This window comes from Dipodomys spectabilis, unplaced genomic scaffold (genome assembly GCF_019054845.1).
Source record: "Dipodomys spectabilis isolate Male_0828 unplaced genomic scaffold, ASM1905484v1 ptg000167l, whole genome shotgun sequence".
Lineage (NCBI taxonomy): Eukaryota > Metazoa > Chordata > Mammalia > Rodentia > Heteromyidae > Dipodomys > Dipodomys spectabilis.
Genome location: NW_024870844.1, coordinates 488,892 through 560,980, shown reverse-complemented (window position 1 = coordinate 560,980; position 72,089 = coordinate 488,892). Strand labels below are relative to the sequence as shown.

Sequence of the window (72,089 nt, the reverse complement as noted above, 5' to 3'; positions counted from 1 at the left end):
TCAGCAGCATGGGGATATTTAGTAGTGGTTCAACCAGATGAGCGGGAGTTCTTTGTTTCTTAAGTCCTGTTAGTTTTGTCGTATCACCTAACCTTTTGGATTTAGCATCCACTTATCAGGGAGACCATGTACCGTTTGTCTCTTCGTTCTTGGCTTACCTCGCTCAACATGATTCCTTCTAGCTCCATCCATTTCCCTGCAAATGCCATTATTTTGTCATTTCTAATGGCTGCATAATATTCCATTGTGTATAGATACCACAATTTTTGGATCCATTCATCTGTGGTGGGGCATCTAGATTGTTTCCATATCCTAGCTATTGCGAACAGTGCTGCAATAAACATGGAGGTGCACGTGTCCTTGTATATTGGTTCCTGTTGTTCAGGGTAGATGCCTAGAAGTGGCATGACTGGGTCATAAGGGAGATCAATCTTTAGCTTTCTAAGGACCCTCCAGACTGCTTTCCAAAGTGGTTGTATAAGTGTACATTCCCACCAGCAGTTATACATACATTCTTTTAAGTGTGAAAAAAGGCAAATAAAAACCAGAGCAATCAGAAGAAAGGAAATAATAAATATCATAGTGGAAATCAATAAAGAAAATAAAACACAATTGTTCTTTTGAAAAACCAACCTATATACTGTTACCTAAAGTAATTAAGAAAATGAGAGTGGACTCACATTAATAATTCAAATATGAAAGTAAGAATATAATTACTCATTGTACAGAAATTACATTTATGAAGACTTATCAACCACCCAGACAATTTAAATGAAATGAGAAAATACCTTATAAAAGTGAAACTAAGATTTTCTTTAAGAAGAAACAGACAAGTAAGAAAAGAGCATGTACATAATTTTAATTAGTCATTTAAAACCTTCCCACAAAGAAAACTACAGATGAATTCAATCCAATATCCAAAGAAGAAAGGAATATAAATTCCCAAATTCTTTATAAAATAGAGAAGGGAACATTTCCAACTCATTCTGTATAATATCTTTCACCAAAGGCAAAGACATCAAAAGAAAATCAATATGCTTTGTTATCATAGACACAAAAATCCTTGATAACCACAAACTGAATTCAGCAACATTAAAAATGAGCATACACCATCCTAAGGGGGTCTTTTCTAAGGTTGATTTGACATTTACTTTTCAAGCAATGCACTAACCATATTAAAAGAATGGATAAAAATACTTGATTGTCCGAATAGATGCGGGAGAGGCATTTGACATGATTTTTTAAGGTATGTTACCTATGAGTTGCTGAGATAATATTGAGGAGGGAGAAGGGTATCATAGCAACTGTCAGATGCTAGATTGCATCTTGAAGAGTAAAAGCAGCGAATATTTTTACATATGGTGATAGTCTGGGCTTGTGATATGCAAGGGAGGTGAGTTCTTCACCATGGGAGACTTCCTGGCTGAGCTGGTGCCATTGCTGAGGGCCACAGTGATAAGGTGGAGTCCCTTACGTCTGCTCACAGGATTTTCATGGGCCCACACACCTCCCTAGTTGCACTGCAAGTCCATCCCAAAGCTTGCCTTAAGTGTGACACTCAAGTAATTAGCCATTCCTCTGATATTCAACTGTCTAAAACTCCCTTTCTCTCATAAGCATCGACTATAAGATGCCTCACTACAAATTCAAGCCTTATCATTTGCAACACATTGAAAGCTTTTATAGGACTGATATGATGATGAGTAAGGCAGGAAATCAGGAAGCCTGATGGGTGAGAATGGTAGCCTGGATGTTGATCAGGAATCACATACTGACTGCTGACATTAATGAAACAACTTGTGACATACAGTGCATCTTTGTGACCTATCATAGCTCCTATGGCCTATGGAGAAATCACAGCCCCAGTCTGAACACCAAAGGCCAAGAACTCCTCTGCCCACCTGGAATATGCTCTCAAGTCTAAAAACCCCAATAAAAGCTTGTGGTCCTCAGACCCACACCACAGCTCCTTGTGAAACCTATCCATCCTCCTATCTGTAGAAAGTATTTTTGCTTTGCTTTTGCTTTGCTTTGCATTAATAAACCTGGTCTTACTTAAGTCTCCTCTGTGTTCATCCTTGAATAAAATTAACTAATTATAATCAGTTATAGGGTACTATATTAGTCCTTGAATATTAAAACTTTTCACATGCCCTTTAAAGAGCTTCATCTTTAAATCTGTCTTCACATCCATCTATTTTCATTCACTCTGAACTTCAGCTAAACTGAATAACTCAGTCTTAACTTGAATGGCATATAACTTGACTGTATAGAAAATACTATGACATCAATAAAGTTAAACAGTTTCCTACATATTATTTTACACTCAAGAAAATGTAATTAAAGTGATTTAAAGATACCATGGGTTTTTGACAGTTGTCTCCTAGGGGGCTAGCTTGATATGATATTAAAAACTGTTTCATTTTTATCTACTGAAAATTCAAGAGGAATGCTTTTTTGCAATTCAAAAGAGACAAAAAAAATCTCAGAATAAAAAATTCATTTTCAATCCCTGCAGAGTTCATTAGAAACAACACAGTGCTAGAAATTAAAACATTTAAATGCACTTAATAAGGTTCTATAATGGAATGGCATTTATGTTTAGATAGATTCTCTAGTTTCTCTCTTTCTCTTTTATCCCTCTAAGTTCCATGATTGGGGAAAAAGTGAACTGTTGATGTGACTTAATTGGATAATTATGAGTACATTCACCAGCAAAGTATAAAATTGAGGCAATTATCCAGGTTATTAAAGTTTAGACCCCCTCAATATTTTGATATTCTAGTCAAAGTGGGTTACGATTGTTACATTAATTGAGACCAAACTGTTTATAACTGTTAGACTGTATAAGCTTGAAAAATAAACAGAGTATTCAGGCCAGAATTCACTGGTTAAAAGAAGAAATTTAGGCAGCTTAATTAGGAAGTTACTTAAATTTTTACCTTTTCTGTCCCTCACTACATATAAGGTAATTCAATTTATATTACACACACACACACACACACACACATACTTGCTTGATCATATGTAGAATTATCTTAAAGCTAATCATTAATACAATGTGTAGTACTCATTTTGAACTGTTAAAAAAAAGACTGAAAATTTTGAAAGAAATATATACTTAATTCAGCTATTACAAGCTAGGCACTTGTTTTAAAAACTCCATCCCCATTATCTTTATGTAAATGCAGGGTGAATCCTTTGGCCAACCAATCCTTTGGACATAAAATGTTTCTATGAAATATTCTACCTCTAAGTTATTGATTCCTGCAGCCAGAGAAGGTGAAGCATGAGTATAATTCAATGAACAAAATGTATGTGCTTCTTTTTTCTTATCCTTTTATTATACACCTCTACACTGCACTCATTTTAAATAAACTTCAATAATCACATCAATTCAGACAATCATAACTGGTTGCGATCTATACAGAGAATCCTTTACAGTTTTTAATAGTTTCCAAAATTATGGTTTAAATCAAATTGAACTTAGTTTAACACAAAAAGTCTCATTAGTCCTCATATCTAGAAGTTATGCTTTGCCAGTCTGTTCATCTAATTACATGCATGTATGTGCACGCACACACATACACACACACACACACACACACACACACACACACACACACACACACTTCTTATAGTATTGGTTATAAGCCTTAATTGCTATGAAAAGCTCTGAAGTAGATTTCAGGCAGATATTTTTTAGTAGCGATCTCACTGGAAATTTCTCTTCCCCACTCACTATTCCTTGATTCTACTTTGTTCAGTGCAAGCTTCATGTTCAGTCTGCCTCTATGTGCTGGCATCTGTAATACATATTTTGTAATATATATTTTTCAGCAACTCTTGAATAGAAACAGTGCTTATTTTAAACAGCACCACCAAGAGTTCCAGTATGAAATCTCACCAATTTTCATTCCCTAACCAGTAAGTGGTGACCAAAAAGACACACAGCTTGACTGCTCTGTACCAGCTGACTCTCAAACTTATTGGGTTGAGCCTCCCTCAAATACTCAAACCTACTCTGTTGGTCAGTTGATCATTCAACTTGATCATTCAACCAAGACCTCAAACTCCAGGTTTGTAACAGCAAAGGTTAATTTTTCATTCACGTGTGATATTAGCTATGGATGCACTTTGATTCTCTTCCTAACCAGGTTTAGAATTTAGACTGAAAGAACAACTAGTATTTAGGACATGCCATCTCTGAGGGAGAAGAAAAAAAGCAAAACATTCTCCAAAGTGGAACTCCAAAGTGAAAACAGGAAGGATAACAAATTTGAAAGTAAAGCCCCATGTGACACTTTTTTGGCTGCACTAGAATTAGATTTTGGGCCTCATGCCTGCTAAGCCACCAACCCTAAAATGCCCCAGTTATTTTTAGTTGAATGAAAACCTCAAATGCAGTCCTCCAGGAAGACCTCAGATTGCTATCTTACAGTAGCTGGGATTATAGGCATACACTGCCACATTCAGCTTTTTTGAGATGATGGTCTCTAGACAAACCGTCTAAGACTCTGTCTACTAAGTAGATGAGATTACAGACATAAGTCACAGTGCTATCCTAGCACTTCTTTAAAATGAACATTACTACACTGTCTTATTTACTATAGCTATTAGGGTTTTTTTGATTGGGTTTTTTTTTATTTTCATCAAAAGCAGCACTCTTGGATTAAGTTAGGCACGGTTCAATTACTTATTGCCCAGTGGGAAACTGCTCATAATTAAAGAACTACACATCAGCAGCCCACCGTCCACATATTGCCAAACAAGACACTTAAGCCCAATAGTAAAGCTTTTAGAAAAACAAGAGACTTATGTGTGACAATTCTCCATTTAGAACTCACAACATAAGAATGATCACCTGAGGGTCACCATGCTAATTTGGCTCTTAAAAAAAAACCATGGAACTGAGAGAAAGCATTGTTATAGGAAAAAAAAACACACGTGTTTTCTGTTCTTGCAACCGATTGTGGATGGTACAAACTCCAGAAAATAAATAAGGCTGGCTAGCATGAAAGGGAAAATTGAACATAAATAAATAAACAGCTGTTCTTTTCTCAACAGTACTGATAATTACAGAACCGCACCATTTGTTCACTACCTGCTTTGTCAGTAGTTCACAGACAACATATTTTAGGGCTTTTAGCACTCTTAACTGCTTTGCGATTGATCTGATTTTTTTCAGTGTTTCTGAAATACATTTTTATTTGGTTTTGATTGCAAACAAGCAGCAAACAGTAACACTTAAAGACATCAGTGAATGTGAGTTGCCTTTCAGGGTTTCTCAAACATCCTAGTGTAGGCTTGGTTCACTGGAGACTTGTGTAGATGTGGGATGGGACCTAAGATTTTGCACTATTGAAAGCTGCTCTAATGGCACTGTCATCCTATCAATGTTTCCAGTCTGCAGACCACACTTCAAACCACCAGAGTTTAAACAGAAATTTGGAGATAGTAATTCAGCACTAGGATGTGAAATGCAGAGCAGGCACTTTTGGGAAGTCTGGAACCCCACTCATCAAGGTATTGGCCCACTGATCTGAACTGGGATTTAATGTACTACAAAGTACAAGAAGCATTCATATTGGTCTCCTCTTCTCCCTATGTTACTTGGTTCCTAAACACTGCTCACAGTGATTCAATACATAAGCTAACTATCCAGTTATCTCCCTCCACTTCCATCAGACAATGGAGCAACGCTTAATCAGAGGGCTAGAAGTAAAGCTCAGGAGAAGCAGAGTGCCTATCTAACATGCACAAGGTCCTGGGTTTGATCTCCAGCACTGCAAGAAATATGTAGGTATATAGATACCTACATACCATAAAACTAATTTTTCAGTATAGCAATGGCCAAATAATTCATCATGACAAAACTTTGCAGGCTCTGATTGCTGGTATGCTTCTTTTCAATGTCATCTCCTGCCATATTCTTGCAAGTTACCCTCTGCAAAACACTGCTTACTCACTCCAGCCTGAGAGATGACTTTCCTAAAATGTCCTGTTTGTCTGACTGGGCTTCATTTTTGAAGACTCAGGTATAACCTCAAACAGAGGACCAACTTGTCTTTCTTCTACAGCACTCACAGTGCAGGTTTGCACACATATGTACACATCACACACATGCACCTATGTCACTCCTCATTCGGCATCACGCTATCACCATTTGTTCAGAAGGATCTTCATCAATAGATGAGACCCCCCTGGAAGACAGGTCCTATGTGATAAGCATCTTTTTGCATCTTTTTTAACTCATAATATGTACTCTGTAAATGGACTCCTTTTAAAACAAAGCAAACTAAACCTCAAAATTTGTGTAGAGTGTGTGTATGTTTGTGTGTTGACAAACAGAAGATGAGATATAGACAAATTAGATTTTGCTTAATACACAAACTATTATTTAGAAGAAACTGTGAAGGGCATTTTATTTACACCAACAATAAATGAATAGTAAACAAGTATAAATAAAAGAATGAGATAAAGCAGCAACACAGTTGTAGGTACCTAGTCATTCATTGTATTGAATTGATTAATTCACAGACAAAATTTGCCTGTATTGTCTGTACCTCTTTTTTCATTTGAATTAAGTTTTCATTGTGAAAATACTGTACAAAGGGGTTATAGTTACATGAGCAAGGTAATGAGTACATTTCTTATCTAGAATTGTTGCCTCCTCCTTTGTTTTCCAACTACCATACCTTCCCTCCCACCTTGTCTATATCTCTTAACCATCCAAAAATCTTTCTCTTTGCCAAACTTTAATTTCCCTTGGACCCCACATATTTTTTAATCTTTGCATTACCATTTCCTTCTCCTGTTCGAGAGGTAACACTCTGTCTTTGAGCAAGCTGCTTCAAAGGATGGCTCCCTAGTTCATTTAGAAAGACATACTAAATCTTTGATAAGGCCTTGAAAAGGGACAGAATCTTTTAAAGTGTGATCAAACTTTAGTACCTGACCTACTTAATTGGGTGGCCAAAGGGAATTGGGAAGATGTCAAAGCCATGGGCTTAAATGATGAGGTCTGAATTATAGGATTCTCATGCCTCAAATGCCCACTTCTGTAGAAATATACACAATACATACAGACCTGTGAAATTTTTAATATTCAGTAATATTTCTAAATAAGAAAAATGTGTGATTAAAATGCATCAAACTAGACTTCTGTTAAACATACTTTTCCAGTTGCTCGGACTGATAAAGTTTTTAGGTTATGGTGTACAGGACATTGGAAATTACACTTCAGACTAATGTTTCCAACAGGTTGGGAACATCATTATCTCTGAAAACTTACAGTCAGGGCTGCCTTTCTAAGGACAATCCAAACAAAGTGAACTCTAGATAACCTGGGTGATTATGTCTGTCTGCTTCCACTCCCACTATAAAAAACACACACACTAAGCTCACCTAAATCCAAATTGGAGAGGAAGTGGGAAAAGAGAGGAGTAAGAAAAGTGACAGTGATAAGAGAATAATGGAAAAGAAAGAAAGGGGAGATTAAGGCAGGGTAGGGGAGAGGAGAGGAGGGAAAATGTTCTACTTCATGGCTGTCAGAACACCTGTCCCACAATTTAGAAGCCAATAGGCTCTGATTATAAGACTCTTTGGAGGCAAATACATAGAGAAGACATGGTCCTGAGTAGTAGAAGGTGAGGAGTTAATTTCCTAGCTTCCCCTCTACCCCCAGTCAATGAGTACAGACAGAGGCCCGTTGATGACAGGCCTTGAAACATTCTGTCACTAGAGTTGTCAAACCAGACAGAAGTAGAGCAAGGGATACATCTGAAGAAATCAGATACATAACCCAAACCAGCCCTGGCCACATGCTTTGCAATTATCTCCTTCTCTTGCCTCCCTAGCTAGATAGTGAGCTGCTTTGGCGAGGAAGCTCTGTATTTGGAGTCTTAGCACAAAAAATAACTATGAAGTAGTGTTTTCTTGACTGTCCACCAACTTGGCTCAAACTGTTGAGGAACCCTTGAACTCCTTCCAGGAAGATTTGCTCTGCTCTCGCTTCTCAGGGCTCAAGGTAGAACTGCCAAATGCAAGAGGCTCAGTTAAATATGAATTTCAAATATACAATGAGGCATTTCTAGATTAAGTATGTCACAAATACTGCATGGGGCTTAATTATACCAAGAAAATGGTGCTTTGTGTATCTGACATCCAAATATAATGGGGTAGCCTGTATTTTATTTGCAAAATTTTGGAACACTAGCTTAGGGGAGGAGAGAAAGATGTATCCCTGGCTAATTGTGATAGCTCTGCTTCACTCCTCATGTGCTGTGGTAAGGCACTTGTGCCGATCATTTCAGCAACGGAAGACATAAGGGTTCCAAAATATATAATTAATAAGGCCGTTGCTAATAAAGGCTAGCAGGTTCTCTGAATCTTTTTTCAGTCTTTAAAGGAGTCTGTCTGGTATAGGAATAAGCTTTAGGTGCTCTATGGGCTCTTCATCTTGCCTGCAAGGTACAGGAAAGGACTGACCCATTAGTTCCGTCTTCACAGATGGCCCCCACGCTCTCCCTGACAGATGGGTCACCAATGCCAGAAACACCTGGGTTTGATTTCTGTGGTCATAGTCAAAAACAATTGGCTAGTTACTTAATCTCAGTGTTTTATAATATTCAAGTAGGTTTCAAGCAGAGACTCAGTAGTTCTGAGCCTTAGGCATGAAGTTCACATTTTCTGTGCCTCGTTTCCATATTTGACAAGATACAATAAGAATTTATCTGGGGCAAGATGAAGATTGAATGGGGCTGTACATGTCAGGTTAGGGTTTATACTTGGCAGGTAAAAGAAGGGAACCATGCTATACTTGTCCACATTAATTGAGCTTAACATAAATCAATGGATGGCAGTTTAGGACCCCTGGAGATGACTTCTGGGCTTTTCTTCATGCTGTGCCCTCCAACACATTACAATGCAACTCACTTTCTCCTGGCTTATTTCTGTTTGAATGTCATGAATATTAAAGATCTAATATTAGAATAACCTGGAAAGTCATTACATTAAGGGCTAAAATGACACATTTCCACTTGTTGGAACCTAAGTTCTAACAAGCAAAGGAGAGAAAGATCAAGATGTAACCAAATATAAAAATATACCCAAATCCAAAAAGAAAAAAAAAACCAAACCAGCACTAAACCAGCCCATCTTGCTAGAAGTAGAGACCATATTCGTACTGAAGTTACCTGCGTTCTAGGTCTGGGGAGCCCCTCACAAGAGGCCTCTCTACAATATTCACACGCCAGGAACTGAATGAAAGATGGGTCATGGATCCTGCCATCTTCTTCCTCTCCTTGAGAACACATCTTTTATTTTCCACCTCCAAGCTTCTCTATTTTCAAAGAACCATTTTCTCAATAGAAACCCTTACCTATTAACAATTTTACTCTCTTTTCTTTCACTTTGATTCTTACTCAAATTTGAACTTTGTGTCAATTTCTAATCTCTAAGAAGAAAAATAATAATATAGCTTTCTGCTTGGCTGGCATTATGTTACAGGAGAATCAAATTATGTCTACAGGTAGATTCTCTCCCCTGGGTCATTGTAGATAGATGATAGATAGATAGATAGATAGATAGATAGATAGATAGATAGATAGATAGATAGATAGATAGATAGATAGATAGATAGATAGATAGATAGATAGATAGATAGATAGATAGATACATACATACATACATACATACATACATACATTCATACATACATATATAGATACAGATATATAGACATAGACATAGTGTGTGTGTGTGTGTGTGTGCGCGCGCGCGTGTGCGCACACACGCACATGCAAGCATGCATGGTAGGGGACGAGGGGAGGGAAGGGGGAGGAGGGAGGACTATGCTGATCCTGGGGCTGGGCGCTGTCCCTAAGCTTTTTGCTCAAGGATAGCACTCTGTAACTTGAGCCCCAGCTCCATTTCTCACTATTTGGTAGTTAATTGAAGATAAAAGTGTCATGGACTTTCTTGCCTAGACTGACTTAGAACCATGATTCTCATATCAATTATCCTGATTAGTTAGGATTATAAGCATGAGTCACTGATGCCTAGCTTGATCATATTTTTTACAAAAATAAGTTCTGTTCCTTCCTACAGTTGTTCCAAATTACTGAGGAAGTGAGCTGCAATCACCTTGAGTGAAGGAGTATACTCTACCTCCAAGACTTCTGTGTCTATGCAGAGGGGAAAACACACATGGGCATGTGTGTGTGTGTGCGCACGCACACACACACACACACACACACACACACACACACACAGAGCTGCTTTCTTAATCCCTGATCACCATATACTGGAAAGAAGGATGGCATGTCAAGGTGTCTAGTGCTTTGTTGGAAATTACAATGTCCCCAGAGTTCTACTTCATGGATCCTAATGCCTGATTTCCTTGAGTTACAAATGCATAGCTTAGCTATATAATACTGTTTTGTTTTGTTTGAAGCCAACACTCTATTCCACAGAGAAGTAGATCTATTTAATAATCAAAAAGTGGGGAAAGATAATTTAACATTTCCGCCCTCTGGGTCTGCAAAATATTTTTTTAGTCCCTTTGTTCTTCCCTTGGGGTTTTCTTTCACTGACTGGGTTAGAAGGAAACTGTATTCAGTACTGCTTATTACTATGATTAAAGTAAACAAGGTATTCAGGATTTAAAATTTGCTTTGCACATTCTTGTTGCCAGTGTATTATTTTTTCTACTCTAGAATGCCCCAATAGGCTATGATCTATGTAGAAATATCATATGCAGCACAAGGGGAAGTGAGACAGTGAATCATCTCTGAGCTTTGGAATAAGGCTTCCCAGCCTTAGCACCACTGACATATGGACTAGGTAGTTACTGATTGGGAGAGCATCCTGAGCATAATGGATATATAACAGTGTCTGGCTTCTGCCCTTCAGACACCATTGGCATTCCTCCCCAGTAACAAAAAATTCTGCAGATATTACCAAGAGTCCTTTGAAAGTGGGAGCAGAGACTTAAAAAATCATCCCAGTCCAGTCTTGTTGCTATGGAGTTAAGAAATTAAAAGTAACCAGTATTTGATGGTCACCTATATATGCCTCAAACTTACCTTACATTGTCTAATTATACTAATCCTAACAGCATTCTTGGACAAGCAGTAATAGCTCTTCTTCACAGACATAAGAAATAACTCAGAGCAATGCAATCATATATCTATGGGTCACCATTTAACCAGCTGAGAAGATTAATGTAACCTCTGATCCTCTCCACTAGGCCACCATCCTTACACAGCTGTCCATCATACTAATGGCTCTGAACCCTGTTTTCCTGCCACAACATACTCTGTAAGACAGTCCCATATTACTGATACATTTTGCTATAATTATGCCCCCTTTTCACTTAATTAGGAACATATCATCAATGTTAAAATGAAAGCCATGGCCAGGCACCAGTGGCTCACACCTGTAATCCTAGCTACTCAGGAGGCTGAGATCTGTGGATGGTGGTTCAAAGCCAGCCCGGGCAGGAAAGTCCGTGAGACTCATCTCCAATAAACCCCTAGAAAACAGGAAGTGGTGCTGTGGCTCAAGCAGTAGAGCGCTCCTTGAGCTGAAGAGTTGAGGGACAGCGTCTAGGCCCAGAGTTCAAGCCCCACTACAGGAAAAAAAGAAAGAAAGAAAGCCATGACTACAATGTGTTTAACAATATATATATATAGGATATACTTGTATCTTATAAATATTTTAAAATTTAATTTTATACAATTTAAAGCTATGATAATATCCACTTCAAATATATAAATTAACCCTAAGCTAAATTTTTATAATTTTTAATCTCACAGAGAGTATGGTCCTAATGAGGGATCCATACTTAATACTGGAACAAACAGAGATCAATGAAGGAAAATGTCATCACTGAAAGTCTAAAATATTCCATGGAAAAACATTAGTCTGAAGTCCAGTTTCCAATTTCCTATACACTAGAACCTACAAACTTTATCAGTCCAAGCAATTGGGAAAATACGTTCAACAAAAGCCTAGATTGATCCATGGGATATCAGTGTTAAGTGAAGTAAGCCAGCCCAAAGAAACATAGGTCCTCCGGTTTTCCTTATTTGCAATAACTAGTATATGTCTGGGACAAGCAGAAAAGGTCAAAAGCAATGTACATATGACCAGCTAAGATGATGTTAAGTGAAATGAACCCCAAGATAGGTATATATATGTATATATATACATACTATACTGCATGTCCACATTTATTGGCCATTGATTCTCCATACCCATATTCTGAAAGAATTACTGCTTGGAAGAAAAATTGCAATGTATTTTCTCTACTGAAAAATTTATGTTTTGTTTTGAATGAAATCCTGTATTGTACTGCATCCTTAATTTTTTCAGCTAGTGTGATTGAAGTGTTCTGTACTTTTTCTATTTTATCAAATATTTTAAATGAGGGAACATAAATTACTTTGGGCATAGCTATAATCTGTGGAACCTTTGAAAAGTCAGATATAAAGTACAGTTTATCCTTCTCAGACAAAAGATATCTAATGTTCAAACTCCAGTACAAAGCAGAATTTAGTGTCATTTTCCCTATTTTTAGTTGACATTTCTTCCATCAGGAAAACACCCCTTCTATCCACAAAATGTGGGAGTATATAGTATCTTTCAAAGCTCATCTTTGGCCAAAGCAGATAAGCTATCAAATATACCCTACTTAGTGAAAAGATATGGAGATTAATTTTTCTAACACATCCAAGTAATTTAATGTCCATTGCACATGTTACATCTTCACTGATAGGAATGATAAGGACTTATGAAGGTATGAACAAGGAATTTAGAGCCCAACACATTTTTCTATTTAAAAGGTGTTAAGAGGATAACTGTATTTTCCCTACCCAAGCATTTAGAATTAACCAGCAAGGAGAAGAAAAATCTTCCCTCTGTGTTCACAGACCTTCACCTTTAGAGAGGATCTACTTTGTGATGAGGCCTGGCTCATTCACCCAAGCCAACAGCTTCTTCCTCCTGCATTGAGGTAGGGTACAGAGGTGAAAAATATCATTACCTAATTCCAAGAAAATACGTTTTCAGTAGGAGAAACTAAATTTTTCTGGGCTAGCTCTGTATCCTTTCAGTTCAGCTTACAACTGTGGTTGACTGGATAGTTCTAAAAATTGGGAGGTGCTGTCTACTTAGAATATGAACTATGTGGCATGGTAGGGGTATTAGTTTAAGGAAAGCATATTATTTTATTGAGAAAATTTTTTACTTCATCCAATAATAATATAAACTACTGATATCATCAATGTTACTAAGACAGAAGAAAATAATAAATACCAGAGTATTCTTTCTGTTGGGGTCAGATATTATAATGTATTCATCTCATATATTATTTTTAATCTCATATTTATGATCATGCTATATGTTGATCCAGTTCTACAGATGGGAAGCTGAAATAGAAAGCACTTTAGAGCTGCCTTATATTAATTGCCATTAAGTGCCTGAGACAGGATTTGAACCCACACTGAATAACTTTAGAATACATGTTCTTAAATATATTCTAGAATGCAGTTATACATTCTAACTTGAACAGTGCATTTTCGTTATTTGTGAATTCACTCTTCAAGGTAAAATGGGATAGAATGGCTTCTTAACTTTAATGAGCAAATTTGTGAAAAGCAAAAGAATTTTTAAGGTCCATTAAGAAGAAAAATATAAAACATACAGTAATAGTATCAGAAAGAAACAGAAAAGAGTGACTTGAGCATCAACTTAAATTTATTTTTAAATAAAGATTTGGATGAGTAGGAATTATGGAAAAATGTATTTCAACATAGTGGTGTTCAGTTCTAGATTTCACCTACCACTGTCTGTCTGAGGTATCGTGGACAAGTCATTCTGGCTGCCTACTCACAATAGTATCAATAGACAACAAATTACTAAATGTGTTCTAATTTCTGCCTACAAAGTACTAGGTTTGCCTTACTAGAGAAACAGTATGAAAATAATTACATCTATATCCCAAGTAAATCTCATTTCAGTGTATACTATTATAATTCCAAAATTCAATTAAAAACAAAACTCCTCATAGTCAGGCATCAGTGGCTTACACCTGTAATCCTAGATACTTAGAAGGCTGAGATATGTGGATCATGGTTCGAAGCTAGTCTAGATAGGAAAGTCTGTGAGACTCTTATCTCCAATTAACCAGCAAAAAAAGGTGGAGATGGAACTGTGTCAGGTGGTGGAGTGTTAGTCTTGAGCACTGTCCCTTAAGGGACAGGCCCTAAATTCAAGCTCCAGGGCTGATGACAGAAAAAAAAAATCTTTACATACTTAACTTCCATTGCAAATTTCCAATTCAATCTTTAATTCAATTCTTCATCCATTCAGCATTCTTCTGTAACTTCAAATCTGCTTCAAATCTGCTTTCCACTGCTGTTTCTTACTCTCACCAATAATCCTCTTTAGCTTTATACAGCACATGGTTCTTTCCAGTCAAATCATTTTTCCAGAGGTCACAATGGTTTTCTAACTACCATGTCCAACAGAACTTTTACCATTTCCAACTCTCTTCATTCTTCTTGTGTCAGGATATTATTTCTCCTTCTTTATTTTCTCCACCATCTCTAAATAACTGGCAGTCTGAGGGAGTTTCCATTGTGCATTGCCTGAGGGCTCCAAAATTTGTACCTCAACTCCAAGCTCTATTAACATGTCATACTAATTATACTGAAGTATCAGCTACCTGCTATACTTAGGAAAATTAACATTTGAAAATAACCTGCTTTCCTACATTTTCACTTGAGTTTGAGCAGTTTCATTCCTCTAGTGAGTGCAACCTGCCTGTTACTTTCCTACATTCTCATCAACAGATCTTGATATTATTTCCAATTTGTTTCTCAAAGATGAATCTTCCTTACCATCTTAATTTCCTTTCCCTTAGTTCAATAATCATCATTTTTGTCCCAGAACAAACACTATTGTGCTCATTTCAAGACAAGCTTCTCTTCCTTCATATCAGACTTTTAGAGTCACCTATCTGTTAAGTCTAGAGAACCATACAGGGGTCTAACATGTAGTAGGTTTCTATGACATGTTGCAAACTTTGTTCAGTAGGTGACAAGACACTGTGGAAAGGTTTTAAGCATTAATCACATAATCATATATCACCACCATTTATTCTTGCTACTCTCTTCCTCAGACTTTATATTCCAACAACAAAAAGGCAGAGTGATGTTTTACATCTCCATATCTGTGCTAGGTATTCTACTTCTGTCCCACCAGTTTCATTCTCCATTCTCCTTCTTCCTAAGGTCCAGGTTGTCCTACACTTGGATTCCTGTGTTTGGTTGGTCTACAGGAATGTTGAAAGATCACAAGGCTGGAGAAGGCAAATGTAAGAGTATTCTTTCTTCCCCCAGTACTAGGTCTTGCTCAGTTTAGGAGACTGTTCTTTCCTCTTGTCCATTTATGCCAAGAAGTGGTAGTAGTGTCAACATTTTCCTTTACCAGGGATACTTCATCATCCCTTGGTGACCTTCCTTAACCTTGCACTGAGGCTCATAAATGGGCCCTTCATTAAAATACCTTCAACCCTCACTATTAAGGACTCCCTACTGAGATGTTGACCTATACCATGCCTTTGTCTAAAATACAGTTCTTATCTCTTATTCCCCACTTCTCTTTGTATCTCTGGCTCATATTCATCCTTTGAGAGTCACTTTAATCTGAGAATCCAGTAAGGATTCTCTGGAAGAAAAAGAGTTTTCAATATATGCCAAATGTCTTTCATATATTTCCATAATTGCACTTATCACTTATTATTTTAATGATCTATTTCCTCTTTTGGAAGGTGAAATTCTTTAAGTTGTAGTTCCACATAGGAGGTATTTCTTTTGAATAATCTGTTTTTGATTTTCTCATACATAAGAAGTTCTGGCTGAATAAAAAAAGGAACTATTAAAAATATTTTAAGCCAGGCACCTATAGCTCAAGCCTATAATCCTAATAACTCAGGAGAATGAGATCTGAGGATCATGGTTCCAAGTCAGCCCAGGCAGAAAACTTTTCTGTGAGACTCTTATCTCCAATTAACCACTCAAAAACCAGAAGTGGTGCCATGGCTCAAGTGGTAGAGCATCAGCCTTGGGCACAAAGAGGCTCCGGGACAGTGCCCAGACCCTGAGTTCAAGCCCATAACTGAAAAAAAAATTTAATCAAATTCACAGGTTACAATGATCTGTTGATAATGTCCTCTGATCATATAGTACTTTCTATAGTGTTGTCCTAGATTTCACCTTTAGGATATCGCCTACAATAAGAGGCATCCATGTTTAAAACTAGAACTATTATATATTAGAACATTGAGGATATCAATCATATGTATGTTGGTATGAATTAATTTAATTAAAAAAAAATCTCTGTTAAGCCAGATGCTAGTAGCTCCACACCTGTAATCCTAAATACTCAGGAGACTGAGATCTGCCAGCCCAGGCAGGAAAATCTATGAGGCTCTTATCTCTAATTAACCATCAGAAAACCACTAGTAGAGCTGTGGCCCAAAGTGGGAGGGCACTATCCTAGAGTAAACACGTTCAGGGACAGTGTACAGGCCCTGGGTTGAAGCTCTACAACTGACAAAAAAAATTCTGTGAAATATTTATTGATAGTGATAACAAATAATCCACTTTATTGGAATTAGCAAATAATTACTTAGGTCAATAAGCACTTTGAAATTTAAATAGGACATAGTAGGGTATTTTATTAATAGGCTAACCATCATTAAGGAGTCCAGGGTTTTGAGAATCAGCATAGAGAATCCCAAGAAATCACAAGTAGTCTTAAGCCTAACCTGTTCTCCTCCTGTCATACTCAGAAAGTTAAGACTTTAAGGACTGCAGTTCAAAGGACAATGGTTTAAACCCAGCCCAGGCAGAAAAGTCTGTAAGACTCCATCTCCAATTAACCCGAAAAATATTGGACTTAAGGCGTGGTTCAAGAATTAGAACACTAGCTGTGAGCAAGAAAGCTATGAGCCTAGAAGGAACACAAGCACTAGAGTGCAAGCCCTGGTTCCAATACTAAAAAAAAAAATGAACACCAAAAAATGTGATTAATAAATGTGCAAATGAATTGAGCTGTCAGTTCTCAAAAGTAATAACAAATGGCAATCAAATAAAGTCGTTTTCAACAGCCTTCACCATAAAGGAAATGCAAATCAAAATAACACCAAGATTCTATTTCACCTCCACTACAACAGCTGTCATTGTGAAAACAAACAACAAATGTTGATGAGGAGGGTAAGGAAGAAACTCTTACACAGTGCTGGTAGGAATGTAAATTAGTGTAGCCACTATGGTTACCCATGTGGAGGTTACTCAAAAAACTATACATAGAATTACATGATCCTGCTATATCACTCTTGGACATGTATCTAAAGGAATGTAAAATAAATAAATAAATAAATAAATGGATGTAAGTCACATGCCATAGAGATAGTGCAAACTCATATTTGCAACAGCACTATTCATTATATCAAAAAAATAGAATCAGCCTAGGTGTCTATCAACCAATGACTATTTAAAGAAGATGTGATATATATACACAAATGAGTATTTTTAATTATAAAGAATAAAATTATATCACATGTGGTATATATACATAAAGAAGTATTATTTAACCATAACGAAAAATCAAATTATGTCATTTGTAGGAAAACGAATGGAACCAGGGATCTTCGTGTTACGCAAATTAAAACAGACAAGACAAATATGGAATGTTTTTTCTCATATACAGAATCTAGACCTCAAAAATGAGCAATTTCATGAAAGTAAATATGATCCAAGTACATTACATGCACATATGAAAATAAAGTGATGACCCATTGAAATTGCTTTGTTTGGGAAGAGGGGAAATGGAGAGAACAGGTAGATTATTGCCTTCTGGTATATAAAGGAAGAAGAGCTGAATCTGTCACAGAAACACTAAGCAGCTTTTAGGAAAGATAAGTGTGTTTTTTTTCCCACTCTGTGAGACATTTTCATCTGGCTGAGGAGTCCAACTGTTCAAACTGTGTGGAGGCTGAAATACCAGTGGCTCCGAATGACAATGAAGGCACAATTGGGAAGGACATTAAATGGAACCACTTGAAGCAAGTGGAAAGGGAAATCAATCAGCATTGTTATTTTTCCTTCTTTTGGAGAGCTTGCAAGGCTGTGCATGAAGACAGTGGCAGAAATTTGCCTTCAAAAAAAATCTCACTATAATTACGTGTCTAATGGCATGGTGTAACTCCCATTCAAGGAAAGGGCAACATCACCTCTGGGTACCAGGTCCCACATTCATGATGAGTATTAATCATTGTAATGGCTGCAATGCCACTGTGCACCTGTCTAGTGCTTTGGCTTTTCTGATGCTCTTTCTCAAGCACTACATCATGAAGTGGCAGAAGAGTATAATGAAAGAAGCATGAGACTGTGTATGGCAGGCTGGATTTTAAGTCTGACTCTGTCACATGAGCCTAGGCCTAATGTTCCTAAGGCTTCCTAAAGGAAAAATGAGGATAATGTTAATAATCTTAATCAGTTATAGTGCATCTTACAGAAACTCTTCCAAAAGATACTTGTATCACTGGTACACAACACAGAACACTGTTAACGTGACTAGGTACATCAGAAAATCTCAGTATAGGGCATGTATGGAGTATTCAGAATGAATATGAAGAAACTCAGTTCCAAACCTATTTACCTAAGAAAAAACAGCTTTCTAATTAAAGTATCAGACTTAAATACATTTTATCACTAGGAAAACATTAACATTAAGAGCAGTCATTTGGGGACAGGTGCTATCCTACATGCCTATAATCCCAGCTATACAGAAGGCAGAGATTAAGATCTCTGTTTGAGGCCAAGTCACAGAAAAATCCCAAGACCCCTTCTTGAAAAATAATAAAAGTGCAGCCCAAGTGTTAAAGCACCTGCCTACCAAACACACAGCCATGAGTTAGAATCCAACAAAAAAAGAAACAAAAGTCATAATAAAAGAATAAATATTTATTTAAAAAAGAATAAGGATATTCATTCAGTTTTCATTTATAAAATATGTATTTTATACATAATTAGAGCAAACAAGCATACAAAACAAGTCCAACAACCATGTATCAACATACCACAAGTCCCAATAATGCCAACAGGAAAATACTTTTCCTGTATCTGTATATGTAATTCTGACACAAAATAAAATTTTGAGATTGTGCAGTGTATTTAAGCCTTTTGGTTAAAGGCTTAAAGGAAAATCTGTCACAAATTCTATCTTGTTATCCTCTTTCCCACAGATAAACAGTCAAATTAAGTCAAATAGGAATACATCATAGAAGCACATTTTGAGAACTGATGTACCATAAATGATACACTGTCATTTTCTTCAATTAATTAATATTTTATTTCTATTAACATGAACAAATTGCATAACTGAAATGGCAAACATAAAGAAGAGGATGGGGTGAGAAGCTGGGAGGAAGCTACTAAGGATTGTGTTAGATCATTGATTCACATAATGTACAGATGGCAAATCATTGTTTAATCTGATAGGTCTGTAGCATTTGTACTATGAAAGATCATTCAAACAGCAGTATAGGCATTTTAAGTGGGAAAATATGAAAACGATTTATTCAAATACAATGTTACTGCAAGCAGTTTGTACATTCTTGGGTAAATGGCAAGTAGATTTTATTTGTCTTTAGGCTCTTCACAGAAACCTTACTTGAAATGTTTCATTATTTACTGTCATTTTGGAGATGAAAGGAACCAATTTATTTGCCTTTCATGATCATCTCTATCTAGTAGGAGAAGGTAGACACCTACAGCAAAAATCAATTGGCTAATAAAATAGTTAATTGACTAAGTGCTCATTCTGATGGACTAAAAGCATAGACAGTTCACAACCGAAGTAAAGGTACTTAATTAAAGTGGGGCTGGCTGAACTTAATGAAATTCTGCCATGTAGATAGAAAGTAATGCTGCAAAGACATCTGCATTTATTATTATAGCGCAGAGTGGAAGCAAATTAAAAGTAGCCCAATTAGGCCTTTGTCTTAATGTACTCCACATAAGTCACTGGTGGCTAGCACAGCATTACAAGAAATTCTACAAAGCAGTATTTTTCAAAATATGAGAACCCATTAGTTGCATATTTCACTTCCTAATATGGCCTGTGAATTTTGAACTAGGACAATTAGCTAAGAATGCTCTAATTTTTGTAAATTATGTTTTTATTGCAAATAGATGATGATGAGATGTGGTGAAAACTCATGCAAATGAAAGAGTTTGAAAAATGACCTTTTACAAAAGGATGGGAAGCAACTGCAAATAACAAGCAAACCTGCTCTCCCATTTTGTTTTCTGCATGCTGGAAAGATGAATGATTCTCCCCCCCACAAAAAAAATGTAGAATTTCTAAATTATACTCCGAAAAAATAGAAGTTTCCCTGATCTTTTCCTATGAGTTCTTAAATTTACCATTTTGGCATATAATTCAATGAGTTTCGGCAGAATATCTTAGCTATACTTGACATTTTAGCTATATATATTTAAAAGTTATATTTGAATAAGTATACACCTTTGAAACTTTACCACCATCAAAATGAGTGTTACCACCAACAGGTTATTTTGTTGTAAGTCATACTTCCAGTTCTTCACAACTATCTTTTCATTCCACTCAACACAAATCTGCTTTCTGTTACCATAGTGAAGTTTATAGTTCTAAAATTTGAAATTTCAATTTAAAATTTAAGATAAATGTCATTTCAGTGAAGGAAATATGTTCTTAAATGCTTAATTAGGGTTTGGGGGAAGTTGAGTCTACAAATCAGTTTAGAAGAAACTGTTACCATGACATTAAGTTTTTTATGCACAGGCACCCTATATATTTCTGTATTTGTTTAATTTATCTCCAATTCAACTCAACAATATTTTGTCGTATTTACTCTAAGTATTTCATGCTTCTAGTTCTTTTATAAAAGGCTTTTTCCCATTGATTTCTGATGAATGCTAATACTTAAAAATGCAACTGATTTTGTACAACGATGATCTACCCTTAGATCTTGTTAAACTAATTTTCAGTACTATACCTTTTCTCTTTGGTATACCCAATTAAATTTCCTACATAGCTCATAATATCCTCCATAAGAAACAATTTTACTTCATTCCAATCTAAATGATTTTATATATACATATATATATACATACATATACATATATATATATATATTTGCTTACTACACCAGCTAGATCCTCCACACATTGATGAATATAAGTAGTGAGAGACATTTGGGTACCACCTATGCATACCTCATGTCTTTAATCCTAGCTACTCCCAAGGCTGAGATCTGAAGGACTAGGTGGAAGAGAGAGTTCAGTAGTGAACTCTCTAGTGGTGAAATAATACAGGCCCAGAGAGATAAGTAAGTAAATACTTTAGGAGATATACAAGTCTTCACAAATGTTAACTGAAACCTGGTAGATTCAAGGGAGAACTCAGAAAGGCTAAAATCAACTTAGAGAACTTAGAAAGGCTAAATCAAAGGTCAAAAAAATAAATGCCAGGAAAGGGGTACTTCAAAGAGGATAAGTGGGGCTAAAGGGAGGAGGTCGATGGAGAGAAGGGTGGGAAATAGGATCCAAAATTCAATGCATCTTCTACAAAATAAAGGCAAGTGCAAGAAGGGGAAGTTGGGAGAAAGGCATTAGAATATTCAAAGGGGTGCAATGCATTGCAGTCATAAAATGCCTTTTTGAATGGCAACTCATTTCTACAACTACTTAAGGATAACAAAAAGCAATCTGATTGTCACTACATTTTACTGGAGAGGGGGTAAACAAGGGTGATATTAAAATTATTTACATTTACTGTGATTATTAGCACGGACTCATCTAACTCTACCGTCTTACCTTTTGCTTTTCTATTGTCACATTGGTTGTTCTTTTTCTCTTTTCTCTAGTTTAGGATTATGTTTTATGATTGCATTTTATCTCTTTTGTTGATTTGTTAGTTGTAACTTTTTGTTTTGATACTTTAGTAGTCTCCTTAGGGTTTATGGTATCTATTTTTACCTTATCACAATCTACCTTCCATTTCTTTTATAGTACCTAACCTATAACATAAAATTCTAATGACAATACTTCTCCATCCCTCTTCTCTAAGCTTTGTGCTTTCATTACCATACATCTTACTGCTAAGTGTGTAATAAACCATATAAGACATTTTCTGCTTAAAAGATGAGCTGATCTGATTATCTTTAAGTAGATTTAGATGATAATAATAATTCTTTATACTTGAAGGACTTCCTGCAATATGTTGGTGATGGTGATGGAATCTTTCAGCTTTTAGATGCTTAAAAATGTTTTATCTGGTTTCGTTTTTATATAAAAGATACTTCACTTGGCAAGAATCCTAGTTTGCCTCTTTTCGGTCTTTTGCTATTTTAAAGCCATTACTTTTCTTTTCTTTTCCCTGTCCCCAGTGAAAAATTCTCTTTCAACTTTATTTTTGTTTCTGTATATGCTGTTTGGGTTTTTTTTTTGGGGGGGGGTGTTTTGTTGTTGTCAGTCGTGGGGCATGAATTCTTCAGCTCAGGACTAGCACTCTACCACTTGAGCCACAGCACCACTGCTGGTTTTCTGAGTGGTTTATTGGAGATAAAAGTCTCACAGACTTTCCTGCCTGGTCTGGCTTTGAACCGTGATCCTCAGATCTCAGCCTCCTGAGTAGCTAGGATTACAGGCACCCGGCTGATATTTCTTTTTTGGCTCACTACTTTTACAGTTTTCTCTTTATCACCAGTTTTAAGCAATTTGATTATCATGTACTTTGCTTTATTAGTCTTCATGTCTCTTATGCTTAAGGATCATTGAGTTTCTTGGGACAATGGCATCAGAATTCCTATTAGAGGAAAATGATGGTTATTGTTTATGCAAATATTTTTTATATCTTCTCATGTTCTCAAATTCCAGTAAAATATGTGTGTAGATGCATGTGTTTGTGTGCATAAGTATGTGTATATGTGCACATTTGTGTGTATTCATGTTTACATATGCAGGTGGATTACATGTGTATTCATTTCTGTGTGCATATGTACATGTGTCCATGCATCTCTGGGTATATGTGTGCATGCGTGTACATTACAGTCATTTATTACTTCATTTTATAACTCAGAAGACTGGAGTCTAAAGGACACTGGGATATAATTCCTATTCATAGCTCTCTGTATCATCAGTATATCTAAAATCACAACAATTCAGATCTTTTAAAGTAGCTTTATAAATCCTCAAAACCATGGAGTTTAAACACCAGGGTCAAATACAAATTTTCCATCATATTAGTCACATATATATGTATGTATGTATGGAGGATTTGTATTTATACATATGTATGTACACACGTTGTTTGTTTGTTTGTTTTAGTCAATTGTGGGGCTTAAACTCAGGGCCAGGCCACTACCCTAAGTTTTTTGCTCAAGGCTAGCGCTCTACCATTTTGAGCCACAGCACCACTTCCAGTTTTCTGGTGGCTAAATGAGATTAAGAATCTCAAGGAATTTCCTGCCCAGGCAGGCTTTGAACCACAATCCTCAGATCTCAGCCTGAGTTAGGATTATAGGTGTAAGCTATTGGGGCATTGTTTTAAAATTGGATGTGTTTTTAAATCATACTTTGCTTTAAAATGGAAAGTTTTCTTATGTTTTTCCCTGTGGTAAGGACTATTATGCTATTCAGCCTGGAAGCTATGAACTTGTATTTGTTTATGTATCCCTTTTGCAAGTTCTCAAATGATTACACAAAGAGCATGAGAAAATAAGAACATCAGTTCAAAATCAGAGTCCATGAGCTTTTATCTGTGTGACCTGCAGAAACTTACTTAATCTTTTCAATTTTCATTTATCTCTTTAAAAGTTATTTTTTAATTGACAAAAGCCACTATTTATATTTATGGGGAATAATGCAATGTTTTGATCTGCATACACACTGTCAAAAGCTTCAACCAAGCTTATTAACATATCCATCACCTTGTCAACTTGTCATTTTTGATAGTATAAACACTAAAATGTGTTCTTTTTAATGTCTAATGTAATTATAGAGGATGAAGTTTGGAGGTGTGGCTTAAGTGGTTGAGTGCTTGCCTGGCAAATGCAAGGTCCTAAGTTCGAAACCCCAGAATGGGTTTGGCCAAAAGAAGACTCATAGAGGATTTTCTGAGTATCCAATTACATAGTATTAGCACAGAGTTGAGAATGTACAAGGCAGGTAGGTAAAGAACTCTAAGAGTACATGTACCTTAATTATAAGGGATGATTCATCTTTGCAGTCTCTGTGTGGCTCTCTTGTACACATTAGGCACTTAGAAAATATTTTGTGAGTGATGAATACATGTTACTGAAACACGAATAAGGTGGCTCATCATTAGACTCAAGCAGATTGTGCAGCTAACGATTTTCCTATGCTCAAAATAAAAGGTAGTGGTAGGGAGAGTATTTGTGAATTTCTACACTCCATACAATAGGCACCTTGCAGACCAAAGAGTTCTATCTCTGAGGAAGAAAATCATCCTAAACAGAAAAAAGAAAAAAAAGATGAAAGATCTTTCTTCTAACAAAGAACTGCTAGTACTTAACTTGTCAGGACAGGATTTTGAAAAACAGCATTCCCAAGTACACTTTTGTAAAAAGCCTTAAAAAGAAGCAATGTAAACCCAGTGTCCACTAGCCTTTCATTATTTCTCATTGATAATGGCTTGGAAAAGCCTCATTTTAGAAAATGCAACACACTACTGTGAACTTGAAAAGCAAACTTGCTTTCATGAAGCTCATGTTCCATTGGGTAAGTGAGGGCTCAGTTAGATCATGGCTAATTATAGATTCTGGCTGTGTCTGCTTAGTACCCAAACAAGGGAAGGAGATGCAAAAAAAAAAAAAAAGTATACCCCCAGCTCACATGTTTTCTAAAGGAGAAGAAATCAACTCTTGCTTATATTGAATGCAATCATAAGGCATACTTAGACAAAACCCCTCTTCTTATACATATACCACTTTTCTAAGCAAGAGAAATATATCTGATCAGGATTCTAAAATTCTTGACTAGTGCAATAGCCACTGACATTCCCAAGAACAATCTAGCAAGATTCTTAGGCACTTTGTAGTCTATCCAAAAATGTTTATATGGTCTCAAAATTTATTCTTCAAATACTCATCAAGTATTCACATGATAGATACTGCTCCATTACACAACAGAACAGAACAAAATCCCTCTCTCATCAAGCTTATATTCCAATAAAAGCAATTTTAATAATACTTTATTTTATTGTAGAATGGATGTAGAAAGGAGTTACAGTTACATAAGTAAGGTAATTAGTGCATTTCTTGTCAAATACTGGGATGTCTAGCATCAAAAAATAAAATAAAATACCCAGGAATTAACTCAACCAAAGAGGTGAAGGACCTCTATCATGAAAACTTTAAAAACCTTAAAAGAAAATTAAAGCAGATTTAAGGAAGTGGAAAAACCTCCTGTGCTCCTAGATTGGGAGGATTAACATCAAGGAAATGTCAATACTGCCAAAAGCTATCTACAAATTTAATGCAATATTCATCAATATTCCAACAACATTCTTTAATGAAATAGAGGAAGCAATCCAAAAATTCATATGGAATAATAGAAGATCCTGAATAGCAAAAACAATACTTAGCAGGAAAAACAGTGCTGGAGGAATATCAATACCATTTTTCAAACTCTATTACAAAGCCATAGTAATTAAAACAAAAACAGCTTGGTATTGGCACATGAACAGGCCTGCGGACCAATGGAATAAAATTGAAGACCCAGAAATTAACCTGTAGACTTATAGTCACCTAGTCTTTGATAAGGGGCCAAAAAATAGGATGAAAGAAAGACAGCCTCTTCAACAAATAGTGCTGGCACACCATTTGGCACCACAATCAACTCCAAATTGATCAAAGACCTTAAGGTAAAGGCAAATACCCTGAAAATATTACAGGAAGGGATAGAGGATACACTAGAGCTCCTGGCCCAAGTTGAAACTTCCTAAATAAAGATCCAGAGACACAAAAACTCAAATAAAGGTTGGATAAATGGGATTGCATTAAACTGCAGAGCTTCTGCATGGCAAAAGACATAGCTAGCAAGATCAATAGAAAGCCCACAGATTGGAAGAAGATCTTCACTAACCATAAAACAGGCAAGAGCCTCATATCAAATATATACCTAGAGCTCAAAAAATCAAAACCTCCAATAACAAATCCTCAAAGAAACAATTATCCCACTAATAAGTGGTCTAAAGAATTAAAAAGAGACTTCTCTGGAGAGGAAATAATAATAGCCAATAGACACATGAAGAAATGTTCGATGTCTCTGGCCATAAAAGAAATGCAAATCAAAACTACATTAAGATACCACATCACCCTAGTCATAATGGCCATTATCAAGAAAACAAATAACAGCAGATGCTGGTAGAGATGTGGCCAATAGGGAACACAACTACACTGTTGATGGGAATGTTAACGGGTTCTGGAAAGCACTATAAAGGTTCCTCAAAAGACTAACCAGAGCTCCCCTATAACCCAGCAGTCCCACTCCTGGGCATTTACCCAAATGATCACAAACAAGGCCACAGTAAAGCTACTAGCACATATATTCATTGCAAGAGCAATTTTAAATTAATTTCTCAGTATTCCAAAAAAGGGACAGAATTTAGTAATAGAAGATTTGCATTATAATCTTGGTCCTAGTTACATACTGGGGATTTCCTTAACATTTGTTGACAGACTTAGTTCTATCTCTCTCTAGTTCTGTGACCTTGCAAAAATCAATTAACTTTTAAGTGCTCTCTATCATAAAGTATGAAAATTGACTAATCTATTAGAAATGTTCAGTTTTAAAATCCCATAAGAGGCATGGAAACTTTGGTTTCAAGAATCTTTCATTTTGTTCTAGAAACAAGCACTAAGTTGATCACATGTGAAAGAACAGTCAAGTTCTATGGAAAATGCATAAAGAATCTATGTAGGGGAAAAACAAAGGAGGGGGTAACAATGCTCGAGAGGAAATGTACTTATTACCTTACTCATGTAACTGTAACCCTTCTGCACAGTATCTTTACAATAATAGATACATATTGAATAAAAAAGAAAGGGAAAAAATCTAAGAGGTTTATCCAAAAAGAAATTTATATTCTGTTGAAGATTAAACTGCTTTAATTATTAGGATGATTGGAGCAGAATATAAGTTGAGGTAAAAGTGAGAGACTCTCAGAGTAAAACCCAGTATCTTCCTCCTTAGTTAAATTGTGTATGCCTTTGTGTATTGTTTACATTGTTTTACATTACATTTACCAAGATCAACTAATAAATGCCATACTGCATGCTCATCACTTTTTCATTATAAACTAAAATAATTCATAATGAAAAATTACTCAGAGAAAAAATTACTTTGTAGAAAGTATAGGATTTTTTTCCTAATTCACCAACATTCTGTGTCATTCTGTGTCTTTGAGCATCAACTTCTTGAACTTCAAATGAATGATAATTTTAAATGCTTGTTAGGACTTGTCTAAGGATTCAAAAGCTAATAGAAGCCAAGTGCCTGTCATGGGTTCTGGCACATGATCAGTACTTTATTTTAATCAATACAGAAAGTTAAGACCTGTCTTTTTTCCATTGAAGCATTTATTTCAAAAGCTTACACTGATTTTCTTGTTGTTGTTCCAGTTTTGAAGCTTAAACTCAAGGCCTGAGCAGTATCCCTGAACTTTTTTTAAAAATACATTTTATTGTTATTGTAGAGGTGATGTACAGAGAGGTTCCAGTTACACAAGTCGAGAAATAAGTAAATTTCTTTTTGAACCATGTCACCCCTTCCTTCGCTCTCTCTTAGTTTATACCCCCTGTCCCCACCCACAAGTTGTATAGTTCATTTTCCACATAGTATCTGATGAATACCACTGCTGTTCAATATTTGTCATACCTTTTCTGTACCTCCCTCTACCTTCCCAAAGACAGCAACAGCAACAACAAAAACAAAAACAGCAACAGCAACAACAAAAATCTCATTTCAATTTCTTGGAATTCATTTCATAAAGTGTTATTTTATATGATGATATGAACATAGCTATTGCTCCTTTGGCATCCACTCCTATTAATATCTTTGGTCTTTGAACTCACTGTGTGACTATCTAAAGATCTATATAATTTATCATGTCTCAGTGTTGTTGGGGCGGGGAGGGGGGTTCTTTTCTTTTACCATCCAGATTGTTTACTTGTAAATTTATAGGGATAGTATAATTACTAAAAATGAGGGAAAATGTGCAACCTATGTTTCTTTGGATCTGGCTTACTTCACTTAATATTCTTTCCACATCTTTCCATTTCCTTATGAATGGTACAATATCATTCTTTCAGATAGAAGAGTAGAATTCCATTGTGTATATATGCCACATTTTCTTGATTCATTTGATCACTCAGGGGCATCTAGGTTGATTCCATATCTTGGCTATAGTAAACAATACTGCAATAAACATGGCTGTGCTGATAGCTTTAGTGTGGCCTTGTTTGAGTTCTATTGGATAAATACCCAGGAGTGGAATTGCTAGGTCCTAGGGAAGTTCCATGTTTAATCTTTTGAGAAACCTCCATTCTAATTTCCAGAGTGGTTGAACAAGTTTACATTCCCACCAATAGTGTAGTAGAGTTCTCTTTTGGCCACATCCCCACCAGCACTGCAGCAACAATCAGAGTCAACTAGCAATTACAAATCCCTGAGCTTTTTGTTCAATGTTAACACTCTACCACTTAAGCCACAGCTCTATTTTCACCTTATGCTGGTTAATTGAAGGTAAGAGTCTCACCAACTTTCCTGCGTGGGCTGGTTTTGAACATTGATCCCCAGATCTTAACCTCCTGAGTAGGTAGGATTACATGCATGAGCCATCAGTGCCTGGCTTTACAATTCTTATCATAGAAATCTCTTTGTAAGTAATTGAAGTCACTTTACTATAAGCCTTAAAAAAAAGTATAGTAGTTATTGACTGTCATTAAAAACTACCCTGGGCTAGAAAGGTGGCTCAGTGGTAGAGTGCTTGCCTTGCACACATGAGGCTCTGGATTCAATTCCTCAGCACCACATAAGCAGAAGAAGCAGGACGTGGTGCTGTGGCTCAAGTGGAAGAGCTCTAGCTTTGAACTGAAGAGCTGAGGGAAGCATCCAGGCCCAGAGTTCAGGCTCCACAACCAGGAAAAAAAACTACCCTGTCTTACTTAATTAAAGAGTTTTTCTGACAAGATGTGGCTATTCACATGATTACTCTAAAGAGCTACTGATCTGTAGCAGAGTCACTGGACCAATTCCAGGAAGATTAAGTCCCTTACAAGGGCCATGTAACATGACAAGAGATACACTTTTTTCTAAGAGACACTCAATTATTTCCTTCAGATGCATTGATCCTGTTCCAGAAACTTAGGGCTCTTCATTGCAAATTTTCACTTTGGGGCTTTTCATCACTCCACACAGCATGTTTCCCCACCAATACCTCCTAAAGCCACATGCTCTCTTGGCTCAGCTATTCCAAGAGGTAAAACTGTTTGCAGTGAGTCTGCACCTCCTAAAGATTGCTTTTATGCTCTGGCCTCTACTCTGACATAGGAGCTTAGTGATACCTTGTGCAGCGTATATGAACAAAGTGCTATTCTCAACTGAGTGTGGTATTTCAAGCCTATAATCACAGCAATTAAAGCATAAATACTAAAAATTTTAATTAATATAAATTAAATAAAAGCACAAAGACTGCAAGTTCAAGGCCAACCTGGGGCTAACTAGCAAGTTTGCAACCAACCTAGTCTACATAATGAGAGCTTGCCTCAAAAAAAAAAAAGAATGGATGGAAGGAAGAGATGGATGGAGGGAAAGAGGATACTAGTCACAAAGAAAGCCTTTTTAATTCTAGAACAATAAATACTAGATATTGTGCTTCCTGCTTTGTAGAATAAGGAACAAAGGTGATGATTTATCCTTTACTTTGGAGGACCTATTCCAGCATGCTCCTAATCACGGGATCCCTAAAGATCATCTCATGGAGCAAGTTCCTCAAATTTTGTAGGATTTCTCTTCCCCACACAAGTGAAACTTACCAAAGCTTATAAGTTGATCTGATTTTCTTAGATGACAGAGATGAGGTAATGAAGCAACATCCAAAAGAGTCATATTGTTTCCAAGAAATTTAATTGTGTCTCTGAATAAAACTTCAGAGTATTTATAGGGACACAAAAATACTCCACACCCAATAAGATACACTTTCCAATGAATGTTTGTTATCCAATTAAAAATTACGAGGGATGCAAATAATGGGTAAGTTCTACTCATAATTAGTGAAAGAAAAGGACATAATCAGTAGCAAGCACATTAAAACAATACTGTAACTGCATTCCAAATACTCAAGAAACAAAATTAAACATGCTAAAAAAAACAATGACATAGGAGCAAATAAAACATTTAGGATGAAAACTAAATATCACAATAAATAGAAGTAATGACAGATTAGATAACATGAAAGAAAACATATTAGTAAACTTAGGCACAACCATATAAACTGTAAAAAAGAAACATTAAAAAAATCAATTAAACAAATAAGAATAACACATCAGTGCACACATGCACATACATACACATAATCAACAAATACTGAAGGTCAGATTTCATAGCCATTTGACTACAAGTTTCAGACTCCAAAACTTCTTCAGACTCAATGATTATAAGGTTAACATTGGTAGTAATATGGCATATGTATATTCCTTCAGGGGCCAGGTGGAACCAATAAACTTATTTTTTAAAGAACCCAGTTTCAGATTATATACATGATGCTAATCAGTAACAATTTGAAAGTTTGCCCTACTAAAGGAATTTAGACTCTACAAATTTATATTTAAGACTTCTTACAAATCTCAGCACTCCGGAGGTTAATGCAAGAAAATTGCAAATTCAAGGAGAAACTGGACTACATAGTAAACCCCTTTCTCAATAAATAAATAAATGAATAAATAAATAAAAGACTGTACTGACAAAAGTCTATATCTGCAAATACGGAATCTCAGTCTAGAAATCACTAGAATTAGAATAAGGATCTGCTCCATAAGTCTGCTGAGATATACAAAGTAAAAGGGGGGAAAGATTACGTTCATATCAATAATCTAGTATTGAACAGGCATCATTACTTAGTTTAAGAAGAACTTCAAAAGGGTATCATAATTATTTTGAATTCTTCATTTTATTCAGTAAAGACCTTAAATATGACCATGATGGGGTGAATTTTATGTTCAACTGCCCACGGTGGTAGAGAAGACAAGAAAATAAATCAAATACAAACACTTGGGCAACTTATCACCTCTCATTTGTCCACAACTTCTCCTGTATGTACAACATATGGGAGATATGCATCCTATTCATAAAGCTTCAGGATGCTTATCTCTACCACTATCATTGTGTAGCCTGCGAGATTTCTCTTCCCAGTGTGATCCTGGGTGGACTATTTTCAAATAGTAGTTCACAAACTCTCTACACTGTAATTTTGCTAAGAAAGAAATATGTGTCTGAGCATATATACACATATGCATACACACACACACACACACACACACACACACACACTGGCTCACACAGGGGTATGATGTAGATATGGTATAACTTAATCCCTGCTGTTCATTGTTCACTGCATCAAAGGGAGTCTGCCAGCCACTTCACTGTGATACACTAGTCTAGGAGCAAGGTCAAGAAGAGCCTTCTTGCTCTGGCTCCCAGCATTCGCTGTCTTATGTTTGACACCTCGTGCTGAGATGCCTTACTTGGCTGGAAGCTAACTCAGCTCAGTCTGATGAGGCGCTTGGAAGAACCAAGTTGAGGTTGTCTTGAAACTGCAAAAAGAGCCAGAGGGTCAGTGTAGTCACTTTGTAAAGAATCAACCTGGCTAATGAAGGGGCCAGGAAAGTCTAACTCACCAGTGTACAGCTGTCTTTTGATCCTACAGGGGAAGCAATTAATGCTTTTATTTTACAGTAAATGCACTTAGTAACACTGAATCTAGTTTTATTTTTTTGTTCTTTCCATTTTATCCTACCTTCTAATAGTTAGCACAGAGCACAAAGGAGAATCAGATTCTCCCAGGGTAATAGAGCATAAGGGTCTTAGGGGAGCTAGGGAAACCACAAGCACAGTTGTCAGTTATAGGAGCATGAAAATCATATTTAAAGAGGGGATACAAGGGAAGGATAAGAAAAGAAGTCCTTAGCATTTGTTTTCTCCTATAGTTCAATAATGCTTCCAACATAAATCTATCATGAATTAAATTATATACTTCGTGAAAAGTATTTCAGAGTCCTTAGAATATACTAAGTATTAGTTAAACATTGGTTATAATTCACCAGTGCTACTGTTAATTGAAAGGAGGACTCTGACAACACATTAACAAAATTAATTATTCTAAGGCTTATTAAGTGACTACACTGGAAGTTCTAGCTAATGAAATAATGCATAAGGATTCAAAGTGAAATAAAGCTGTCATTTTTCATAGATGACAGGATTATGGTCAACAGAAAAATTATTAAATAAGTGAATATACAATATGGTGAGGCATTAAGGTCAATACATAAAAATTATACAACAAAATTAAAAATGGAGTTTGAACAACAACATCATTTACAATTGCTTCAATAGGTCAAATAGAGATAAATCTAATGAAAGTTGCACTTGACTGATAGATTCAAAATCATAGAACATTATTAAGACAAGTTGAGAAAACAAAGAATTACAGAAAAGGTCAATTCTCCTTAAATCAATTGAATCAAATTTGAATAAAAATTATTCCAGGGGTGGCTGGATATATAAATTGACTAATACTTAAACTTCTGTAGAAATGGAAAGAAGTCAAGAATAGTCCTAACAATTCTGAAAGTCAGAAATGAACAATTTATGTTGAAAGATATCGAAATAATAAAGCTATAGGAATTAATACAATACAGTACTGACACTGTATGTGTAATTCATTTAAGAAGGTATGTAAGCAGTCAGTCAATAACCAAAAAGGTGCTCAACTTCCTTTTTTTTTGCCAGTCCTGGGCACTGTCCCTGAGCCTCTTTTATTCAAAGCTAGCACTCTACCACTTGAGCCACAGCACCACTTCCAACTTTTCTGTTTATGTGGTACTGAAGAATCGAACCCAAGGCTTCATGCATGATAGGCAAGCACTCATAACACTAAGCCACATTCCTAGGCCCTCTTTTTTGGGGAGTGCTGAAGAATCGAACCCAGGGCTTCATGCATGATAGGCAAGCACTCTTAACACTAAGCCACATTCCTAGGCCCTCTTTTTTTGTGGGGGAGGGCGGATCAATTAAAATCAAAATATGATTAAACTACATATTATGATATTGTGGCCTCACCAAAACTAATGACAGAATTAAATGTTCTTTGTGAGTACTAGGATGAGGAACAGATTAAGATTAGTGGATTCATGGATTATCTCCAGAGTAGGTTTGCTCTAAGTCATTTGTCTCTGCTCTTGAATTTCTCCCTCTCACATGTGATGCCTTGAGCTACTTAAGAACTCTGCAAGGAATTCCCACCAATAAGATAGCCTTCATTAGTTGTGTTCCCTCCACCTCAAACCTACCAGCCCCTAGAGACAAGAACTGAATACATTTTCCATACTTCACAAATTTCCCAGTCTCTGCTACTTTCCTATGCAAAAGAAAACAGATAAAGGTATACTGTATCAGAACTATACAGATGGAACTGATAGACAACATAACTGAAGAGGATGTAGAAGAACTGAAAATCTCAGGAAGTGTCCATGTTGTAAGCATAAATAGGTGACACCACTTTGAAAGGTGGCTGAGTGTATGTGCCATACCCTTCAGCAGATCTACTTTATTTCATTGATTATTTCAATCTCTTTTCACAGTCATTCTATGAGGCACTTATATACATTTTAAAGATAAGGACAGAAAATAATTCAGGGATAGTGGAATATTTTACTCAAGGTCTGACATTCATGATAATGTCTGTTTTCTCCTCTACTATGCACAAGATTATTTCTCACAGAATGTAGACACATTGGGACTCTGTATCTGGAGAAAGCCTAAAGTCCCTGTGTAGCAAGAGGTAAGGCCAAAAATATTCATGGTAGATTAAATGAGATCCAGTAGTGGCACTTTACAAAACAAGGTGCTTCTGGACCAATTAGCAGAAGAGCTTAGATGAATTCTGACTTCTAGCTCCACATATATACCTTTGCCCTATGCAGTCTTCAAGTCCCAGTTCCTCACTACATCTAGATTAAACCTGGCCACACTGGACAAAGTGAGAGACCTGTTCTAATTCTATCAGCCCCTGTAATGATCAAATCTGATGGACTTTATGTGGAAGTGATGGATAGCTTGTTAACTAGTTACTAAGAGTATATTAAAATAATTCAATCTGACCAGAGAGTCTATTTTTCCTAAATGCAGATGCCTCTCTTTATTGCATATGTTACCTCATAACAAGTTCTATCTTTGGATCTCAGGACACTTTTAAAATACTGTACTTCAACTCAAAAATTTTTGCTGCGTTTCTGTGGCCCATTTAAAGATCTTCTAAGTTTGTCATAAATTGAAGTGATCCAACAGTTCCAAATAGAAGGATAAAGTCTAGCCCAGTGGAGGGAGCATTAAACCTCCTTGCAAGTCAGCAAAAGCAAAAGTGACAGCCTGATAGCAATTTAAAATTACTCTGAGACCACAACTGCCAATTAAAATAGACTTTCATAGTAACAGATGAGCATCTGGTATCTTCCATTTGGAAAGAAAAATTAAAGAGAGTTTATATTTTGTAGTAATGAAAAACTTAGAAACCTATGAAGCTTCAGTTTGGGCTTTGCTTAAATTATATATTTTTATATCCTGCCTTCCAGAAGTACAGTGTTTCCTTGTTTGTATTTGTTAATAGCCACAAAATGCTGCTAACAAAATAAACCATGCAAAAGTCAGAATCTATATTCATTCATAGTCATTATTCTCCTCTCATCTTCTGCAAAAAGAGGTTTGGAGATTATTCTAAGGATGTTTTGATTTAATGTATTTGATCTGAATTCTGAGAAGACATACTGGAAAAGGACTCTTAGATCTCGGAGAAAAGGAGAAATGGAAGAGAAAGATGAAGGAGAAAAGAGAAAAGGAAGAGGGGTAGCTTTAGTAGGGTCTTGTCTGTAAATTCCGGTAAATGACCAAAAGTGGGATTGCTGGGTCCTAGGGGAGCTCTATGTGGAGTCTTTTGAAGAACCTCCATACTGCTTTCCAAAGTGGTGGAACAAGTTTACACTCCCACCAACAATGCAGTAAGGTTTCCTTGTGACCTCCTCCCCTCCAGCATCTGTTGTTATTAGAGTTCTTGATTATAGCCATTCTAACTGGAGTGAGGTAGTATCTCAATGTTGTTTTGATTTGCATTTCTTTTATGGCTAGGGGGGGTTGAGCATTTCTTCATGTGTCTATTGGCCATCCCTCTCAAGCTACCAGCACAACTGTGTATTGCAGCATTATTTACCATAGCTAAGACATGGAACCAACCCAGATGCCCCTCAGTAGATGAATCGATCAAGAAAATGTGGTATATATACACAATGGAATTCTATGCCTCCATCAAAAAGAATGGCTCACCCCATTTGCTAGGAAATGTTGGAAAAATTATATGAAGTGAAGTAAGCCAAGCCCAAAGAAACATAGGTCCCATGGTTTCCCTTATTTGCAATTACTAGTATATGTCTGAGACAAGCAGAAATGGTCAGATAAGTTGATGTTAGGCGAAATGAACCCCAAGATAAGGACTCAAATGGTTTTTCTTTCTTGCAATTGTTTCTAACATACATATAAAATGATGTCTTTGTTGCTTTATATGTCCCTGCCCCACGGTATAACCCTTGTTTTCACTATATTTGATGTTGGTATAATTTGTGTAGGGGAAGGGAAAAAACAAATTGTTTAAATAGGGATACAGGTGGATCCATTGCAACAATGAGATGTACAAGTCACCGGGTGCGGTGGCGCGCGTCTGTAATCCCAGCTACTCTGAAGGCTGAGCCCAGAGGATCGCTTGAGTCCAGGAGTTCTGGGCTGCAGTGCGCTATGCCGATCGGGTGTCCCACTAAGTTCGGCATCAATATGGTGACCTCCCGGGAGCGGGGGGACACCAGTTTTCCTAAGGAGGGGTGAACCGGCCCAGGTCAGAGATGTACAAGTCGTTATGTCAAAAAACGAACTTTTGGGCGGGGGTTGGGGGGGGGGGGGTGAAGGTGGGGGATGGGAAAGGATGGGAAGGGAAAACAAAGGAGGAGGCAAAAGTGCTTGACAAGAAATGTACTCATTACCTTGTAACTGTAACCCCTCTGTACGATATTTTCACAATAAAAAAAAAATTAAAAAAAGAAAAAGAAGAGGGGAAAAAGAAAAGGAGAAAGAGAAAATGATGGAAGGAAAGAATGATGAGAGGGAGTGAGAAAGAGAGGTCTGGAGGAGGACAGACAGACAGACTAATAGATATGGAATAGGAATCTAGTGATCAGACTCTAATTCTTCATGCCCTTTCCTTCTATTGCCAAACGTTTAAAATGTTGATTCTTTAACAAATAATACTTGATTAGTGAAAACCACAGCAAGAATCATTTTATACTGAAGAGAGAATGAAGAGTAATAATCCATTCAGAGAGGGATATCTTCACTAAAATGGTGCACCATTTTTTAGAAAAATATCCTTTTTTTAAATTTTATTTTTTATTGTGAAAATACCATACAGGGGGATTACAATTACATGGGCAAGATAATGAGTACATTTCTTATCAAGCATTGTAGCCTCCCCTTTGTTTCCCCTTCCCATCCCTTCCCATCACGACTCCGCCCCCATCAAATCCTCCCCGCCCCCCCCCCCACACCAAAGTTGTAAAGTTCGTTTTCTACATAATGACTTGTACATCTCATTGTTGCAATGGGTCCACCTGTATCCCTAGTTAAATCATTTGTTTTTGTCCTTCCCCTCCACAAATTATACTGACATCAAATACAGTGAAAACATTGGTTATGCTGTGGGGGAGGGACATACAAAGCAACATAGAAATTATCTTATAAATTTGTTAGAAACAATTTCATGAAAGGAAAAAAAAAACAAAAATAACCATTTGAATACTTATATTGGGGTTCATTCCCCTAACATCAACTTATCTGACCTTTTCTGCTTGACTCAAACATATACTAGATAATGCGAATAAGGGAAACCATGGGACCTATGTTTCTTGGGGCCTGGCTTACTTCACTTCATATAATTTTTTTCAAGTCTTTCCATTTCCTAACAAATGGGGCAATGTCATTCTTTCTGATGGAGGCACAGAATTCCATTGTGCATATATACCACATTTTCTTGATCCATTCATCTACTGAGGGGCATCTGGGTTGGTTCCATATCTTAGCTATAGTAAATAATGCTACAATAAACATAGTCATGCTGGTAGCTTTAGTGTGGTCTTGTTTGTAAACATTTGGGTAAATGCCCAAAAGTGGGATTGCTGGGTCATAGGGGAGCTCTATGTGGAGTCTTTTGAGGAACCTCCATACTGCTTTCCAAAGTGGTTGAACAAGTTTACACTCCCACCAACAATGCAATAAGGTTCCCTTATGATCACATCCCCTCCAGCATCTGTTGTTATTAGAGTTCTTGATTATAGCCATTCTAACTAGGGTGAGGAGGTATTTCAATGTTGTTTTGATTTGCATTTCTTTTATGGTTAGAGAGGTTGAGCATTTCTTCATGTGTCTATTGGCCATCCCTCTTACCTCTTCAGAGAAGTTTCTCTTTAAGTTTTTAGCCCACTTATTTATTGGACAGTTGTTTCTTTGAGGATTTGTTGTTGGGGGATTTAATTTTTTAAGTTCCAGGTATATTTTCAGGTTGTCTGCTTTGACTCTGAGGTCTTTGATCCATTTGGGGTTGATTCTGGTGCAGGGTGATATATAAGGATGTAGGTTTAGTTTTTTACAAGTAGTTAACCAATTTTGCCAGCACCATTTGCTGAAGAGGCTGTCTTTCTTCCATTCTATTTTTTTAGCTCCCTTACCGAAGATTAGATGGCTATAGGTCTTTAGGTTCATTAGAAAAATATTCTATACCACCTCAATTCATGCTTCCTGCAATATCATATGTACCTCCATTATAGTCTTTACTAACAGCTAATTACTTAGTAATTACAATTAGTAAATACTGAATCACATTGCTTATTATCATGGCTTTTAGTTGTATGTTCCTGAATATACTTTGATATATTTCTTTTTCTCTCTCTCTTTTTTTTTGGTTTTGTGGTACTCAAGTTTGAATACAGGATCTCACCTTTGCTAAACTAGATACTCTACCACTTGAGCCATTTTGCCAGTCTTATTTCTATACCTTATCCATGAGATAAATTATCACCTAACATAGGACAGATACCAAAAAAGACTGGTAAGTGAATGACTAAATATTGTCATAAGAATCAGATAGAAGCCAGGCATGGGTGGCTCATGCCTGTAATCCTATCTACTGGCTGAGATTTGAGAAATGTGGTTCAAAGCAAGCCTCAGCTGGAAAGTCCATGAGACACTTATCTCCAATAAATCTCCAAAAAGCTTGAAGTGGAGCTGTGGCTAAAGCACTAGCCTTGAGAGAAAAAATAAACTCAGGGACAGCACCCAGGCCCTGAGTTCAAGCCCTAGGACCTGTTCTAATAAGAATTCAAGCCCTTCTGGCGGTGAGGACCTCCTCCCGAGAACATGCCTCTCGCAAAGGATCTCCTTCATCCCTCTCCTGAAGAGGAGAAGAAACACTAGAAGAAGCACTTGGTGCAGAGCCCCAATTGCTACTTCACGGATGTGAAATGCCCAGGATTCTACAAAGTCACCATGCTCTTTAGCCATGCACAGACAGCAGTTTCGTGTGTTGGTTGCTTCACTGTCCTCTGCCAGTCTACAGGAGGGAAGGCGAGGCTTACAGAAGGATGTTCCTTCAGAAGGAAACAGCACTGAAAGCACTGTGAACCAAGGTGAATGGGAAACCATCCCAATAAACACATCTTGGATTTTTTTTATTGTGAAAATACCGTACAGAGGGGTTACAATTACATGGGCAAGATAATGAGTACATTTCTTATCAAGCATTGTTGCCTCCTCCTTTGTTTCCCCTTCCCATCCCTTCCCATCTCCTCCTCCCCCCCCCCCCGCCCCCCATACCACCACCACCACCACTACCACCACCACCACCACCCCGCCAAAGTTATAAAGTTCGTTTTTTGACATAAAACAATTTTTTTTAATCTATGCTTTCTACTTTTCTATTTGTTTTGTTGTTGTTGCTGCTGCTGCTGCTGTTTGCTGGTCCAGGGGCTTGAACTTAGGGCCTGGGGACTATCTCTGAGCTTCTTTGCTTAAGGCTAGCACTCTACCTCAGCTATTTTTGTGATTAATTGGAAATAAGAGCCTTGCAAATTTTCCTGCCAGGCTGGCTTTGAATCAAGATCCTCAGATCTCAGCCTCCTAAGCAGCTAGGATTACAGGTGTGAGCCACTGGTGCCTGGCTACCTTTCTGTTTCCTTAATGAGTAAGACACTAGCATTGTTAACAGGAAACATTTTTCACACCTCCTGTCATATCTATAGAAACCATGTGTACCCCTAGCAAAAGCAGACTTTACTCAGCTATGAGATATCCACTACCACCTCTTGCTTATTTCTTAGTTTCTAGAGCTGTTCCCTTCTCAGAGGTACAGTTCTCTATACTTTGGCTCAGTGGGGCCAGACTTGACATTGTGTCTAAAAGCATCCAGTGAGATTGGGAGACAAGCTCTGCAAACCAGAGGAAGGGAAAACAATAAGAGACAAAGCAAAGTAGCTGTGAAATGAAACTCCTGCACTGTGCATCCCGTGCATCCCATCTGTTAGACAGGTACTGTCACCCCTCATCCCTACCTTCTCAGATGATGATAGCACAATGTGGTCTCAGACAAGTCTCAATGACGTATTTTCTTCCTCAGATAAAGTGTGAAATTTTTTTGCCCTGATGAGGCCATAAACTTCATGAATTCAGGCACTGCTTTATATATATATATATATATATATATATATATATATATATATATATATATATATATATATATATATATTCATAGCAAATTGTGTCACCTGATCCACCTGATCTACTAATTGAATGGGCAAAATATGCCCAGCACAGAACTTCTGTAAATGTGTCACTGTTTATCTCAGTATATCTTGTCTTGAGGTAAATAACACAACTTCTATGTGTCCATAGGATAATATTAAAATGTGACCTCAGAAAGGCCTTCAAATTGGAAGAAAAAGCTCACTACCGAACACATTCTATGAAGCCATCATAACCCTCATCCCAAAACCAGGCAGGGACTCATCAAAGAAAGAGAACTATAGACCCATTTCTTTGATGAACATTGATGCAAAACTTCTCAACAAAATTTTGGCCAATCGACTTCAACAATTCATCCAAAAAATCATATACACCACGATCAAACAGGATTCATTTCAGGGATGCAAAGCTGGTTCAATATACGCAAATCAATTAATATTATTCATCACATCAACAGGAGCAAGAATAAGAACCACATGGTTATCTCAATAGACGCAGAAAAAGCATTCGACAAGATCCAACACCCCTTTATGATGAAGGTTTTGGAAAAATTAGGAATCCATGGAACATTCCTCAATACAATAAAGGCTGTATATGACAAACCCACAGCCAGCATTATACTCAATGGTGAAAAACTAAAGCCATTTCCTCTTAACTCAGGAACAAGACAAGGATGCCCACTCTCTCCACTTCTCTTCAATCTAGTATTAGAATGCCTAGCTACAGCAATAAGACAAGATACAGACATAAAGGGGATCCAAATAGGGAAAGAAGAAATAAAACTCTCCCTCTTTGCAGATGACATGATCTTGTATTTAAAGAATCCCATAGACTCCACTCCCAAATTACTCAAGCTGATTCAAAACTTTGGCAAAGTAGCAGGTTATAAAATTAACCCCCAAAAATCAATGGCTTTTCTGTATGCCAACAATGAGAAAAGTGTGGCTGAAATTAGGAAAGCAACTCCATTTGTAATAGCCCCACAAAAAATAAAATACCTAGGAATTAACTTAACTAAAGAAGTGAAGGACCTCTATGATGAAAACTTTAAAATCTTGAAAAAGGAAATCAACACAGAACTTAAAAAATGGCAAAACCTCCCATGCTCCTGGATTGGAAAGATTAACGTCGTGAAAATGGCAATACTTCCCAAGGCTATCTACAAATTCAATGCAATACCTATCAAAATTCCACCCTCATTCTTCAAGGAAATAGAAGAGGCAATCCAAAAATTCATATGGAACAATAAAAGACCCCGAATAGCAAAAACGCTCCTCAACGGAAAGAACACGGCTGGAGGAATATCAATACCAAATTTCAAACTCTACTATAAAGCCATAGTAATCAAAACAGCTTGGTATTGGCATAAGAACAGACCTCAGGACCAATGGAATAGAATTGAAAACCCAGAAATGAACCTACAGACCTATAGCCATCTAATCTTCGATAAGGGAGCTAAAACAATAGAATGGAAGACAGACAGCCTCTTCAGTAAATGGTGCTGGCAAAACTGGTTAACTACATGTAGAAAACTAAAGCTAGATCCTTATATATCACCCTGCACCAGAATCAACTCCAAATGGATCAAAGACCTTGAACTCAAAGCAGACACTCTGAAAACATTACAGGATGGAACAGGAGAAACCCTGGGTCTCCTTGGCTCAGGCCAAAATTTTCTGAATAGAGACCCAGAAACATAACAAATCAAAGAAAGGTTGGACAAATGGGATTGTAGAAGGTTGCAGAGCTTCTGCAGGGCAAATGACATAGCTAGCAAGATCAATAGAAAGCCCACGGATTGGGAGAAGATCTTTACTAGCCATACAACGGACAAGGGTCTCATATCTAAAATATACTTGGAACTCAAAAAATTAAACCACCCAACAACAAATCCTCAAAGAAACAACTGCCCAATAAGTAAGTGGGCGAAAGACTTAAAGAGAAGCTTCTCTGAAGAAGAAAGAAGGATGGCCAATAGACACATGAAGAAATGTTCAACATCCCTAGCCATAAAAGAAATGCAAATCAAAACAACATTGAGATATCACCTCACTCCAGTTAGAACAGCAAAAATCAAGAACTCTAACAACAACAGATGCTGGAGGGGATGTGGACAGAAAGGAACCTTACTTCATTGTTGGTGGGAATGTAAACTTGTTCAACCACTTTGGAAAGCAGTATGGAGGTTCCTCAAAAGACTTCACATAGAACTCCCCTATGACCCAGCAATCCCACTTTTGGGCATTTACCCAAATGACCACAAACAAGGCCACACTAAAGCTACCAGCACAACTATGTTTATTGCAGCATTATTTACCATAGCTAAGATATGGAACCAACCCAGATGCCCCTCAATAGAGGAATGGATCAAGAAAATGTGGTATATATACACAATGGAATTCTATGCCTCCATCAGAAAGAATAACATTGCCCCATTTGTTAGGAAATGGAAAGGCTTGGAAAAAATTATATTAAGTGAAGTAAGCCAGGCCCAAAGAAACATAGGTCCCATGGTTTCCCTTATTTGCAATATCTAGTATAGGTATGAGTCAAGCGGAAAAAGTCAGAGAATGTGATGTTAGGAAAACGAACCCTCAAATATGTATTTTAATGTTTTTGTTTCTTTCATGCATGTGATTCTAACGCATTTATAAGATTATTTCTTGGTTGCTTTGTATGTCCCTCCCCCACAGTGTAACCCCTGCTTTCACTATATTTGATGTCAGTATAACTTGTGGAGGAGATGGGGACAAACAAGTCGTTTAAGGATTCAGGTGGACCTGTTGCAACAATGAGAAGTACAAAATGTCATGTCAAAACCAGCTTTACAATGTCGGAGGGGGGGGAGGGGGGGTATGATTGGGTGGGGGGGAGGGGGGAGGCTGGGAAGGGAGGTGAAGGGTAAACAAAGGAGGAGGCTGCAATGCTTGGTAAGAAATGTATGCATTATCCTGACCATGTAATTGAAACCCCTCTGTACAGTATGTTCTCAAATAAAATAAAATAAAATTTAAAAAAAAAAAAAAAGAAAGGCCTTCAAGATGCTTTTATTTAATAATAAAACAAAATGTTTATATATAGCATCTTATAGCCAGGTCTTGGTATTGCTTCTTGGGAGATGTAGAGCTAAAATTTATCCCTAAGTCATATTTAATAGGCCTCCATAAATGGAAAAGAGGTCAGGTTTTGTGAGTTGAACAGAATACACACACACACACACACACACACACACACACACACACTCGGTATTCAAAAACTATTTCCCACTTATCCTTACATCTTTGCCTCCTGCTCATTGCCCTCCTCTTTATTCTCTCTGGCCAGAGTGATTAGGTTATGAAGCTGAGCTAATCCTGTTAGTGCTACAATGACTTTTCTCACACTCTCTTGTCCCATGGCTCTTAGAAAGTCAGGGGGAATTACTGGGCATTGAATTCACCTTGCCAGAAAGATGACAAATAGGGGGAGGGAAGGGATCAGAGCATGGATGCCCAGCTGACCTGTTCTTTCACCTTTCCCTCTGGACGCCATTCTTCCTTCTGCGAGTGTCATGCAGGCCAGAGGCATGGCTAACTCTGCCCTTGAGATACAAAGAGAGCAAAGTTGACGTCAGCTGTTTCTTCCTGAGCAAACATTCCACTAATTCCACAGCCAGACAGCTTGCAAAATTGCCTTTGTAGGACTGCTGAGGTCTCCTTTCCCGTCAAGTTCACTTTGTATTTATTCAGCAAAGATGCACCTACTGCCGAGTGCACCAGGAGACACTGTGTCAGATTCGTGGTGAGTCCACTTCATGGATGATTAGCATTCCCTGACCCCACCACTCTTTTCAATCTCATGCAACCACAAACATCTGGCTGCAGCAATCACTCCTATCCTTCCAAACCTTTTTCCTCGAAAACATCAGAGTTCTGCTTCAAATGATGCATCTCTCTTTGAAACAAAGTCTACATCAAAATATATTTATATTAGGCACATTCCCCAAACTATGGATTCTGAACATCTCATGAATAATCTCCACTTAGAATTATGGAATGAGTGACCACTTGTATATTTGGTTCACATCTATAGCAGAATTCACTCATTCAGCAGAGTTCACTCATTTCTTATTGAGCACCTACCATGGCCTAGACAATGTGCTACATAAGTGATACTCAAAATGTGATGTGTAGACCGGCTTGCTAGAAATGAAATTCTTGAGCATCATCCAGAATGTCTTACAGCAGGAACCTAGGGTTCTTAGAGATTTTCAGAAGCACAGCCCTAGGCAGGATAGATAGATGGATGGATGGATGGATGGATGGATGGATGGATGGATGGATGGATGGATGGATGGATGGATGGATGGATGGATGGATGGATGGATAGATAGATAGATAGATAGATAGATAGATAGATAGATAGATAGATAGATAGATAGATAGATAGATAGATAGATAGATAGATAGATAGATAGATGCCAGAAACAAAGATACCTAGCACCTGAGGTTTAAATGTAATTGTTGAAACCTGGGTTCTATATCTTGAATTCATTCATTTACAAGGGTTTCCCCAACAAAGTATCTCAGACTGAGTGGTTTAAATGATTAGTTTCTCGTGGCTCTGGAGGTAAAAAGTCAAATTCAAAATATCAGCAGAATTGATTCCTTCTGCAAACTAAGACCAAAGGAATGGTTCTAGTTCTCTCTTCTAGGCTGGTAGGTAGCAGTCTCCTCACTGTCTCTTCAAATAATCTTCCCTCTGTGTCTATTTCTGCCAAACTTTACCCCCTCCCTTTATTTTTGCAGTGCTGGGACTTAACCAAGGGCCTTATGCATGTTAGGCAGGTGTTCTGCCACTGAGTGATATCCCCAACCATTTAAGTTCCCGCTTTTGATGAGGACAGCAATCATGCTGTATTAGGGTTCATCCTAATGACCTCATTTTATCTTGATCACCTTTGGAAAGACCCTATCTCTACTATATTCATTAATATAAATTATGTAAAAATTGAACTACATAACTTGAGAGTAGAGATGTGAGGGGAAAATTGGGGGGGGGGGAAATGGAAGGGGTAACACTGATCAAGATGCATTATATTCATAACCTCACTTAGGGGAGTGTAATCTTTTTTACAACTCCTTAATAATAAAAATAATTCTTAAAGACCGTATCTCCATTCTGAGTAGTGAGGTTTATAGGACTCTGATATGTTAATTTGAGGAGATATAATTCAAACCATAAGATGAGGATTTCCTAAGATCTGTGCTATTAGAGAACTTGCTAAGCTTAAGTATGATTTTACAAATCATACTTTTGCTCTCACACTCCATCTTGCATCTAGCACCTTGGTGATGATGATGATCTTTGGTTTCTACATCAATTCCAATAATGCAACTTTTGGTGAACTTTAGTAGATTTTCTGTGCCCTTAAGGTGGGTATCCTGGAGAAAAGATGCTGATTATAGTTTACTGCCCACTCCTCAGTCTTTCCTCTCCTCTCTCTCCCACTCTCAATTCAATTCTTTACCCATTTTTAAAACACAAACTCTTTGTAAGAACTATACTGATGACTCTCTCTCTGTTTCTCTTTTTTCTCTCTCTCCCTCTCTCTGCACCTTAAAAGGCTGGACTTTAGTATTATCATACCTAATTTAAGATAATATATTTTGAATTGATGGTAATGTAACATTTGCTTCTGACTTGCTTTAAAGTTCTCGCTGTAGACATTATCAGATATGCTTTCATTTCCATTTTCTAAGAGGAAAAGATCACATCCTTCCTAATGCAAATAACTGGTGAAATTCTAACTTCAGACCCTTGACAGTTGAATGATTAGGTATTTCTTCATGAACAGCTGAAATATAGACCATATATTCCATCGTAACTGTAGTAACTCTATTGTTATAATACTTACTTTCTTCCACTTTCCATGGACATTGATCTTTTGTTACCATTTCAGTAGAAACACCATCAATGTTAATATCAAAGTAAGCATCTTCAACTATTATTATTGTGGTGGTATGGGATTTAAATGTGCACTAATAAATTCCATTGAGCTTATCAAACATTCATTTCTTAACTAGCATTTCATATCATGTTTAGTACCTCAAACTTAAAATGTACTAAGAGAATTCATGATGTCACTCTCTTGAAACTTCCTTTCTCCTAGACTTTCCCAGTAAATGGTACTGTCTACCTCCAGGCAATAACACCAACTTCTTCCTTTGTTTCCTGCATCTAATCTATAAGCAAGTATCTTGACTGTGACTGCCAAAATAGATCCTCAATCAGATTGCTTCTTAAAGTCTCCATTTTTATTTATTTCTATTTTTATTGTTATTATAAAGGTGATATACAGAGAGGTTAGAGTAACATAAATCAGGTAAATGAGTACATTTCATTTTTAGACAATACCACCCCTCCCTTGATTCTTTTCCAGTTTTTTCCTAGCTCCCATCACACACAAGCTATATAGTTAATTTTCAACACAGTGTCTAGTGAGTGTAAGTCCCCATTTCTTTCATGAGTTATTGATAGCATGTCTGAACCTGCTTCCTGGCTCTTCCATTTCACCCCTTGATCCCAATTTTTCTACTACACCACAGTAATCAAGGTGATCTTTCTAAAACTTAAGACATGCTACATCATTTTTCTTTTTTTTCTTTTTTTTTCTTTTGTCGGTCGTGGGCTTGAACTCTAGTTTTGGGCACTGTCCCTGTGCTCTTCAGCTCAAGGCAAGTGCTCTACCGCTTCAGCCACAGTGCCACTTCTGAGTTTCTAGTCGCTTTATTGGAAATAAGAGTCTCACAGACTTTCCTGCCCGGGCTGGCTTTGAACCATAATCCTCAGATCTCAGCCTCCTGAGTAGCTAGAATTACAGGTGTGAGCCACCAGTACCAAGCACTACATCACTTTTCTAGTTAAAACTTTCCCTGGTATTCTTAGAATATTAGAAATTAAATCCAAACTCTTACCATGATTTGTAAAATCACACACAACTTCTTTTCTGACTCTCAGTTTTCTGTTATGTCAGATAAAATGTGAAACATCCCCCCTCAAAAAAATGTCTCCTTTAGTTGTTACAATAAAGCTTTGGAAGGTTGGCTGGAAGACAGTTAGTAAAGCTGAGGACTTAGTAAGATTTAAAAACCTTCCCAAGTACACCTAACTAGTAAAGCTTGCAGCTGCTTCACATACAGTTTTTAACAATAACTAACATATAACGTATCATGTGCTAGACTCTGAACTAAATTCTTTACACAAAGGTACCCACTTAATAGGATATGTCCCACATGATGAAGTTATTGTTCTCACTTTGATGTTATGGAGAAGGAAACTGACACTCAAGCTAAGAAACGGCCTTATGGACACAGAAGCAGGAAACAGCAAGGCTAGAATTTGAAACCAAGAAAGCTGTTCCCATTTCATTCTGCTAACACTAAGCATCTCCATCTCCCCCTCTCCTTTCTCCTTCTCTCCCTCCCCATCTCCCCTCCCCCTCCCCATCCTTACTCCTTTCCCTCCCCCTCCCCCATCCCCATTTCCCCTCCTCCTCCCCATCCTTACTCCTTTCCCTCCCCCTCTCCCCTCCTCCCCCTCCCCAACCCCTCTTCTCCCCCTCCTCTTGTGCCATTCTGGAGCTCAAACTCAAAGCCTGGGTGGGCACTATCCCTGAGCTTATTTTCCTCAAGGCTAGTGTGTTCTACCACTTAAGCCACAGCACCCCAACAGGCATTTTTTGGTAGTTTAGGGTGTTTGAGGTAGTTCAGTGAAAGTCTCAGCCTTTACTGTATAGTCAGGCTTCAAACTTCAATCCTCTGATCTCAGACTCCTAAGAAGCTTAGACTTATAAGAGTGAGCCACCAAAAGCATTTGAGAAGATCCAACACCAGGGAACATTCCTCAATACAATAAAGGTTGTATACAACAAAAATACAGCTAGCATTATACTTAATGGTGAAAAGCAAAAGCCATTTCCTCTAAAGTCAGGAACTAGACAAGGATGTCCACTCTCTCCACTTCTCTTCAATTTAGTATTAGAATGCCTAGCTACAGCAAGAAGACAGGATGCGAACATAAAAGGGATCCAAATAGGGAAAGATGAAGTAAAACTCTCCCTCTTTGCAGATGCCATGATCTTGTATTTAAGAATCCCACAGACTCCATTCCCAAATTACTCAAGCTGATTCAAAACTTTGGCAAAGTAGCAGGGTATAAAATTAACCCTCAAAAATCAATGACTTTTCTGTATGTCAACAATGAGAAAAACGTGGCTGAAATCAGGAAAGCAACTCCATTCATAATAGCCCCACAAAAAATAAAATACCTAGGAATTAACTTAACCAAGGAAGTGAAGAACCTCTATAATGGAAACTTTAAAAAACCTGAAAAAGAAAATCAAAACAGAATTTAGAAAGTGGCAAAACCTCCCATGCTCCTGGATTGGAAGGATCAACATCATGAAAATGAAAATACTTCCCAAGGCTATCTACAAATTCAATGTGATACCTATCAATATTCCAATCTCATTCTTCAAGGAAATAGAAGAGGCAATCCAAAATTTCATATGGAACAATAAGAGACTCCGAATAGCAAAAACAATCCTTGACAGAAAGAACAGTGCTGGAGGAATACCAATACCAAATTTCAAACTCTACTACAAAGCCATAGTAACCAAAACAGCTTGGTACTGGCACAAGAACAGACATCAGGACCAATGGAATAGAATTGAAAACCCAGAAATGAACCTACAGACCTATAGTCACCTAATCTTCCATAAGGGAGCTAAAAAAATAGAATGGAAGAAAGACAGCCTCTTCAGTAAATGGTGCTGGCAAAATTGGTTAATCACTTATAGAAAACTAAAGCTAGCTCCTTATATATCACCCTGCACCAGAATCAACTCCAAATGGATCAAAGACCTCGGAGTCAAAGCAGACACTCTAAAAACATTACAGGTTGGAATAGGAGAAACACTAGGTCTCCTTGGCACAGGCTGAAATTGTCTTAAAAGAGACCCAGAAACACAACAAATCAAAGAAAGATTAGACAAATGGGATTGCATGAAATTGCATAGCTTCTGCATGGCAAAGGACATAGCTAGCAAGATCAATAGAAAGCCCACGGATTGGGAGAAGATCTTCACTAGCCATACCACAGACAAGGGTCTCATATCTAAAATATACCTGGATCCCAAAAAATTAAATCCCCCAACAACAAATCCTCAAAGAAACAACTGCCCAATAAATAAGTGGGCTAAAGACCTAAAGAGAAACTTCTCTGAAGAGGAAAGAAGAATGGCCAATAGACACATGAAGAAATGCTCAACCTTTCTAACCATAGAAGAAATGCAAATCAAAACAACACTGAGATACCACCTGGCCCCACTTAGAATGGCTATAATCAAGAACTCTAATAACAACAGATGCTGGAGGGGATGTGGACAGAAGGGAACCTTATTGCATTGTTGGTGGGAGTGTAAACTTGTTCAACGACTTTGGAAAGTAGTATGGAGGGTCCTCAAAAGACTCCACACTTTTTGACCTGCTAGGTTTCCGAGCTGGGCCAGTTCACCCCTCGTTAGGCAACCTGGTGTTTCCCCGCTCCCAAGAGGTCACCATATTGATGTCGAACTTGGTCTGGACACCCAATCAGCATAGCTCACTGTAGCTCAGAACTCCTGGACCCTGCAGCTCAGAATTCCTGGACCCTGAAGCTCAAAACTCCTGGACCCGGGCTCAGCCTTCCGAGTAGCTGGGATTACAGATAAGCAGAAAAGGTCAGATAAAATGATGTTAAGCAAAATGAACCCCAAGATAAGGACACAAGTGTTTTTTTCTTCCTTGTTATTGTTTCTAACGTATTTATAAGGTGATTTTTTTATTGTTGTTTTGTATGTCCCTCCACCACGGTGTAACCTCTGTTTTCACTGTATTTGATGTTGGTATAATTGGGGAGGGGAAAGGAAAAACAAATTGTTTAAATAGGGATACAGGTGGACCCATTGCAACAATGAGATGTACAAGATGCTATGTCGAAAAATGAACTTTACAACTTTGGTGGGGGGAGGGGAGCGGGAGGGGGGAGTGTAGTCGTGAAGATGGAATGGCAGATAGGGGAAACAAAGGAGGAAGCAGCAATGCTTGGTAAGAAATGTACTCATTACCTTGCTCATGTAATTGTAACCCCTCTGTACGGTATTTTCACAATAAAAAACATATTTTTAAAAAGTTAAAAAAAAAAAAAAAGACTCCACACTGAGCTCCCCTATGACCCAGCAATCCCACTTTTGGACATTTACCCGAATGATCACAAATAAGACCATACTAAAGCTACCAGCACAACTATGTTTATTGTAGCATTATTTACCATAGCTAAGATATGGAACCAATCCAGATGCCCCTCAGTAGATGAATGGATCAAGAAAATGTGGTATATACACACAATGGAATTCTATGCCTACATCAGAAAGAATGACATTGCCTCATTTGTTAGGAAATGGAAAGATTTGGAAAAAATTATATTAAGTGAAGTAAGCCAGGCCCAAAGAAACATGGGTCCCATGGTTTCCTTTATTTGCAATAACTAGTATATGTCTGAGTCAAGCAGAAAAGGTCAGATAAGTTGATGTAAGGGAAATGAATCCTAAGATATGTATTCAAATGTTTTTTTTTTCATGCGATTGTTTCTAACACATTTATGAGATTATTTCTTTGTTGCTTTGTATGTCCCTCCCCAACAGTATAACGCCTACTTTCACTGTATTTGATGTTGGTATAATTTGTGGAGGGGAAGGGCAAAAACAAATCGTTTAAGTAGGGATACAGGTGGACCCATTGCAACAATGAGATGTACAAGACGTTATGTCAAAAAACAAACTTCAGAACTTTGGCTGGGGGAGGGGGGAGGAGGGAGGGGAGGGGGAAGGGGAGGGTGGGAGATGGGAATAGATGGGAAGGGGAAACAAAGGAGGATGCAATAATGCTTGATAAGAAATGTACTCGTTATGTTGCCCATGTAACTGTAACCTCTCTGTACGGTATTTTCACACACACACAAAAAAAGAGTGAGCCACCATTGTCTGGCAGCATTCTCTTCTTCACACTTAAATTTTCTACATCTCAGCTTCTTTACCTTTAAAATTAAGTTAAGATACCTATCTTGCAAGGCTGTTTAAGAATTAAACATGATAGTTGTGAAGGTGGGAGAGAAGGAATGGTAGGAGGAAAACAAAGGAGGAGGCAACAGTGCTCAATGGGAAATGTACTCATTACCTTGCTCATATAACTATAACCCCTCTGTACAGCATTTTTACAATAAAAAATGGACAAAAAAGGTATTTCTTACTTTAAATAGAGTTCAGGTACTTCCAGAACCGTTTACAGAGTATTATTCACTTCTAAATACTTCTACAAATGACTAAATTTCATGATGGTAGAAAAAAAGAATTGAAGATGATATATATTCATATATATATGTTCAAAAAATAAAAATAAAAATAAGTACCATCTAATCACCATAATGAGTGAGCCTGAACCATGCTTAAGCATGAGATAAAATAAGAACTCTACCTCTGAGCTTGACAGCAGATTAAGACAGGGTGAAGGAGATAGAAATAAGATCATCAAGAAGATAAACACAGATTCATGCAAATGCATTTTTCATTTGAAAGGCTCTGCAAATAGGTTGTCAAAAAGAAAGACATAAAATGACCTGAAGTTCAATTTCTTAAATATAATAAGCCCAAAACAATTGGGTCCAAGTGAGATCAAAATTCCACAATGTTTATTTTCACCTTTTCTGGGTCCTCTCCCTCTGCACCAAATGCCAGCCTTCACGATGCAAGCCTAGCACAAGAACAGTGGTGAGATTCCCCCGAGGGAGCCGCCTGGCACCTGACTCTGATGTGGTGTAAAGTCCCTGTCCTGCTGTATTTCACAGTTTTATTTGGAGCTGATTCACAGGATGGCTCCTGTGGTTACTGGTCCTGCCAAGGGACACAAAAATGGCAATTTGACTTGCAAGAAAAATTAATTTTTCTCTCTAAGTTGGCAAGTACATGACCAGTTGGGGACCTCATGTCCCCCCCTACTCTCTCTCTCTCTCTCTCTCTCTCTCTCTCTCTCTCTCTCTCTCTCTCTCTCTCTTTCTCTTTCTGTATATCCCCTAAGAGATATTACAGCCATTGTTAGTGACCAAAATGAATGAATGTCCATGCTGTTTTCATAGCTGCCACCCCCTCCTGGTTAGGCCTCTCTCCTGCTGCTACGGCCCCTGGCTACTCCTCTCCTGCCCACTCCAGTTAGGCCACCAGCCTCTGGGTCTCCAACTCTCCAAGCTCCTTTCTAACTCAGAGATTTGAACATATATTTCTTCTTCTTGGAACACTTATGCTTCCTACTTAGTAGGGATCAAATTGTGTCTCCCCAAAACAGATAAGTTGAAGTCCTGATTTCAATACCTAAGAATGTAATCTTACTTAACAATAAGATTGTTGCAGAAATAAGTTAAAATAAAGTCATTAGGGACTGCCCTAATTTAGTGATATGCATACATACACACACACAAGAAATGTCAACACACGCACGCGCACACACACACACACACACACACACACACATACACACACACACAAACAGAAGGGGACAACATGAAGCATTTCAGAGAAAAGACAGCCATCTCTATGCCAAAGGATGCTTGAGGATACCAGGAGGTAGACAAAAGGTTCAGAACAGAGCCTTCCCTAATGCCTCCAAAGAGAGAATGGTCCAGTGGACATCTTGACTTCAGACACATGGCCTCCAAACTACACATTTCTGTTGTCATGAGCCATCTGGCTGGGGTGCAATTTTTATGGCCCAGGTGGACTTGAACATTGTTTTTTTGTGTGTGTCTTCATCTTATATCCTTCAGCCTCAACAAGACATTCTCTGACTGTCCTTTCTACATCCCTCCAAATAATCTTATGTTGGCAATACTTTGCTTCCTTCTAAGCACTAAGCATAAGTGATACCTGTTTAATCTTTCACCATATGAGTGTGTGTGTGTGTGTGTGCGCGTGCGCGCACACGCACGCACGCACATGGTGAATTTATTAAGACAGGCATCTGTGATTTTGTTGTTCACCAACCTTCTGTTTCAAATACCTGCCATAGTTTCTGGTACACAGTATTCACTAAAGAAATAAATGTATTTTGTGAATGAACAAGAATCTAAGAACAGACTGTGTGTGTGTGTGTGTGTGTGTGTGTGTGTGTGTGTGTGTGTGTGTGTAGGAAATATAGATGAAAAGTTCAGGAGGTTAACCAGAATGCAGTTCAGATCCTGCCCCAGTGGAAAGCTGCCCTCAAATTCTTGGTAAGATGCATCCCTCTGGCTTGGTATCAACCGTTTCAGAACTTTCTGACTGCTGTTACATTTCACCAGATACCGGAGTTCGTAGGAAGCCACTCAGTATTCACTGAGGGACCTGGGAAGTCCTCTTGAGGCTGGCTCTCTAGGCTTCTTCCTTAGTGGGTGGGAAAGCATTGATCAAACAAGGGAGTGCCTCATGATGTGTCAAGGAAAGTGAGCGGAATGGCAGAAAGCTTGGCTATGTTATTTACCAGCCCCTGCTGGCACCTTCCTGCCTGGAAAATCAGCATGAGGAAAGGGAAACATTAAAGCTGCCTCTCATTGCCCAAAGCTCAAAGGTCAGAATTAAATAAATGCTAATATTGCACAGAAAATTGCCTCTGAAAGGTTCCTCTCTCCTCAGATCTGTATCCAACACGCAAATAAAGCGGTGTTTATTTTCCCTGCTTAACTCCTGGGGACTGGAGAGAAGAGTATCACTTCCAAACCCACAATATGAAGAATCTGATCTTGGACTCTAATTCTGGATGGCACTGATTGAAATGCATATCACTAAAACACACCAGAGGAAGGTCGTGGAAAAGGAGTTAGAAGAGGGATGCAAAACCATAGAACACCATCATGACAGGACTAGAGGTATTTAGTCTAAAATAGAAAGTCCATTATGAAATATGGGGGGTTCAAGAGGACAGGAAAAGGTCCAATGAGTATGGCATTAGATTGAAAAGGACTTTAGCTCAACCTGGAGGAACATCTAAATTCTAGAAAGATTTTTCTATTGAGATGTTCTAGTTATAAACCAGCTGAATTATCTCTAGAAAAAGAGACCATTCCATGGACTGTTCTATAGTAGAATCTTGCAGAAGATCTGTGCTTGACAGATCTCCTCTCAGCCCTAAGGAGGAGGAATTACTAATACTTAGCCCAAAGTGTAGCTCATCTATCTGTCTTAATTAGAGAAGAACCTTTAGTACTCATAGAATCCCAAAGAGTCACGTCTAACATAATTATTTTATTCTCCTCCAATTATACCAAAATTCCTAACAGAAACAGAATTACTTGTTTGAATACTTTGTGATATGTTTGGTTATACTTATGCCTTCCAGTTTTTCTTCTCTCCTTGTTTTTTTTTTATTTTTTTTCCTTTTCTTTCATGTTTCAATACCAGTCCATTGTTTAACTCTGGTAGCTAAGTTGCTTTCACTTCCCTTGAAGTCTTCCTTTCCCTTTCTCTTCTTCTGAAACATTTTAAAGGTACATTCTTTACATAAGTAATAGTAAATTTTGTACTGGGATCACAGAAATTAAGGAATCATTATTTTTATTGAATGATCTTAACATCTAACTGAGGAAATGAACAAGTAAAGCAATAACTAGAAGACGGTGTGGTAAAGGAAGCAATAAGAGTGAGGATAAAGTACTACTCGAGCAGAAAAAAATTGGCGCCATCTTCCTGGGCTGCTGCTTGGAGGAAGATATACTCTGACCCACGTTCATATCCTATGATAAACAGATCTGTTTCTATTTCCTGAAAGAACAAATCTTTAATTGATGATGCACTGCTTATAGAAGTAATGTCACCCATCTTTGTATCTAAAATAGTTGTATCTTGCATTCTTGTTAAGCTCACAATGGATACTAACTGCTAAGAACCACATTGATCTTCTTATAATCCACATCAGCTATTAGGAATGGCTTAGAAGGAAAGTATGGACAGACAGAACCACAGACTGATTTCACAGCTTATGAACACTTAAAAAGTTCAGTGTTGAATAGTTCCCTAAGTAAAACTGTATCTATAATATGCAATATTAGAAATCCAATGAAAATAATAGTATAGGTCTATATTTATTGACTTGAGAATGTGTCCATGCCATATTTTGAGTAGAAAGACAGTTTATAACACAGTGTATATAGTGTAATTTCACTTAGATGTTGTGCCAAAAGAGATGTAAAGAAGTATCCAAGATATTAACCAAAAGACATTAATATTACTATGTGGCAAATGAACTACATGACTTATGAATAAGGATGGGAGGAGAGGAGGAAAGCAAAGGAAGGGGTGACATTGTCCAAAAAGAAATGTACTTATTATCTGACTTATAAAACAATAGAAGACAATATGGTAACCCCTCTGTGCAAAACCTTAATAATAACAAAATCATATTTTAAAAAGGCATTACTATTTATAGCTCTGGAAGGAAATTAATGCTGCAATTATCTCTCCTCTTTGTAAAGTAATGAATCTATTTGATTTTTAAAAATCAAATCTCCTATTCAGTGAGGGTAATGGTCAATAACTATATTGCATATCTGGCTTCTTCAGAAACTTTCTCCAGAAGAAAAAAAAGGATGAACTAAGTGATACAGGAAGAGAAAGGATTAACAGAATGAAAGAGAAAGACAATGAAGCAAAGTCAAGAAACTGACCAGAACTGTCTCAGCTTCTAATAGCTCTCAATGCAATCCACAATGACACTCAAGAACAATACCTTCCATTGTTGCTGTCTTTTTGTTGGTTGGTTTAATTGGTTCTTTGTCATAACAATCCAAAGAGCTAAATTAATACAAGAAAACTGGCACATGAGAATAACTGGTTGTCTGTTCATTATAATTTAATACTTGGAAACTGCCTAACTATACTAACTGTAATCATTGTAATGCTTCCATTTTTTGCTCTTTACTCATTTTGATTTTTCCAATATTTGCCTGTTTAAAAAATACTTTTTAATTATACATAAATGATTTTTATATATGTTGGAAAATTAAATATCTCACATATGTATGAATTGCACTGTTTTGTGTTTATTACTTTAGCCCCAGAAAACAATAGTAGAAGGAAGTGATTATTTATAGCATGTCACAGTTTCTTCTGCATAGTAAGATTAAGAAATTTTTGAGTGAAGAGGTGACACTATTCAAAAAGAAATGTATTCACTACCTTGCTTATGTAACTATAACTCCTCTGTACATTACCTATACAATAAAAATAAATCAATTTTTTAAAAAAGAAATTTTTATTCTTTTATACTGTATTTTAATATTTAGCTTCCAAATCTGCCAGAATGAGTATGAGGCTGTGACATCCAAGATCAAGTACCCACAGGTTTAGTATCTGGAGAGGGCTGCACTCTTCCTCAAAGACGGCAGCTTGTTACTACATCCTTAGGAAGATGTAACCCAGCCCTGTGGGGCAGAGGGGCACACTCAGCCACTGAAGGCATTAACCCACTTATCAGGATGGAGCCCTCACAGCCTAATCACAGCTGAATGCTACTCCTTTTTTCTTCCCTTCTTGCATTTTTAAATTGTTTATTTGGTGTGAGATTGGGGGTATGGTTTCGTTGGGGGATTTTGTGTTTTGAGACAAGGTCATGTTTTGTAGTCTAGACTGACCTTGAACTCACAATCCTCTTTCCTCAGCCTCCTGAATGCTGGAATTGCATGTGTATACCATGTCTCACAGTTTCTATCTTTATACTGCCAATTCTGGAATCAAATTTTCAACATGCATGAGGCATAAGCACCCCCTACTTATCACTGCTTAATGCACGGAGGCTGTGTGGAGCACCTGAGCGGAACAGAGATGTGGGTAAGTGTATTCAGTCTTGCTGGGACCTCTCTCTGCCACAGATAAGCCTGTGTCTCTCTTCAAAGTCACACACGTAGATGGGTCCAGTGTGGGGCAATTGTGGGCCTCAGGTTAGGAGCTAGCACACCAAAGAGTGTGGGGGAAGTGGCACTCCCCTCCCTAAGCTGTCAACAGTGGCCACTCTGAGGGAGAGAGAGGGGTGTGCAGATGTGCATTCACATCTGTATCTAATCTCTGGCTGTTTTGTTAGCTCAGTAGCAGAAGATTCCAATGTCTTATCTGAAGCAGACACTGAGAATGGGGTGGTCTCTCCCAGGAGCTGACACTGATCTGTTTCCACCTTTTTTCCTTCTTCCTAGCCATCTCACCCCTACACAGATACTTTCCCTTTTTCTTTCCTTATTTATTTCTAAGAACAAACATTTTAGGTGTTTTCTTCCCTGTAATAAGTATTCGACATTAGTATCAATGTTCATTTATTACTCAAGAAAACTAAAATGATGTGCCACCTGTCTCTATGGAATAATAAGATGATATCATTAGTGTATTTCAAGAGTTATTTTGAATTATTGGCCAGAATGTCCATACAAATTAATATTGTATTTCAAAACTATTGTGAATTCTAATAACACTTTCTTATGTGGAAATTAATTGCTTTTGAGAAGGACAAGGTGTGGAAAAGCCTTTTTTCAGCTATACCTTCAGGGATGATGCCCAGATTTTGATGTGTTTTTTTTTTTTACCTGTGAAAGAAGATGAAGGTCAAAATGTTAATTTCACAATCATTAATATTATGATTCTAATTATTACCATTATACATTTTTATAGCACATTTCATCTTAGAGACTCACAATAACTAACTGCTTTTTCTCTGAGCTGATTAACTCTGCCCTGAGTTGAAGGAAAATTTCTAAATGAAAAATAAAGTCAATCATCATAATGGGGTTCACATATCTCCCCATGAAGTGAAATGAAACAGACTTGGTTAGCTTCACCTTCTTCCAAATTTGATATCATCTGAGCTAAACAGAAACTGACTAAAAAGCCCTGAAATTATCTTCCCCAGCATGCAAAGAGTGACAGTATCTGATCCAATGGTTCCAGCGAGTGCATTCAATTTTGAAAGGCCAGTGAGATAAGAGAATATTGGCACAACTCTCCAGATATCCATTCCCCAATTAACAATGTCATTTTCTGTTTTTCCAAGTGGAGAATGGAAAACTTGTCTTGGCATTGCAAGTCTCTGCTTGGAGCCTGTTCTTTGCACAGATGGTCATTGCCCCAATTCTGCAGCCTTGGAAACATGTAGGGATAGGTGATGGAGGGTAACAGGAAGAAAAAGAATAAAAATATGTACATAACAAATACTACAAATACTATGAACATACCAGGGCTACCATGTTCAAGTTTCTACTTACAGCAGACCATATTTTACTGAGAATACAGAACCCTATCAAGATTTTGTTTGGCCTGTCATGGGGCTTGAACTCTGGGCCTGCACACTGCCCCTAGGCTCCTTTTGCTCAAGGCAAGCCTAGCACTCTACCTCTTGAGCCATCGTGCCACATCTGGCTTTTTCTATGATTAATTGGATATAAGAGTCTCTCAGACTTTCCTGCTTGGCTAGCTTTGAACCACAATCCTCAGATCTCATCTTCCTAAATAGCTAGGATTATAGGCACGAGCCACCAGCACTTGGCTCTACCAAGCTACTCTAATGTATGTTAACTACATGGATTTCCTATGTGATTTTTTTAATTTTTCCAAACATGATGTGTGTGTGTGTGTGTGTGTATACATATATATGCTTGGCTAGCTTTGAACCACAATCCTCAGATCTCATCTTCCTAAATAGCTAGGATTATAGGCACGAGCCACCAGCACTTGGCTCTACCAAGCTACTCTAATGTATGTTAACTACATGGATTTCCTATGTGATTTTTTTAATTTTTCCAAACATGATATGTGTGTGTGTGTGTGTGTGTGTGTGTATACATATATATATATATATATATATATTACACATATTTGGAAGCAAACAAGAACAGGAATCAACATTAAACTGTGGAGAAATTTTAGGTCTGAGACATAATCTGATAATCTCATTTCTCATTTCATTTTGGTAGAACATAGACTGGACAGATGTTAAACATATACATGTGGTGTGGCAAGAAATGGATATATTTGCTAAGCACAACTACATGTAAACCATTAAGAACAGTACATCTATCCTACTCTTTATCCTACTAAACTTCACAACCAAAGTTTTAGATGTTAGTAACATGGAAGATATTAAAGAATTGCCTCAAGGGGAAAAATAAGAGCAAGGGAATATGATCCATCTAGAGTGATTTTCTGGCTTGCAGTTACCTGAACCTTAAATATCATTTATCTGCATTCTTGCACCAAGTAATATTTCAGACAACCTTCTTCAAAACCTAGTAGTCATTTGAATTCTTGCTAAATAATCTGTTTTTTACCATCCTCTTTTCTTGAAAGCTACTACAGGAGAATTGTACTTTATATTTGAACTTATTCAGGTGTACATGAGCAGGGTTCATTTTTCATGAAAGTTGTTCTGTTCTATAATAAGACCACAACAACAAAGAGAACACTTTGGAGTTTCTAATATCAGAGATTTTGAGGTCAATTTGCATATCAGTATTGGACTCAAGCCAATGAGCTTACTTTTGGTTCCTCCAAGAAGATCAAATGCTGAGCCATCAATAACTGGCAACAATGACAAAAAGACAGAACTGTCTGATGGGAACTCGATGGAACTTATGACTGGAAAGAGTTTATCTTTGCTAACCACATGCAATGTTCCTCTTGTAAAATATGTCCTTCTAAGGGAAAGTAATAATGTCCACTTGTTTAATTGATGGAGAGTCCAAGTAGTCACGTTTTATCTGGACAACCCTAAGAAAAGGAATAGGTATCAACAACTTGTGTATAGCAATGGAGAAATAGGGGAAGAAATACTATGTCCTACATCAAACAGATTCAAGTTTTAAAAGAGAAACAAAAGCAAGTGAAGAGACAGTCAATTATTTATATAGAAAATATTCAGAACTGTATTCATAATAGCTAACAAAAGGAAGCAACCCAGAAAAGAAATCAAAGAAAGGTTGGACAAATGCGACTGCATGAAACTGCAGAGCTTCTGCATGGCAAAGGACATAGCTAGCAAGATCAACAGAAAGCCCACAGACTGGGAGAAGATCTTCAGTAGCCATACAACGGACAAGGATCTCATATCTAAAATATACTTAGAACTAAAAAAAACTAAATCCCCCAACAACAAATCCTCAAAGAAACAACTGCCCAATTAACAAATGGGCTAAAGACTTAAAGAGAGACTTCTCTGAAGAGGAAACAAGAATGGCCAATAGACACATGAAGAAATGTTCAACCTCTCTAGCCATAAAAGAAATACAAATCAAGACACCCCAGCTAGAATGGCTATAATCAAGAAATCTAATAACAAAAGATGCTGGAGGGGATGTGGCCAAAAGGGAACCCTACTGCATTGTTGGTGGGAATGTAAACTTGTTCAACCACTTTGGAAAGTAGTATGGAAGTACCTCAAAACACTCCACATAGAGCTCCCTTATGACCCAATAATCCCACTTTTGGGCATTTACCCAAATGATCACAAATAAGGTCATACCAAAGCTACTGGCACAACCATGTTTATCACAGCATTATTCACGATAGCTAAGATATGCCCCTCAGCAGATGAATGGATCAAGAAAATGTGGTTTGTGTGTGTGTATATACACACACACACACACACACACACACACACACACACAATGAAATTCTATGCCTCCGTCAGAAAAAATGACATTGCTTCTTCTGTTAGGAAATGAAAAGACTTGGAAAAGTAAGCCAGGCTCAAAGAAACATAGATCCCATGGTTTCCCTTGTTTGCAGTAACTAGTACACATCTAGGATAAGCAGAGTAGGTCAAAGGCTACATACATATAACCATATGAGATAATGTTAAGCAAAATGTACCCCAAGACAGTGACACCAGAGCTTTTTCTTTTCTTTCTTGCTAGTGTTTTTAATGTACTTACATACACTATGTGATTCTTTTGTTTCCATTGTATGCTCTTCCCCTATGGTATAACCCTGTTTTCACTGGATTTGATGCTGGTGCTCTGCACCATGTATATATATATATATATATATATATATATATATATATATATATATATATATAGTAATCCGGGGAGGGGAAGGGATATTGAAGAATGCTTAAATGAGGATGCAGGCTGAGCCATTGTGATGATGAGATGTACAGGACACTATATTGAAAACAAACTTTACAATGTCAGGGGGGTGGGTGGGGTGGGAGGAATTGGGGAGGTGGGGAGGGAAGTGATGGTAGGGAGAAAATAAAGGACGAGATAACAATGTTCACTGTGAAATGTACTCATTACTCATGTAACTGTAACTCCTCTGTAAAACATTTTTACAATAAAAAATTAATGGTAAAAAAGAGTCATCTGAGCAAACAAAGAGAAGAAATATCTCTAAGGGCTAAATGTTTAGGTTCTTTTGTAGAATTACAAATTGCAACATAGTTAAAATGGCTTTCCATGGACATTGAGTCTCATATAAGATACTGGAAAGTGATTACACTGCAACCAAAAAATAGAGTCAAAGGAAAAAAATCCACAATGACCATTTGGTCTGGTTTTTGGTTGTTGTTGTTGTTGTTATTTTTCATTTTCACTGGTATAGTGAATTTTTTTCTCTTTTTCTATCCAGCCATGTTGCATAGTAAGCAAGAGTTTTTAGTGGAAAGAAAAGAAATTGTGCACCTAGCACAAACAACTGGCTTAATTTGATGAGAGAATATCAGCTAAGATGACTGTGGCACAAGCACTGAGTGATTGGAGAGCCCTTATCCCTTCTACCATTATTTAACCAGTAATGTGACATGCTGTTTAGACCACCTGCATCAGTGACTCAAGCATTATAAAACAAAGAAGATTATATTATTTTGGCTATTGCTATTGTTCACTATCGCTTCTCATTGAGAACATATTCATATCATAATAAACAATTGAAAAAATGAACTTTTTGTACTCTTTTGCCATGAATATGTGTTCAGCTTCAGAATATTTTTTCAGGACCCAAGACAGCAGGATTTTCTTTTTTGCAAGTTCAGGCTCAGATTACAAAAAGCTTTCATTATGAAAATCCAATTGATCTATATGCCTTTGTGTCAATAGGTACTGTGAGATATTTTGCTTCACTTCTACCAATTGGAAAGATATTATTCTTAGGTTTATGAAATCCCACAACTATTATTCTTCTCTACCATTTTGAAACAGATTTGGTTTCTGACAAATTGAGTCAGTAAGTAGAATTTATTTTTTTCCTTGTAATTGCTTTATTTTACTAAAAAAAATAAAATGGAAAATGAAGCAAGACTGTAATAAATGGCTGTCAACTCAACAAACCTTAAGTAAATTTTATGCCTGGTGCTGCTATTGGTATTCAATATCACTAGATATTTTACCTTGAATAATCACTGATGGACATTGATTTTGTCTTTGCTCTTCACAGCACAGCAAAATTAATGTGAAAGTCAGAGTCAAATGAGTCCCAATGGTGTCCTCCGATCTCTGCTGAGAAGCACATTTCAAATACAGAAGAAATGGCAACCAGCTGAGACCCAGTGTATCTTGTATTGTAACAATTAATGGATATGAATAGCCCTCTCAGGAGAACTGAGGTTACCTTTATATCAACTATAGAGGTGAGAGTCTGAAACAGTTCACTGAGGCTAATATGTAGTGGTTTTATGATTTGATTAATTCTTGCCAATTAAAACGATGATGTTTCTCTTTTTTTCACATTATGTTTTCATAATTATTCTTTTGGGTATGCAATGCAACGGCAAAATGTCAACAAGGGGGCCATAATTGTATAGCAGTCTGGAGCCAAGGAAAAATATTTTCATGAATGCCGTTAAAAAAAATTGAAAGGATAAAATGTAACGCGACTTTCAGTAGGAACAGTAATAGGAAACACAGGGAGTACGTGGTACAGCTCTTCATCTTTAATCCAGGAGGTCATCTTGGAGATACGTCAGTGTCATGTGGACAGTATCTAAGATTCCATCCTACCATTTGTTTGGTCAGCCTAATTCAGGCCCTGTTGTAGAATACTGAGCTTGAATAATTAAAGATGGTAAATCATCACAAATCGACCATCTTTCATCTTTATTATGTCTCTAAGCATCTTTTATCATCTTTTTTGCATCTCTGCACACAGGGGGAAGGAGGTTGGTGAGTGCTTAGTAAGTTTTAAGATGAAACAAATAGATTTTTCCTTGCCTTAATGTAGTGGATATTGTTGGTGCCTTTTATTGAAAGTCATTAGCTCATATCTGAGCTCTATTCTCACCAATGACATTTAATTGCAACCGTATGCAATTCTCTGCCTCATAAATTTTCTGATCACCCAAGCACTCTGGGCTAGTTTTATTCACTATCACTAGATATAGTCTGATAGATAGCAACTAGCTGTGAGTGATGGGGAAATGTAAAGAAAACTTAAAATGGAAAATTCTTCAAGGCCTCCAGTCCTTAAAGGGAAATATGTTGGAAAACAGAGTGGCATTAAGAGGGTTATGGTAGGAAGAGATGACAAGCTCTCTGGGAGCAAACACTATACTATAATTAAAACTTCTCCACTCACAGGAGACTTCAATCCTTCAGGCTGGACTTAGGGATAGGAATTGCTCACGACTATCTCAAAAAGTACTAAAACCCCAAAGGCTAATGCTATTGTTCCCACTCTAGCTAACCATGATCTTTTAGTCTATTGAATGTGTATTTGTAACAAGTACTAAAACTGCTTTTGCTAAAAAGCACTGGCTCATTTCTTGAGCCCACAAATTAACTAAAAGCAGGAGAAAAGCTTGGCTCCCTGCCTCTATTTTGTATTTATCCTTTTTCTGAGCCATTTCCTTACTGTCAATTGGCATTCACATTGGGTTCCAGGAAAGAAAGGACTGACATTTATGAGACAGGAATAAAACTACCCCTAAGGAATAGCAGAGCCTTGCAGGATAAGAACACACACACACACACACACACACACACACACAAATGAGGACAATTATCTATAATGATAAGGTTGTACCCTGGAGCAAAAGTAATCATTTTAGGAACAGACTGATCCCCTAAAGTGATGACAGCAATAACAACTTCTCCAGAATCTCAGATAACCAGAACTGAGATAATGACCAACCAGACCACATCTGTAACTGAAATTTTTCAACTATCCATGCCCTTCCCTGTACCTCTTAATTTCACATACTGAGATGAATGATTTGAACTCCTGGTGTGTGGGCCTTAGGTCTAAAACTCCCATTTCATATTCCTTTCCAAATAGACTTTATGATAATTTTCACTATATTTCATATCTTGCCCAAATTCTTTACTGGCCAAACACAAGGACAGAGATAGAAAACTGTGCTGACTCTCCAGCAACAGTCTTCAATGAGTAACAGCAGAACTCAATGGAGGAATCTACCAAGATTCCCAAATCTTTAGTGAAAATGTACAGGACCTACAATGTCCACTGAGAGAGTTCCTTAGAGAACTGATCTCATGGCTTCCAACATGATTCATCTGACTTAGTACATACATTTTTAAAATTCCTTCCTTACCCTGTCTTACTTTTGCACTTCCTTCCTGAGGCATCCTGAAATCATCTTTCAAATATACTAGATATACTTCCTGGCATAACTCTGCTTGTAGGTAAATCCAAATTAAGGCATGTTTTTAGTCAGCATTTCTCAGGCTGCTCAATAAAAAAATATGTTGTATATAATTCTAAGCCAAACTGTTTTAGAGTCAATGCAATCAGAAAGCTATGATGCTCAGCCTTTGTATCTGCAGGTTAACACCTCCCCATCACAGCAATATGTTTTCAGGCACGTATGTTAATTGTAGATCTCCAGAAGATGTTTGTTTTGTGTTCACAGCACTTGCTATGGGACTAAAGTAATTTGCACAAAAACAAGAGTGTTCTACCCAGTTAATAGGATCACTTCGTGACAGGGAAACACCAAATCCAATCACTTATCTCCAATGCTCTTCCAGTCCAGTCATATCTCTTGAGCTGTCTATGCAACACAGACTGTAGGAAGGATTGGGATTTAGTGTAATTTAATCAAAATTGATGGCAAATCAAATACTACAAGTTACACAAGGGCTACATATCATCCGTGTTGATGACACAATTGTCAAATAACCACTTTAATCTCTCCTGAATCTTTACTTTCCTCAATGGAAAGGAAGCAATATCATCCAATTTTCTTCATACCATTTTCACAAACAACAGAGTTTTGATAACTTGGATTGATTTTCTCATTCACAGTCCATATCAGCATTTTGAAATGTATCACGTCAAATACAAAGCCTAGATTACCAGATGTTTAAAGTGGATGTTTTCCATGAATGAAAGGGAAGGGTGGCTAAGAGGTAATATAGGATCCTTGAAGATACACAGATAATTAAATTTATTACCAATTGTGTGACCTTGAAGAACATTCTTTATCACTCTGAGTCAATTTTTTCATCTGGATAATGGAAATAATAATTCCCAATTTTCAGAGGGTTTTTGAGAATTAGAAGAAAATAATGCTTCTGGCATGTTATAAGTGCTCAAGGTTGTAATTTTTTGTGTTTGTATTGCATATCTTTCCAGGCTAATATCTAGTCCAATTGTACTAACTGACACTGAAACTGATTACGCTTCTTTGGAAGGCTTTTCATTCCATGTTTCTCTCTATGCACATAGGACCAATTTTAGCCAAGCTTTTCATATGCTTACAATTTCAATTAACTCACAAGTAAAATTTTGCAGAGGAGCTCATTAGGCAGAATTGGAGATGACTATTGTCTTAGGTGAAATGATCTATATAGAAAGATATAATTGTGTAAATTTAACAATTTAATAAAATTCAAAATGTCACTAGTATGACAGGAAAATTAAATTGCAGTTATTGTCATTTTGGGGTTTATGTCTTAGAATTTGCCTTCTAAATTTCCACTTTAGCTAGATCTTCTTCCACTGATTAAGTGAGATAGTGAAATTAAAGCACCTAGCACAATTGCCACAAAAGGCACCACAACAAGTATGACAACCTCTTAACAAAAGAAAAACATGAAACTGCATTACCAGTCTTGCTGTATCATGGTAAAAGATAATTTGGATTGACATGTACTGCTTTACCCTAATGTCAGACACCAGAGATATTGAATATGTAACATTTCCTTATGCATTTAAAACTCAGAAAATTCATTCATAATGAAGCAGAATTTTTAATGTGATCTTCATTTTTTTGCCCACAAACTACAATTTCTTTCTAGCTTGAAACTAAACAGAAGGGAAATATTCCCAGCCATTCATTTTTAGTAATTTAAATTTAAGATTTTTGGTTTTAAGGAAAGTAAAACACACCAGTCTTAGGACTTGTTTCCTACTTGGACTCAGATTGTCAGGATAAGATGCATCCCATGGCATACAGCCCAATTTGTAAAAGAGATCTGGGTTAACTAAAAACAATTTTGTGTCTAGAAATTAGCTAAGCTATTCATTTTGGGTTTTGTATTCCCAAGAGGCATGGAATCCAACAGAGAAGAGACTTTTTCCATCTTATTTAAAGTCCAAAAGATATGACACTTTAGTTCTGCATCATAATGACACCATATGCATGCAACACATATGCATGCACACACATTTGTAGATGATGTTTTTTATTAATTTAATATGCCATTCATTTCACTTTAATTTTAAAACATTCCACCAAGCTACTGATTGGAAAGTTAGTACTCTGTGCAAAGAACCTTTTATTTTCAATTAGTTGTGTCCATTAAATAAACGAATATGAGTATTTAGGTCCTCTCTACTCTCAAATTACCAGGTACGCTAACCAAATTTGATGATAATTCATTTAATAGTTCATCAGAAAGTAAATATGACATAAAAGATAATTGCAATTTTGTACTGTTTGCTTTCCTCTCAATTATAACTGCAGAAGAGAGTTGGCCCTGGGGGTTGATGGTTGGGGTGAAAATGGAAGAGGGAAGTTCATTTTATAAGCACAGTTACTGTGTGTGGTCAGCTTGGACTTCAACACTGAAAATGAATCCAGCAACCATGATCTTACTGTATAAATGCACCATCCTGCAGCCAGGATGGAAGTCAGGACTCCTCCTCTATTTCACTAATAACTTATTCCCTGGCATATAGCAATAGATACCAAAGGCAAGTTCTTCACAAGAAAATGGATATTATGCCTCATTGTGTGAATAATAATTAAATGTGGCCAGTTAGCTATGGCAAATAGAACAATCTGTTAGAGGATGTCCAATTACATAACTAAAATACTTGAATTTCTATAGAATATGGACACAATCTCAGAATTATCATTATAGGGACACAAATTTATGGATGCACATGAGGTTCCAAAATGTCTGCAAATAAGTTGGAATTTTTGTGACCCCCCCCCAATAATTCTTTAAATAAACATTTATGGAGAAAAAAATTAACAAACATATTCTATCTATTTGATTATCATTAAATTCTCTTTAAGTTGAATAGTGCTGTCACCATTTGAGGGATGAAAACTGAAGCTCAGATGATATCAGTGATTTGGTAAAGGTCACATGATATAGAAGATGACATTTTCCAAATGTAGTCAAAGCATGCCCTAACTCATGTGATCCTCACAAAGTGACATTAAGGCAACAAAATCTACACCCCTCTATATATGTTATGGATACTCTGTCACTGGACCTGAAATTGAAAGGAAGGCTTTCCCTCATTAAGCACCATTCAGACGTGAACATGACAAAGCAAGAAAAATAGTCAATGACTTAGATCAACACAACATGGAAGAAGTAATGTTCTTTGACTTCCAAGACTGGCTTACAAATGGCCATCCAGTTACCACCCTGTTCTCTTTGGATGCTCATGCCAAGGAAAGCCAAGTACCATGTAAAAAGTCCAACTACCTGGAGATACCTGGCGAGTTCACATGCAGGTGTCCCAGTTAATAGACTCACTTATCTTCCATCCAATACCTCTTATCAACTGCTAAGGAGTTGTCTCAGACATCCAGTCCAGTTAGTCCTTCAGATGACTACAGCCTCAAGCAGTGTCTAAATAGCAATGAGATTGCCCCCAATGAGGACATCCATCTTAGCCTTTTACAATTTAATTATTTTAATTACAAAGTAAAATGGTTCTTTTAATATACGAAGATCTGAGGCAACAATAATTAGACAAATACCTAGTGAATTATCAAGCTCAGATTTGGAACTAGGTATCTAATATAGATGTGTCAATAGCTTTGTATTGCTGTAACAAGCATCTGAGATAATCAACTCATAAGTAGAAAGGCTCACAGTTTGGTTGACCTCTTTGCTTCTGGACCCGTAGTGAAACAGTACATCACATGCGAAGAATATATGGTGAAGTAACGCTACTCACCTGACGGCCATAGAGCAAAAGAGAGGAAAAGGTTATGGGCCCACTATCTCATTGGCAGGCACACCCCTAGTGATGTAAACAACACCTACCTCTTAGAGATTCACTAGTTCTCAATAGCACCATTGTAAGGCCCACACTTTTAATATGTAACCCTTCAGGGACAATTATCCAATCATAGCACCAGGGGAATAATTTGTCTTACCATTCAAGATATAGAATTTCAGTAGAGAGAACATGAAACTTTCAATAACCTTCAGAGTCAGATACCAGTGGCTCACACCTATAATCCTAGCTACTCGGGAGGCTGAGATCACAGGATCTCACTCAGTTCAAAGCCAATCTTGGCAGAAACATCCATGAGACTTTTATTTCTAATTAACCATTAAAAAGCCATAAGTGAAGCTGAGGCTCAAATGACAGAGAGCTAGCCTTAAAAAAAGTTCAGGGACAGCATCTAGGCCCTGAGTTCAATCCCTATTCCTGGTATAAAAAATAATAATAATATTGGCCTTAGTGATTAGGTTGATGAGCCAATCAAGACTAAGGTGAAACAAAAGAAAAAGCATAAAGTATGATGCTGTATTAGTTCATTTTGTCACTATAACAAAATGCCTGAGACTGGGTATTTTATAAGAAAGAGAAGTTTGTTGGACTCATGGTGGTGGTTTCTGGAAGTTCCAAGTAACATGACACTAGCTTCCAGGCAAGGGTCCTAGGCTACATCACAACGTGGCAGAGAGTGAAAAACGGATAGTCACACAGAGGGCTAGACCACATAGTGAGACAGGAAGCCAGGGAAATTCCAGGGCTAACCTTGTCTTCTTAATAACCGGATCTCTCAGGAACTAACCAGGTCCTGAGAACTACAATTAATCCCTTTTGAGGATTCAAAAGTCATCAATCAGCCTCTAATTAATCACCTAATCACCTTATGCTTGGTCCTACTTTTTTTTTTTGGTCATGGGGCTGAACTCTGGGCCTGGGTGCTGTCCCTCAGCTCTTCAGCTCAAGGCTAGCTCCCTACCACTTGAGGCACAGTGCCACTTCTGGCTTTTTTTTTTTTTTTTTTTTTTGCTTATGTGGTGCTGAGGAATCAAACCCAGGGCCTCATGCATGCGAGGCAAGCACTCACTCTACCACTGAGCCAACTTCCCAGCCCCGTCCTACTTCTTAATAGCACCACACTGGGAGCCAAGCCTACAGTACCTGAACATGTGGGATCCAAACTCAAACAATAGCAGATGCTGGAATATATCATTCAGTAAACCATTACACTGAACCAAAGGTATATAAAGGAAAGCACTGGAATCTGGTTCTTATCATTTAATGACTAACTGCAACACACACAAAAATGTACCAAAATAAACATCTCTGCTTTATATCTACTTCCTTGAAATATTTTGTTATATAACTCATAAATCAAATAAGGCATCTAGTTTTAAATGGACAGATATTTGTAATTTAACACAATGAGTGGAAATTGACAATTCAGCACAACCCAAAGAAGGGACAGGACAGTTGATGGGTGCAGAAATCTAGTGGAGGTGACCCTTTTTCCTAAGAGTAAACCATAACAATTGGACTTGTTCCTGTCAAACATCACCAAACAAGATATACTGGGTATTCATGGTGAACAAAAATCTTAGGATGGATTGTGAAGAGCTCTTGCATGTTCTCTAGGGACAGAACAAGCATATGTAAAATATGTGAAATGATGGCACAGTTGACTTATTTTTTGCACAAATGCATATATCTCCACAAAAGACCTGGGATATCATGAAAACAGGGAGAAGGGAATGGGAATATAAGAGAGATAATCTAATATTTGAAGACCTGAAGTACACAGTGTATTTACAGAAAGGTTGTTTCTCATTTGCAATAAAAACACAGAATTAGAGAGATAAGATGATTTGCTGAAAGTCACCCAGCAAAGTCAGCTTGGTTGAAGAGCCTGTGAGTCAAGCTTGGTTGCAGAGCCTGTCAGTTTCCACTCATTGTGCAGTGAAGGTGGGAATGGACAAAGAGGTTCTATAGACTCTGAAGGCTAGACTCAAAACAGTTCTTAAAATGCACAATTTAAAAGAATGAATGACAACACCTGCATCCTCCCAAAAGTCTACCAGTAATCCATGCTAATTTGCTTCTGTGTTCCCTACATGATTTGGTTTTCTAAATCCTTCAGCCCTTCTCCAGCCTCTAAATTGGATTAAAGCTGGGGTTCTACTACTTCTCCTACTTAATTCCTGAGATCATCTTTGTACATGCCACCTCAAAGCCACAAATGTATAACCAAATCATAGCATGTTGGTTTTTCAATCTCATATGCACCCTCTTAATTCCTTGATGAGAGCAAGCCTGAGCGGGCTAATTCACATCATCTATGCCTTTAAACCATGCTCCCTCCCTAGGACTTATTCCTCTGATTGTTAAGAAACCTAGACAATCATACTAAAAGAGTTCAGAGAGAAAACTGGACCTGAAATTGAAAGGAAGGCTTTCCCTCATTAAGCACCATTCAGACATGAACATGACAAAGCAAGAAAAATAGTCAATGACTTTGATCATCAGGAACAGTAGGAAGAATATAATTTCATCAAGGGTTTAATGGTACCATAATCTCAAAATTTGATTGCGATATCTTTCAGTGAAATGCTGTTTTTAATCTCAATTTTAAACTACAAGATGTATGAGATACCTGCTCCACTCCGGGCATTTTGTGGTGTGGTTATTTATGAAGTACTTGGAAAATGCATAGAGTTTGTATGAAAATGCTAGCTAATGGATGCGACTTGAAAAGACAATTTCCTGCTGAAGATTCTCCCAGATGCAGACTGGCTGTGCAACAGTTGCCTTAATGCTGCCCCCCTCCACTTACACGCATAGCACTTAGTGCTTTCTGGAGAGATTTTCTACCCTTCTAAAAATAACATCATTGGAACTTTATTTTAACTATCCCTCTGGGGTATTGAAGAAAGGGCCTGCATGTTTACAGCTTTTAATTTTTTTTCTAAACCCAAGTACACTCCAGCTGTGTTGATTGCAAGAGGTTTTTTTTTCCCTTTCTTTCAGTTCTTTATTCTGCTTTACTCTTTGGCATCAAATTAATAATGGTTCACAACAGTTAAGCAGAAATTCTCCCTGTTTTCTCTTTATTTGTCTTTTTGGTAAACCTTACTGGTCTAGATAGAACATAGCCAAACATTTGTACATAAATCCCAACCATCAACATGACGGTATTAGGACATGAGGCCTTTAGTAAGAGGTTAAGTCATGAAGGCAGAAAATATGAATTAGTCCCCTTATGAAAGACATCCTGGTGGGATTTTGTCCTGCTCCATAAGAGCATGCAAAGGACAGACAACAGTCTAAGAATTGGGAAGCAGGCCCTC

The 72,089-nt window shown here is 37.3% G+C and overlaps 1 pseudogene; it reads left to right on the top strand.

Moving 5' to 3' along the window:
- The first annotated feature begins 38,836 nt into the window (after positions 1-38,836).
- Positions 38,837-39,170, top strand: LOC122119420 (annotated as a pseudogene).
- The last annotated feature ends 32,919 nt before the right edge of the window (positions 39,171-72,089 follow it).